General features: G+C 42.8%; 5 protein-coding genes and 1 pseudogene across 8 annotated transcripts in view; 2 read left to right on the top strand and 4 right to left on the bottom strand.

The window, feature by feature from the left end:
* The window catches only part of LOC139414940 (serine/threonine-protein kinase PAK 6-like), a 35,759-nt gene extending 27,336 nt beyond the window's left edge, over nucleotides 1–8,423 (top strand). For both annotated transcript variants that reach the window (XM_071162589.1, XM_071162588.1), the window contains exons 4-10: nucleotides 1,179–1,823; nucleotides 1,995–2,474; nucleotides 3,640–3,773; nucleotides 4,322–4,448; nucleotides 4,871–4,996; nucleotides 7,622–7,756; nucleotides 7,833–8,423. In XM_071162589.1, the coding sequence (XP_071018690.1) occupies nucleotides 1,179–1,823; nucleotides 1,995–2,474; nucleotides 3,640–3,773; nucleotides 4,322–4,448; nucleotides 4,871–4,996; nucleotides 7,622–7,756; nucleotides 7,833–8,000 (1,815 nt within the window). In that variant the 3' untranslated portion in view covers nucleotides 8,001–8,423. The remainder of the gene's footprint in view (nucleotides 1–1,178; nucleotides 1,824–1,994; nucleotides 2,475–3,639; nucleotides 3,774–4,321; nucleotides 4,449–4,870; nucleotides 4,997–7,621; nucleotides 7,757–7,832) is intronic.
* A 5,482-nt stretch (nucleotides 8,424–13,905) lies between these two features.
* Nucleotides 13,906–21,191, top strand: LOC139414935 (myosin-6 pseudogene; annotated as a pseudogene).
* Nucleotides 21,192–41,499: 20,308 nt separating this feature from the next.
* On the bottom strand, nucleotides 41,500–42,874 carry LOC139414934 (complement C1q-like protein 2). Of its 2 annotated transcripts, none has more exons than XM_071162581.1 (3): nucleotides 42,690–42,874; nucleotides 42,173–42,310; nucleotides 41,500–41,881 (listed from the first exon to the last, which is right to left on the bottom strand). In XM_071162581.1, exons 1-3 carry the CDS (start codon nucleotides 42,817–42,819, stop codon nucleotides 41,589–41,591), a joined length of 561 nt encoding a protein of 186 aa, XP_071018682.1. In that variant the 5' UTR covers nucleotides 42,820–42,874; the 3' UTR covers nucleotides 41,500–41,588. The 2 variants fall into 2 exon arrangements, with proteins under 2 accessions (XP_071018682.1, XP_071018683.1); XM_071162582.1 differs by having other exon boundaries at nucleotides 42,702–42,874.
* A 1,461-nt stretch (nucleotides 42,875–44,335) lies between these two features.
* On the bottom strand, nucleotides 44,336–45,725 carry LOC139414932 (complement C1q-like protein 2). The gene is made up of 3 exons (XM_071162578.1): nucleotides 45,468–45,725; nucleotides 45,010–45,147; nucleotides 44,336–44,718 (listed from the first exon to the last, which is right to left on the bottom strand). The coding sequence occupies exons 1-3, from the start codon at nucleotides 45,643–45,645 to the stop codon at nucleotides 44,423–44,425; spliced, it is 612 nt and encodes a 203-aa protein (XP_071018679.1). The 5' UTR covers nucleotides 45,646–45,725; the 3' UTR covers nucleotides 44,336–44,422.
* Nucleotides 45,726–47,100: 1,375 nt separating this feature from the next.
* Nucleotides 47,101–48,322, bottom strand: LOC139414933 (complement C1q-like protein 2). Of its 2 annotated transcripts, none has more exons than XM_071162580.1 (3): nucleotides 48,121–48,322; nucleotides 47,619–47,756; nucleotides 47,101–47,482 (listed from the first exon to the last, which is right to left on the bottom strand). In XM_071162580.1, the coding sequence occupies exons 1-3, from the start codon at nucleotides 48,236–48,238 to the stop codon at nucleotides 47,190–47,192; spliced, it is 549 nt and encodes a 182-aa protein (XP_071018681.1). In that variant the 5' UTR covers nucleotides 48,239–48,322; the 3' UTR covers nucleotides 47,101–47,189. The 2 variants fall into 2 exon arrangements, with proteins under 2 accessions (XP_071018681.1, XP_071018680.1); XM_071162579.1 differs by having other exon boundaries at nucleotides 48,109–48,315.
* Nucleotides 48,323–71,492: 23,170 nt separating this feature from the next.
* LOC139414931 (zinc finger and BTB domain-containing protein 1-like) overlaps nucleotides 71,493–71,650 on the bottom strand; it is a 6,523-nt gene continuing 6,365 nt past the window's right edge. Inside the window, exon 2 of the mRNA XM_071162577.1 lies at nucleotides 71,493–71,650. This exon is cut by the window's right edge and continues 4,602 nt beyond it. The gene's annotated coding sequence lies outside the window, so the exon portion shown is untranslated.

Raw genomic sequence — 71,650 nt, 5'->3', positions numbered from 1 at the left:
ATAGGAAGAAATAGGCTCTGACACAAAGCCCTCGTTGTTAGTAGCCTAAAGTAAAATTGAAATGAAAAGTGTTTAAATGAATTAGCCTACTTTCAGCACCCGTGTGCGCTGTGCATCTTTGCGGTTGCCGCTTCATAGTAATGTAAGTTAAGTAAATTACTGAAATATGGCTTATTGTGAGGCCAATAACTCTGATAAACAGCTTCATTATGGGCAATGAAACATACTGATTTTATTTAAATCAATTATAGCAGTAGCAAGCTTACCTCCGGTCCTCCTTCTCATCTTCACACTCTCCCTCTCAAACTTAAAAGGACATCAGTAGGCCTAGTCAGCATGCAGAGATATTGCATTTTTTTGGACAAAATAAAACAATAATTTTTGGAAGAAGCCTTTGACTTGCCTCCTGAAGTGCCACTGTACACAGCACAGTCATTGATTAGGCAGCACAATAGGGTCTACATCAGCAAGAGCAGGGCAGGCCAGGGCCCATGATTGGGAATGCCTATCCATGGCAGTGTGTAATGCAGTGTAGCCTAGTTTTATGTACACCATCTCAGCAGCGCAAAAACGTGGTAAGGAAGTTCATTTTCTTAGAAACATAGCTTTGCCCTGTGCTTCTCCCAGCATGCTCTTCATATAGCCTATAGTATAGGTTATGAATCATTTAATTAAGACTACACTAGGCACACTTGATATTGAGCACCCAGCAGCGAATCAGGAATGAGGGGCAGCATCAGGCATACATCGAGATATTATAATTGAGATATTATGATTGAAATAAAAAAAACATGACCCTCCCCCATTTTCCTCCGGGTAACAATTGCGTAAATTTAGACCGCTCCCTAAGTGGTCTGTCTTTGCAGTTAGTTAGTATTTTGAGAGTTGAACTATGACCTCTGTGCGAGACCAGTGGTAAGAACACTTTGTGTACTGTAGGAGAGGTTGAAATATCCCTGACCTCTGACCTGAGGCAAGTCTGTTTTGCACAGAGAGGGATAGGAATGGATAAAAATCAGTATAGGTCGCTTTTTTACACAGCACTTCTAAAGAGATTATTAACCATTTATATAATTTCTAATTATCAGCCAGCCCATGAAATAGGGCCCTGGTTGTGCCTACCATGTTCCAGAACCAATATTGACTGTTTTTGTTCATGTCCAATTTCTCCCTTTCAGACCATTTGTAGGGGGAGTTTCATAGGACACGGAGACTACATCTCCCACGTCATTTCAGAGATGACTCGTCTTACCGTCACCAGTTCCAACTCGCTCCGGAAGAGCAGTCCTTCGGCGCGGCAACGGGCACGCTCCATGGGGCGTCTGGGCGAGCTCGTCGAAGGGGACACGTATCAGTATGAGGAGCTGGACCAAGAGAAGCGCCATAACGGCGGTAACAGCTACTGGCAGGTACAAAGCGAGAACGGCAGCCCCAAACTGGCTCTTAGGAAAACATCCACCCTCCAGCCCAATGGGGTACTGCCTCGGGCAAAGTCGACGCATGAGATGAGCACGGCAGCTGGGGATAAACCTGCACCTCTGCCGAAGGGGCCAGTCCCCACGCCCCCTAGAGGAGGCGGCACAGGTCATTATACACGTAGCGAATGGTCCGGACTTATAAATCGGCCGGGACAACAGATGGGGATGCCGCAAAAGGGCAAGGTAGCCAATCAGAGGCCGGCATCCTGCTATAACCTGCAGACCCTGCAGACGCAGCAGCAGGTCAACATGAGGGTCAAGCCTGGGGTCAGTCACCTGCCGGACCTTCTGACCTCCTCCAAGGATACTTCTCCTCAGAGACCCCACTCGTCCTGTGACCTGAAGGTAAGCCTCTTCCATTTCCATTTAGCATTGATATGTTGAAGCTGTGTCTTGTTGGAAGGAAACATTGTGGTCACCTCAAGACTGGAGTTGCCTACACCTGTCATTGCAGATGACCTGTATTTCTAGTTTGTCGAAGGCCTATGCTAAAATATATTTCCTGTCATCTCCCAGATGAATTCATTAGGGCCCTCGGCCATGTCCTTACCCAATGGCACCAGCAGCCTGATCGCAGGCCGAGGGCGAACCCACAGACCCTCACGCTCCTCCTCCAGCTACACCATTGGATTGTTATCACCCATAGTTCAGGGGGCTACCATGCCCCTACTCCCCAAACAGGACAGCCCATCCCAGCCCCGGCCTTCTCCCACGGGCTCCCCGGCCACCAGCTCAACAGGAACGGCCCAGCAGCAACAGCCCAAGCTCGGGCCAGAGCCTGAGCCGGTCAAAGTGACCCATGAGCAGTTCAAGGCGGCCCTGCAGATGGTAGTGGACAAGGGCGACCCGCGCACCACCCTGGAGAACTTTGTGAAGATCGGGGAGGGCTCCACGGGGGTCGTGTGCATTGCCCGCGAGAGGCATAGCGGTCGGCAGGTGGCGGTGAAGATGATGGATCTCCGTAAGCAGCAGCGCAGAGAGCTGCTCTTTAACGAGGTATGCAGTATGTTAATGGAAGGTAAACGGTCAGAATTGGACTGTAACGAAAGGCTGAACTATGTTAGTATGTCATTAGGTTGTGGGTTCCTATCTGGCCTGAAGGACTAAAACAAGATATGAAACAGCACGCCTCCATTAATGGTTTAGGACAGAACAGAGGACTTTATTGTATAGTGAGTTGCACTTAATGACATGTAAACCTCACTACAAAACAGTTTCTTGGAATTTGAGCATTCTGTTCAATTAATAAATGCATGTCTAGTCTGAAAGGTAGATAGACACAGACTTTCTCCCAATGAGCTTGAAAAGCTACCTTTAGATATCATCTGTCTGTCAAGATTGCTTATCTACATGGATAGATTGCGTATCTAAATGGATAGATTACTTACAGTTGAAGTCGGAAGTTTATATACTCAACTGGGGTGGCAGCATCATGTTGTGGGGCGGCTTTGCTGAATGAGGGACTGGTGCAACTCACAAAATAGATGGCTTCATAAGGGAGGAAAATGATGTGGAAATATTGAAGCAACATCTCAAGACATCAGTCAGGAAGTTAAAGCTTGGTCGCAAATGGGTCTTCCAAATGGACAATGACACCAAGCATACTTCCAAAGTTGCGGCAAAATGGCATAAGGACAACAAAGTCAAGGTATTGGAGTGGCCATCACAAAGGCCTGACCTCTTTCCTATAGAAAATTTGTTGGCAGAAATGAAAAAGTGTGTGCGAGCAAGGAGGCCTACAAACCTGACTCAGTTATACCAGCTCTGTCAGGAGGAATGGGCCAAAATGCACCCAACTTATTGTGTGAAGGTTAAGGAAGGATACCTGAAACGTTTCACCCAAGTTAAACAATTTAAAGGCAATGCTACCAAATACTAATTGAGTGTATGTAAACTTCTGACCCACTGGGAATGCGATGAAAGAAATAAAAGCTGAAATAAATCATTCTCTCATCTATTATTCTGACATTTCACATTCTTAAAATAAAGTGGTGATCCTAACTGACCTAATACAGGGAATTTGTACTAGGATTAAATGTCAGGAATTGTGAAACTCTGAGTTTAAATGTAGTTGGCTAAGATGTATGTAAAGTTCCGACTTCAACTGTATAGACATAATATCCCTCTATGCACCTCTTCTCATGTACATTTGTAACCATAGGTGGTGATCATGAGGGACTACCGGCACAACAACGTTGTGGAGATGTACAGGAGTGCCCTGGTGGAAGAGGAGCTGTGGGTTATCATGGAGTACCTGCAGGGTGGCGCTCTAACCAACATTGTGTCTGAAACCAGGTAAAGGGTCTGTCAATAAGAGGAGCCATGTTGTGAAGCTTAAAACACAGAATACTTCCTAGCAACAGTGATGTTCATTAATCATATTATATATATTAATAATCATTTTCAGAATGCCATGACAATGTACACAAACCAAAACCCTTTGGGTAGAATGAGATGAGTAATAGTTTGCTTTGGGAAAATCCCATTTGGTCAAGAAGTTATGTCAAGTAACTGTATTGCCACCCACTCCTGCATACCTTCTTTTGTGTTAAAGGAGAAATGTAATTGTTGTAATTGCCAAAATAAAGGAGGGTCTAACAATAACACAAGTTGGCACGTGTTGCAACAAGATTCCTCTGTAATTCCCTACTACGTTTTGGTCCACTGGAGAACAGTACAATGTTGATCTGACATAACAAAAGAAGAGAACGATTCACATGATGCTAATGCTAACATGATTAACCTGATGGATGATGTGTCAATGACAAAAAACTACAATTTTATATCAAAGGCTGACTAGAATGTTGGATAACAAGTTTAAGTTGCATGTCATTTCATACCAGGCTGAATGAAGAGCAGATAGCCACCGTGTGCGAGGCTGTGCTACAGGCGTTAGCCTATCTCCATTCCCAGGGAGTTATCCACCGTGACATCAAGAGTGACTCTATACTGCTCACGCTGGATGGGAGGGTAAGTGCGGCCACATCCAGAAATAATTTCTACCCGGTCTGGAACCTCAGAACACCTTACAAAATATTGCACTAGCTAACTGTATGTACTCCTGGGGGCAGGAATGGCCGGGTTTGAACTAACAAAATTAGGGCAGAAACCGTCTCCAAAAGCCCTTACCCAGCACCTCTACCTATCCATCCCCTAATTACCAACCTACCCCTACAGATAAACCTCTAGAACTCTCAATCCCTGAAGACCAAATCTTAAATTGTGATAATGCAAATTGTATTGAAATCAATGGCATAAAGTTCAAGCTAAAGCTAAATTTAAAGCTTAAATGAGCATGTTGGAATTTGGCCCTTTCAGTTATTTGTAATGTATCCAATCATTTTTATTTTTATTCATTTATTTTGTATTTTTTTATTGTATTATTTTCCTAGATCAAGCTGTCAGACTTTGGATTCTGTGCTCAGATCAGCAAAGACATCCCCAAAAGGAAGTCCTTGGTTGGAACACCATACTGGATGGCTCCAGAGGTTGTGTCAAAGACGCCATATGGAACTCAGGTAACAGAACAACCAACCAAAACTGTGTTTGTTTGACTGCTAGTAGGTTGTCTCATTCTACAATATGAACAGAGTATCTGAAACAGTGATTTGTCCCTCAAACACATCCAGTGACCTCCACAAGTTTAGGGACAGTGACAATTGTGTTGTTGTTTTGGCAGCTTTAATTTGAGGGTATTTTCATCCATACCAGGTGAACCGTTTAGAAATTACAGCACTTTTTGTACATAGTCACCCCATTTTAGGGAACCAAAAGTATTGGGACAAATTCAGTTATGTGTATTAAAGTAGTCAAACGTTTAGTATTTGGTCCCATATTCCTAGCACGCGATGACTACATAGAGCTTGTGACTCCACATTTGCTGTTTGTTTAGGTTGTGTTTCAGATTATTTTTTGCACAATAGAAATGAATGGCGCAGCGGTCTAAGACACTGCATCTCAGTGCTTGAGACGTCACTACAGACCCTGCTTTGATTCCAGGCTCTATCACAACCGGCCGTGATTGGGAGTCCCATAGGGCGGCGCACAATTGGCCCAGCGTCGTTAGGGTTTGGCCGGGGTAGGCCGTCATTGTAAATAAGAATTTGTTCTTAACTGACTTGCCTAATTAAATAGGTTAAAGGTTACATTTAAAAAATGTAAAAACATAAGTGAATTTGTTCCGATACTTTTGGGGGACTGTATACAACAACAACAAAAAATCTAAACTGTTCACCCGAAATGGGTAAAAATACCCTCAAATTAAATGTGACAGTCTGCACTTTAACCTCATAGTCATTGTATCATTTAAAATCTAAAGTGCTGCGGTACAAAACAACCAAAAATGTGTCACTGTCCCAATATTTTTGGAGCTCACTGTATGTTTTGACCTTATTGTTTTGCACATTGTGTTTCATTCACACACACACACACACACACACACACAAAAAAAAAACACACACATGATCCTGTTACTGTTGCCTACACCTCTCCTTCACCACTTCAGGCCGGATACTCCTTGCACTAGATAATACTGCCTAAAACAGACAGGCAGGATTATCTGTTACCCACCGAGGTATTTTCTTATCGGGATTCAACAGAGATGGAGGGACCTTTTTCCATCCTTAAGTGTGTGTTTGATGTGAGAGAAAGACAGTGTGTGTACTGTCACTGAATGTGTGTGATAGTGTGTGATGTTCAATGAATGCTTGTACAGGATATGACATGGATGAGCATGCCGTTTCTATGGGTGTGTGTGTCAGTGGCGATGAGTGCCGTTTAAAATGAGTGAGGAGGATTTTTTTTTTTTCATGAGCATGGCCTATTACAGCATATTGGATGACTGTCATTCACATTCCATTAACCCAGTTCAATGTAACATCGATAGGTTTAGGCTACTACATGATACTCTAATGTTCCCTGTACCCATCATGAGGTTGCTACAACACAGCCTATGAATTAAAGTTTACAACGCAGTTGCACACAGGTCGAGAGACGCATCTAGCTGATATAGGATGTAATCATTAGTCCAACAGTCGCAAACGAGAGTTTCTATTGGACAAATTCAAGTATGTTTATCCCCGTTTTGTTCCATTTGTTTCCGTTTAAGAAACACTTTTCAACAGAATCCGCGGAATGAATACACCCCTGACCACTCGTAAACACAACCACTTTGTATTCCTTCTCGCATCCATGCGGTCACCTCCTCTCACCGCTCCCCTTCGCTTGAGGACTTCAATACACAACACATCAGCCATTTGTGACCAGGCAAAAAAAAAAACTTTCCAAGCCAAACCGCTAGACACAGCCTACATCGTTGTCACCATATTAGATAAAGTAACGTCATAATCAGCATAGCTAATAGAACTAATGCATTAGTAAACCCACTACAATCCTGCAGTAACAGTCAGAAAAGCAGTTTAGCAGTTACACCGGTGGGCCCCGGTGGCAATAGATTAATAAAACCATAAGCTTACCTTGACTTGAAAGAGTTCCAGTGTTGTGTTGGCTAGTCATAGCCAGATAGCTAACATAGCATCCCTGTGTTTGAGCAGGGTGTTTCAGTCAGCTGCACTAGCTAGCTGCATTTGCTAGCTAAGAAAGTGTCTTTTTTTCCAGTTTCAATCTGTTTCTATATATATATTTCTCTCTTGCATCTCCTTCATTTTGGAATAAATTAATTTGTTCAAAATGGTTCAACTATTGTCTTTCTCTCTCTGAGTCAACTACTCACCACATGAGAACCATGAGCCTCCTAGGTTTTGTATTGAAGTCAATATACCCAGAGGAGGACAGATGCTAGATGTCCTCTGGCTACACCATGGTGCTACTCTACAGAGTGCTGTTGAGGCTACTGTAGACCTTCTTTGCAAAATATAATAATTGAATCAATCATTTGATGACTTGATAATATTTAGTATAGTTTTATCTAAAAATGATTACTTTTTAAAATGTTTTACCATTTTTATTTTTATTAAATTAACTGAGGAGGATGGTCCTCCCCTTCCTCCTCTGAGTAGCCTCCACTGGTGTGTGTTTATGTTCCTGTGTCAGTCAGGTGGATGGAAGGTCTCTGGATATGCTTTTAGAGGGTACGTGAGGCTCTGTGTGTGTTAATTATTGTAAATGTCTCTGATGTCTGGCAGGTGGATGTGTGGTCCCTGGGTATCATGGTGGTAGAGATGGTGGATGGAGAGCCTCCGTACTTCAGCGACACACCAGTGGCAGCTATGAAGAAACTGAGGGACGAGCCACCACCCACAGTCAGGAACACACAGAAGGTGAAATAGATATAGATACATACCACACACACACTCACACTAACACACTACTCACACCCCATCTCTCTCTCTGTAGATCTCCCCTGTGTTGAAGGACTTCCTGGATCGTATGCTAACACAGGACCCCCAGGAGCGGGCTACCGCTAGCGACCTGCTGGAGCACCCCTTCCTGCTGCAGTGTGGCTCGCGGCAGTGCCTGGTGCCCCTAGTGGAACGATACCGTAAGCGCATGTCCCGCTGCTGACTCGCCCAAACACACAGGATCCATGGTGGCCGAAGAATGGGCTGATCCCCTGACGTCTGACCCTGGGTTAATTAACAGGCAAACTTTCGCTCCATCCACCGCATTTGTATTGAGTCTCAATACCCACTACAGGAAGTGGATTTACTGTCACTCTGTGTGTGGATGGATAGATATGGAGTCGATCAGAAACGCTTCTCTCTCTTTATCTTGTCCCTTTTTATTTGCTCCTATTCTCTGGAATCCCTTCAGATCCACAGGAGCATCCTTGCTCCCCTTGTTGGGCAGTGTAGGGCAGGATGGAATTGGATATCTGAGTTTAAGGATGTGTTAATTAATTCTATGCAAAAAAGTGCAACAAGCCCCAACGCAGAATTGCAGTGACCTGAACCTTCTGTACTGATCATCTCCACCATCACTGTCCAATTTGTCCGACTGACTTTGAAATGTAACAATTACGACTGACTTTGGTACTATACTTGTTTGGTAATTCGTTCTCTAAAACAAATGAATGACCAGACCCTTTCTACCAGATCACATAGTGGTACCCCTGGACTTGATCAGGGGATGATCTACAAAGTTGTCCCAAGCAGAAGCTTTGTTTTGGTATTGCTGGAGAAACATGTTTTTATAGAATTTCAAAATGGATAAAGTATTTCGGGATATTGCAGATATGAATGTGAGTAGTATAGTAAAGAGTAAGCCTATACTGAGTATAGTCAATGTTCTGTTGTGGGACAGGTATCCCTGGGAAAACACTATTTTAATCAGAACCGATCACCTGTATTTAAAGTATAAAAAGGGATCCGCCATACTTTGGCTAAACATGTTTTTGACAAAATAGTCATGCAATATATTGAAATGAAATAAAATGTGGACATGAGGTAGTTCAAAATCTCAAGACCGGATTGTTTTGTAGCCTACTGCTGAAACCCTGTTAGCTGACTAGCCTACTGCTGAAACCCTGTTAGCTGACTAGCCTACTGATGTACCCCTGTTAGCTGACTAGCCTACTGCTGAAACCCTGTTAGCTGACTAGGCTACTGATGTACCCCTGTTAGCTGACTAGGCTACTGATGTACCCCTGTTCGCTGACTAGCCTACTGATGTACCCCTGTTAGCTGACTAGCCTACTGATGTACCCCTGTTAGCTGACTAGCCTACTGATGTACCCCTGTTAGCTGACTAGGCCACTGATGTACCCCTGTTAGCTGACTAGCCTACTGATGTACCCCTGTTAGCTGACTAGCCTACTGATGTACCCCTGTTAGCTGACTAGCCTACTGATGTACCCCTGTTAGCTGACTAGCCTACTGATGTACCCCTGTTAGCTGACTAGCCTACTGATGTACCCCTGTTAGCTGACTAGCCTACTGATGCACCCCTGTTAGCTGACTAGCCTACTGATGTACCCCTGTTAGCTGACTAGCCTACTGATGTACCCCTGTTAGCTGACTAGCCTACTGATGCACCCCTGTTAGCTGACAAGGCTACTGTACTGTTTGCCAACACTGGATAGCTGTAGCTGTAGCTTTCTTATGTCAACACCCATTTTCACATGCATTTTTGTCCTTCTCGGAATGTTCTGTATCTGACCCTGTACAGCAGTTTATATTTTTCATACACTTCAAAAATGTGACTTCACTTTGCACGTAAGTACTTGGTAAGTACTGGTAAAGAACAAAACCTATGAAGGTACTTCTTTACATTTTTTAAAATAAATATCTGTGAACAAATGCTGTACTTTTGTTGCAAATATCATATTGATTATGATTTAAATACAGTTTATAGGCCTACAACATGATATAAGTATGCTGTTGAATCTGCATAAGAGCCTCTGTTAAATGATCAAATACGTATACAAACGATGTCCTAACTATTCACAGGATACCCAGGATTTCTTTAATTTTGAAAAAAAAATGTATCATGTGTTTTGTGACCGAGCTTTCTGTGACCGTCATTACACCTTATCATGGCATCTTTTAATGTGATGAAAAACACAAAATGATGGTATGAGTGACAAAGTGTTTCACAGAGTTTAAATAATTGCGGTCATTTCTACAACACACACTATACCAATGTAAAATAAGTGACTGAAAGGCTTCCCAGAGGGATCTGTGTGAACCTGCCTTATTTTTAATGAGTAAGACATATGGAAATCTTGTTGAAAAAAAGGATGACAAACAAAGTTTCCGGTAGCAAACAACCCTGTGAATTTCAGCGTCACTCAGTTTTCACCTACATAATGTGCGATGACGTTTGCAATGAAAACCCCTTTCGGTCATTTCGAAAATATTTTCATCACTTATAAAAGTATGACAAATTGGATGAATAAATCAAATAGATGGATAGAGATAAAGATATTCAATATGTTTCCTTAACAATAGTTTTCGTAATTACAAATGAAATAGCATGTCAGTTATTGTTTACAGCACAAAACTGAAACACAGTAATGTAACACGTGATTGCGTAAGAGCAGTTAAGCTGGCACTGCAGCTGTTCATAGCACTTTTAACACAGCCATGTTTTTCCCCCCCTCATTTTAAGAATGTTCAACTTGAAGAATGAAGGAGAATGATCATTTCTTTGTCAGTGGGCAAATGTACAAAATCAGCAGGGGATCAAATACATTTTTTCCCTCACTGTAGCCCATCAACTTAGTGAACACTGTTACTCTTTAATGAGGGTTTCAGCATGCAATATCCTTTATATTTTGGGGTTTATTTACTTTACAATGCCAATATATTTTTGGTGTAAATGTTTTGGGGACAAATTGGTGGCAGTTGTGAAGAAAGGTAAATGGAAGAGTTGCAGAGATAATTGGAAATGACATCGTTGTTCATTAGACATGTTTTACATGATTAGGTTATTTTCTCCTGAACCACATGGCCTATCTACTAGAAACGGATGGACATTGTGGAAACAGATATGAAGAAAATATGAATACATTTAGATTTCCAAAATGACCTTTAAATTACAATCATTTCAACAACAAAAAAATCCAAAATAACTTGGGTAAATTAACGGGTATTTTACAAACCTACACTGCTGTCAATAGATCTGGCAAATGGCAGGCAATGCTTTTTTTTATGTCCCTGACAGCCACTAAAGAATAGAAGTTGTTCAACATTTTCTAAAGTCAGAAACAGGGGAAAACAGTGGAACAGTTTGTCCATGTCCTGAAATCATAATTTAATTTGAATCAATTCAACTGTGAAATATGAACTTAGGCTCTACATGGACATTTAGATTATATCAAATGCACAGGACTTCTTAATGCAGTCTTAAGAAGAGAAATTCTATAGCGAAGCGGTTTCAAAAGCCCTGTGTGTGACGCTCTGTAAAACTTATCTCGGAATTAAGGACGGAGAGTGCTTGAAAGTGTGCTGGAGTGACGCATGGCAGGCTAGTGAGGCACTTTGTGATGATAGGCCTTGTTATCAACATACTCTTCAAGAGTCATTGAGACTTTAAGGCAATGCATGTTCTCAGTTTCTATAATTAGGCATAGCAACATAGCTCAACTCCAATTGTGGCAGTAAGAATATAGGGTTAATCTGTTCAGAGTTGTGGATTATATAGTAAACATCTATGTTCAGAATTGTGGAGTATACACATATACTGAAGAAAGATATAAACGCAACATGCAAGAATTTCAATGACTTTACTAAGTTACAGTTCATATAAGGAAATCAGTCAATGGAAATGCATTCATTAGGATTTCACATGACTAGGAATACAGACATGCATCTGTTGGTCACAGATACCTTAAAAAAAAGGTAGGGGCTTGGATCAGAATTGCCAGTAGGTTGGACCTGGAACACGCTGTCTGTCATACACGTAGATCCAGAGCATCTCACACATGCTCAATGGGTGATACATCTGTGAGTATGCAGCCCATGGAAGAATTGGGACATTTTCAGCTTCCAAGAATTGTGTACAGATCCTTGCGACATGGGGCCGTGCATTATCATGCTGAAACATGAGGTGATGGAGGTGGATGAATGGCACAACAATGGGCCTCAGTATCTCGTCACGGTATCTCTGTGCATTCAAATTGCCATCGCTAAAATGTAATTTGGTTTGTTGTCCTTAGTTTATGCCTACCCATACCATAATCCCACCGCCACCATGGGGCACTCGGTTCACAACTTTGACATCAGCAAACCGTTGCACACATGACACCATACACGTGATCTGCGGTTGTGAGGCCGATTGGACGTACTGACAAATTCTCTAAAACGAAATTGGAGGAGGCTTATGGTAGAGAAATTAACATTAAATTCTCTGGAAACAGCTCTGGTAGACATTCCTGTAGTCAGCATAGCAATTGCACGCTACCTCCAAACTTGAGACATCTGTGGCATTGTTTTGTGTGACAAAACTGCACATTTTAGAGTGGCCTTTTATTATCCCCAGCACAAGGTGCACCTCTGTAATGATCATGATGTTCAGCTTCTTGATATGCCACACCTGTCAAGTGGATGGATTATCTTGGCAAAGGATAAATGCTCACTAACAGGAATGTAAACAAGTTTGTGCAAAATATTTGAGACAAATAAGCTTCTAGGATTTTTTTATTTCAGCTCTTGAAACATGGGACCAACACTTTACATGTTGCATGTATATATTTTTGTTCAGTGTTGTTCAATCCCATTACTTTTCAAAATACATACACTTTAGCATAGTTGTTTTAGAGAGGCAGTGGTATGTATCGTCATCTAAAATGTGACATCTGTAAAGAAAAATACAAAAAAAATAATTAAAAAGACCTCAACATAATTTGTGGCTGTACCAAGTCTTGTGTAATGGTGCTTGTTTTAAAGGTTCAATGCAGCCATTTTTATCTGAATATTAAATCCTTTCTGTGTAACAATTAAGTACCCGTTTTAAATTAAAATGGTCAAAAATGAATACAAATATATTCTTAGCAAAGAGCAATTTCTTAAGCAAGAGTTTTGCTATGACTGTCTGGGAGTGGTCTGAGTGGGGAGGGGAAAACTAGCTGTTATTGGCAAAGAGGTTAGGGAACTATTTCATCGCCTGTTGATGACACCAGGGAGGCCAAAACTCCATCCCACCACAAACAGCTCTTACACTAAAAGGGCATTATCATAATTTTCACAATATCACTATTATTCCAACCTCATAGAGTGGAAATATACATAAAACACAGAACAATCAAGTTTTTGACTGCACTGGGCCTTTAATTCATCACAAACAAACAAAATATCAATAATGTGGTTGTTATGACGCAATTACCTTTTACCATGTAATTGTCCAGTAGATCCTGGGTAACTACCAGACTGCCATATACAGTAGAATGTAACTAAATAACCTCTACACATTTTGAGAATCCATATACGACTTATGTGCAGACCTGAATCAGTGAAACACCCCATTAAAAAAAGGCCAGAGTGCCTTTGTGTGCTGTGCTATTTGAAGGGCATTGTTGAGTGGAGATGAGCCGAGACAGCTTGTTTTGTGAGAGCTGTGAGAGGTGTCTATGTCATCTCTTAGATAGGGACCGTGGCAAGCAGCCGACCACAGATAAGGAACCAATTCAGCCAAACCACCATGTCATGACTATTCAGCTGAACACAGCAATATCTACTGTCAGTTATGATCTCTCAAAATTGTCCAATTTTGTGTACTTCTCTTGCATAATACGGTTCAATATACCAAATATGAATGGACACCCAATGCTAAAGAGCTACAGTAAACATAGACAGGGTAGGTCTATTAGGCAGAGCTGTGTGGAATGTATTTCAAGGAGGGTGAAAGCAGGAGATAAGCAGAGACATGTCACTTTCCCTAAAATGGATACTAACAGCTAAAGGTCTTGGAAACTGCCCCCAAGGCACTTCTCAGTCTTGGGATAAAATTGGGTTCTTTTTTTTGTCCTGCCACCAGCTACATCCTAATTTGGCCTTCGGTTCCCCTTTATAAAGATCAGACAGCAGAGATGAGCTCGCAGTTACCCACAGAGTCAACAGCAACAAGATCTTTGCTCTGTGTTCACCCCAACTGATTATCTCTTTGTCTGTGGACCTCCAACAGCAACAATGGGTGATGCTCTCATGGCCGAGTTTGGGAAGGCTGCTCACTTTCTGAGGAAGTCAGACAAGGAGCGCCTGGAAGCCCAGACCAGGGCTTTTGACATCAAGACTGAGTGCTTTGTTGTTGATGACAAAGTGGAATATGTCAAGGGGCAGATCCAAAGCAAAGAGGGGGGAAAGGTGATCGTAAAGAGGGAGGACCAGACTATCGTGACCGTCAAGGAGGTGGACGTCCATCCCCAGAACCCGCCAAAATACGATAAAATCGAAGACATGGCCATGTTCACCTTCCTCCATGAGCCAGCTGTTCTGTTTAACCTCAAAGAGCGTTACGCAGCCTGGATGATCTACACCTACTCAGGGCTGTTCTGTGTGACAGTGAACCCATACAAGTGGCTTCCTGTCTATGACTCTGAGGTGGTGTCTGCCTACAGGGGGAAGAAGAGGACTGAAGCCCCCCCTCACATCTTCTCCATCTCAGATAACGCCTACCAGTATATGCTTACTGATCGGGAGAACCAGTCTGTTCTTATCACCGGAGAATCCGGTGCTGGAAAGACTGTCAACACCAAGAGAGTCATCCAGTACTTTGCCAGCATTGCAGCAGTTAGTGGTGTTAAGAGGGATCCAAGCAAGGGCACCCTGGAAGATCAAATCATCCAGGCTAACCCTGCACTGGAGGCTTTCGGTAATGCCAAAACACTGAGAAATGACAACTCATCACGTTTCGGCAAATTCATCCGTATTCACTTCGGGACCAGTGGGAAACTGTCCTCTGCCGACGTAGAGACTTACCTTCTTGAGAAGTCCCGTATCACCTTTCAGCTCAAAGCTGAGAGGAACTACCATATTTTCTTCCAGATATTGTCCAATCAAAAACCAGAGCTGTTGGACTTGCTGTTAATCACCAACAATCCATATGACTACTCCTACATCTCCCAAGGAGAAGTAACAGTAGCATCCATCAATGATTCTGAGGAACTGATGGCCACTGATAGTGCCTTCGATGTGCTCGGCTTTACTGCAGAGGAAAAACAGGGGGTCTACAAGTTGACAGGTGCCATAATGCACTACGGCAACATGAGGTTCAAACAAAAGCAGCGGGAGGAGCAGGCAGAGCCTGACGGAACAGAGGCTGCTGACAAGTCAGCTTACCTAATGGGGATAAACTCTGCAGATCTGATTAAAGGACTTTGCCATCCCAGAGTCAAGGTTGGCAATGAGTATGTCACCAAAGGTCAAGGTGTAGATCAGGTCTACTATTCCCTCGGTGCATTGGCTAAGTCAGTGTATGAAAAGATGTTCAACTGGATGGTGGTGAGAATCAACCACTCCCTTGACACAAAACAGGCACGCCAGCATTTCATAGGCGTACTGGACATTGCTGGATTTGAGATCTTTGATTTCAACACCTTTGAACAGCTCTGCATCAACTTCACAAATGAGAGACTGCAGCAGTTTTTCAATCATCACATGTTTGTGCTCGAGCAAGAGGAGTACAAAAAGGAGGGCATTGACTGGGAGTTCATCGACTTTGGGATGGACTTGCAAGCTTGCATTGACCTCATTGAAAAGCCACTTGGGATCATGTCAATTCTAGAGGAAGAGTGCATGTTCCCCAAGGCCAGTGACCAGACCTTTAAGGCTAAGCTATATGACAACCATTTGGGCAAGAATAGAATGTTTCAGAAGCCAATTCCAGGTAAGGGCAAGGCAGAGGCACACTTTGCCCTGCTCCACTATGCTGGCACTGTTGATTACAATATTTCTGGCTGGCTGGTGAAGAACAAAGATCCATTGAATGAAACAGTGTGTGGTCTTTATGCAAAATCCTCCCTCAAGCTGTTGAGTCATCTTTTTGCCATCATAGCAACGGAGGGAGGTGACAAAGCTGGTGGAAAAGGAGCCAAAAAGAAAGGGTCTGCTTTCCAGACTGTATCTGCACTTCACAGGGAAAACCTAAACAAGCTGATGAGCACCCTGAAAACCACCCATCCCCACTTTGTCCGCTGCTTGATCCCAAATGAGAGCAAAACGCCAGGGACCATGGACAACTGCCTTGTGATGCACCAGCTTCGCTGTAACGGTGTGCTGGAGGGCATTCGAATCTGCAGAAAGGGCTTCCCAAACAGAGTCCTCTATGGCGACTTCAAACAGAGATATAGAATCCTGAATGCATCCGTCATTCCTGAGGGCCAGTTTATCGACTCCAAGAAAGCCGCTGAAAAGCTGCTGGGATCATTGGACATTGACCACACTCAGTACCGGTTTGGCAACACCAAGGTCTTCTTCAAAGCAGGCTTGCTGGGTACGTTGGAGGAGATGCGAGATGAACAACTCTCCCGCATCATTACAATGATCCAGGCCAACGCAAGAGCCATACTCATGAGGGCAGAGTACCAGAAGCTTGTGGAACGCAGGGATGCTCTAATGGTCATCCAGTGGAACCTTCGCGCCTTTTTAGGGGTTAAGAACTGGCCCTGGATGAAGATGTTCTTCAAAATCAAGCCACTGCTGAAGAGTGCTGAGTCTGACAAGGAGATGGCAAACATAAAGGACGAGTTCACTAAGCTCAAAGAGGCCTTTGAGAAATCAGAAGCAAGACGGAAGGAGCTCGAGGAGAAAGTGGTGAGTATTCTCCAAGAGAAGAATGACCTGCTCCTACAATGCCAGTCTGAGCAGGACACACTAACAGATGCTGAAGAGCGCTGTGAGCAGCTCATAAAAAGTAAGATCCAAATGGAAGCAAAAGTGAAAGAACTGACAGAACGTATGGAGGATGAAGAGGAGATGAATGCAGATCTCACAGCAAAGAAACGCAAGCTGGAGGATGAATGCTCTGAGTTGAAGAAAGATATAGATGACCTTGAGCTGACATTAGCCAAGGTTGAGAAAGAGAAACATGCCACAGAGAACAAGGTGAAGAACCTCACAGAGGAGATGGCTTCCCAGGATGAAAACATTATGAAGCTGACCAAAGAGAAGAAGGCACTGCAGGAGGCTCATCAGCAGACACTCGATGACCTACAGAGTGAGGAGGACAAAGCCAACACCTTGACCAAAGCTAAAGCTAAGCTGGAGCAACAGGTGGATGACCTTGAGGGCTCCCTGGAACACGAAAAGAAAGTCAGAATGGAGCTTGAGCGCTCCAAGAGAAAGCTTGAAGGAGACCTAAAACTGAACCAAGAGAATTTGATGGATTTGGAGAATGACAAACAACAGCTAGATGAGAAACTCAAGAAGAAAGACTTTGAGATGAGCAGCCTGACTGTAAAGATTGAGGATGAGCAGGTGGCTGGAGTTCAGCTCCAGAAGAAACTGAAGGAAAGCCAGGCACGAATTGAAGAGCTTGAAGAGGAGTTGGACGCTGAGCGAGCAGCCCGAGCCAAAGTGGAGAAGCAGCGATCTGATCTCTCCCGCGAACTAGAAGACATAAGTGAGCGTTTGGAGGAAGCAGGAGGGGCCACATCTGCCCAGGTGGAGCTCAACAAGAAGAGAGAGAACGAATTTCTGAAACTTCGTAGGGACCTGGAGGAATCCACGCTTCAACATGAGGCTACTGCTGCATCCTTGAGGAAGAAGCATGCGGACAGTGTGGCCGAACTGGGTGAGCAAATCGACAACCTCCAGCGTGTCAAGCAGAAGCTAGAGAAAGAGAAGAGTGAGCTGAAGCTGGAGCTAGACGACCTGTCCTCAAATATGGAGAGTGTGGTGAAGGCCAAATCCAACATGGAGAAGATGTGCCGATCAATGGAAGACAATATGAATGAGAACAAGACCAAGTATGAGGAGGCCCAGAGGTCCCTCAATGACTTCTCCTCACAGAGGGCCAGGCTGCTCACTGAAAATGGAGAGTTGGGACGTCAGTTGGAGGAGAAAGAGTGCCTGATTTCACAACTCACCAGGGGCAAGAGCTCCTACACCCAGCAGGTGGAGGATATGCGCAGGCAGCTCGAGGAGGAGGTCAAGGCAAAGAATTCACTGGCCCATGCCGTGCAGTCTTCCCGTCATGACTGTGACCTGCTCAGAGAACAGTTTGAGGAGGAGCAGGAGGCCAAGGCAGAGCTGCAGAGGGCACTATCCAAGGCCAACACTGAAGTGTCCACATGGAGGGCAAGGTATGAGACTGATGGAATCCAGAAAACTGAGGAGCTGGAGGAAGCTAAAAAGAAGTTAGTCCAAAGACTGCAAGAAGCAGAGGAGGCTGTGGAGGCTGTGAACGCAAAGTGTTCCTCCCTCGAAAAGACCAAGAGTCGCCTACAAAATGAAATTGAGGACCTGATGTTGGATCTTGAAAGATCTAATGCAGCATCTGCAGCTCTGGACAAGAAGCAGAGAACCTTTGACAAAGTCATGGCTGAGTGGAAGCAGAAGTATGAGGAGTCACAGTGTGAGCTCGAGGGTTCCCAGAAGGAGGCTCGGTCTCTCAGCACTGAGCTCTTCAAATTGAAGAATGCCTATGAGGAGTCCTTGGATCACCTGGAGACCATTCAAAGGGAGAACAAGAACCTGCAGGAGGAGATCTCTGACCTTACTGATCAACTTGGTGAGGGAGGGAAAAGCGCCCATGAATTGGAGAAACTTCGGAAGCAGCTGGAGCAAGAGAAAGCAGAGCTCCAGTCAGCACTTGAGGAGGCAGAAGGTTCCCTGGAGCACGAAGAGGGCAAAATCCTTCGGGCACAGCTGGAGTTCAACCAGGTGAAGGCGGATATTGAGCGCAAGCTGGCCGAGAAAGATGAGGAAATGGAACAGGTCAAGAGGAATTACCAGCGCATGGTGGAGTCACTGCAGACCTCCCTCGAGTCTGAGACCAGGAGCCGCAACGAGGCCCTGAGAGTCAAGAAGAAGATGGAAGGCGACCTCAACGAGATGGAGATCCAGCTTAGCCAAGCCAACAGACAGGCGGCTGATGCCCAAAAGCAGCTTAAGAGCAGCCAGTCATATCTGAAGGATACCCAGCTGCAGCTGGATGACTCTACACACGGGAATGAAGACCTGAAGGAGAACATTGCTCTCTTGGAGCGCAGGAACAATCTGTTCCAAGCGGAGCTGGAGGAACTTCGGGGTGTTCTTGAGCAGACAGAGCGTTGCCGCAAGCTGGCCGAACAGGAGCTCACTGAAGCCACAGAGCGCATGCAGCTCCTGCACTCTCAAAACACAGGCCTTATCAACCAGAAGAAGAAACAAGAGGCTGATCTGCTCCAACTGCAGACCGAGGTGGAGGAAGCTGTACAGGAAAACCGCAATGCTGAAGAGAAGGCCAAGAAGGCCATCACCGATGCAGCCATGATGGCCGAGGAGCTGAAGAAGGAGCAAGACACTAGCGCCCACCTGGAGCGTATGAAGAAGAATATGGAGCAGACCATTAAGGACCTGCAGCACCGTTTGGATGAGGCAGAACAAATCGCAATGAAGGGTGGGAAGAAGCAGCTCCAAAAGCTGGAGTTCCGCATCAAGGAGTTGGAGAGCGAGCTGGAGGCGGAGCAGAAGAGGGGCACAGAGTCAATCAAGGGGGTGCGCAAGTACGAGCGGCGCATCAAGGAGCTCACCTACCAGACGACGGAGGATCGCAAGAACATGGCTCGCATCCAGGACCTGGTGGACAAGCTGCAGCTGAAGGTGAAGTCCTACAAGCGCGCCTCCGAGGAGGCAGAGGAACAGGCCAATGCCAACCTGGCCAAGTTCCGCAAGCTGCAGCATGAGCTGGAGGAGGCTGAAGAGCGAGCAGACATAGCCGAGTCCCAGGTGAACAAACTCCGGGCCAAGACCAGGGACGGGTCCGGCAAGAAGGGCTTGGATGAGTGAGGAGGTCCCAAAAGAGCAATGTCACAGGTGTGTTGATTAGAACAATTACACCTTTTTCTCACAATTGCATTATAGAACAGAATGTAGGATATGAAGAATATAACCCATATTCTAGACAATGAGTATGTTTTACATGCATACTTATAATTCAATATTACTTCCTTACTTACTCTGATTATCTTAATCGCTGTAAGGTCATAAACCGATTAAAACACTGAGATTTTTTTTTGCAATCTTTTGAACAATTAGGACACCTTCATCGGAGTTCCTGCTGTGTATTTGATCTGCTCTCACCAGCAGTGCGATCCTCCCTCTTCGGCACGAGTGAAGTGAGTTTGGAAAGTATGCATTATAGAAATGATTTTCAGATGCAAACTTTATATGTCTAATCTCGGAATCAAATAGGCTTCCCAAAAAGTATATGATCACTGTGATAAAACGTTTAAGTTGCTAGGGTATTTTCTACATTTTTCAAAGCCTCATCAGGTAGCCTGATTAACAGCTGTCCATGTTAACCGGATTAGAAGGGAAATCGATCTTCTTGCAAAGCATGTAAATGTTTTAATCAAGCTATTATAGTAATGAGAGTAATCACAATAATCATATTATTGAATGCATGCACCTAATTATTTAATAGGAATAGGCTTCATTGGTTTAAGAATACACACCTAATTCTAATGCCCTAAATAATTTCCCTGTGCAACATAAATCACATTGTATTGTAATTACACAGTTAAAGTGAAATGTGAATACCGTGGTTGGTTATGATGATTACATAAATGTCTTGCTTAGGGCCTGTGCATGTCTTTACTGCATCGTACACACATGTTTAAACTATACAGCAGAAAGATGCATTGGTGGATGTGTAAGCGTGGCTTCATGTCTAGTAAGTGGTCATGTTGTTTTTGAGGACAGTCTGTAAACCGTAGCGGGACATGCTGTGTAATATTGTTGATCTAAAGCAGAGAAAAAGGATGGGAAATGTTTTGATGTCAACAAAGATGTTTCCTTAAATTATATATAACTCCCAAAACATGAGTTAATGTCAGCCTTTCATTTGAATCTGTTCCAACAGTGTGTCCATTGTCAATGTAACAATACCAAATTGTCTCCACATTTGTAAAGTACATTGGAAATGAATGCTGCCAACTGTGCACCATAACATCTCAAATCCTTAAAACATCTTAAACTAACAACATTGTATTACAACTAGGAAAATAAAGCACTGCTCTGCACTAAAAACTGCCTCCAAGACATTGCTTAATGTATACATACTCTGGTTTTTCTAAGAATTATGTCATTTGATGAATAAAGTTTGAGGAATGTAAAATACTTGGCAGGTGTATGATACATCAGAATACAGGGAAAACAGGGTAACAGGCCTGTACTCGATCCCAACTCCGCAGCTTCTCATCAAACAAGGGGGAGAGGATCTTCGCCCGGCCAGACTGAAACTGTCACTGCAACTGTGCTGGGTTTGGTTTAAAAGCATTCATTTTTGTTAAGTAAAATCATACACTAGTTCTACTAAGCTCCCATTTTTAGAAAATGGATTACTTCGATATTGTAGTGTCAAAACAGAAGGGTTTAAAATGCACCATGATCGCTGAGGCCTGCTTATCTACATAGCCAAAGGCTACACATGCCAAATACAGGTACACTCAGTCACACACCGATCCGATCAGGTAGCCGAACAAATGTATTCCTCTTGTTTTGGCAGGGTCAGAGGGGGAAGTGCATTATATCCCGCCCTTTTCCTATTAGAGTCACATATCTGTCTCTTTAAAATGAGCTAGTTCATTCCCTACCTGTAAATAGATCTATCGTTTTACTGAAACAAACATGAATCAGGGATTGCACAGTATTTGAAATTGTGTAAATTGTATTCTCGCTGATCAATGACAGCATATCTTGACCAATACTGACCTCTAGAGGTGTTAACGGGGAATGTTTGTGATTCGTTAAAACTACTTTACAAAGAAAATTAATAACATTAACAACAGAATGTGAAACACATTCGTAGTACTCACAGCAAAGACAAACTAACAAAATATTTAATATAAATATAATTCTCCTTTAATTCTGACTCGGACTCTAACCGGTGTCTGTATATAGCCTTGCTTCAAATATCTTTTTACTGTTTCATTTCTTTACTTACCTACACACACACACACACACACACACACACACACACACACACACACACACACACACACACACACACACACACACACACACACACACACACACACACACACACACACACACACACACACACCTACACACACCTACACACACCTACACACACACACACACACACACCTACACACACCTACACACACACACACACACACACACACACACACACACACACACACACACACACACACACACACACACACCTACACACACACACACACACACCTACACACACCTACACACACACACACACACACACACACACACACCTACACACACACATACACACACACACACACACACACACACACACACACACACACACACACACACACACACACACACACCTTTTTTCCCACTATTGGTTAGAGCCTGTAAGTAAGCATTTCACTGTATTCGGCGTACGTGACCAACTTTGATTTGATTCGATTTGTGTCATACAACCTACACACACAGCCTCTTTCTTCTTCTTTTTTACACTATTTTCTACATTGCACAATAATAGTGAAAACTATGAAATTAGTAACCACAAAAAAAGTATCCACTGTTTGCCTTGATGACAGCTTTGCATACTCTTGGACATTCTCTCAACCAGCTTCATGTTGTAGTCACCTGGAATGCATTGAAATTAACAGGTGTGTCTTGTTAAAAGTTCATTTGTGGAATTTCTTTCCTTCTTATGCGTTTGAGTCAATCAGTTGTGTTGTGTTAGAAGGTAGGGGTGGTATACATAAGATTTGGTAAAAGACCAAGTCCATATTATGGCAAGAAAAGCTTAAATAAGCAAAGAGAAACAACAGTCCATCAATACTTTAAGACATGAAGGTCAGTCAATCCGGAAAAGTCAAGAACTTTGAAAGTTTCTTCAAATGCAGTCGCAAAAACCATCAAGCGCTATGATGAAACTGACTCTCATGAGGACTGCCACAGGAAAGGAAGACTCAGAGTTACCTCTGCTGCAGAGGATAAGTTCATAACAGTTACCAGCCTCAGAAATTGCAGCCCAAATGCTTCACAGAGTTCAAGTAACAGACACATCTTAACTACATGATTCTGTATGTGTTATTTCATAGATGATGTATTCACTATTATTCTACAATGTAGAAAATTGTAAAAAATAAGAATAACACTTGAATGAGTATGTGTCCAAACTTTTGACTGGTACTGTATATACTCAGTACCTTCGGAAAGTATTCAGACTCCTTTACTTTTTCCATATTTTGTTACATTACAGCCTTATTCTAAAATGGATTAAAATAAATAAAAATCCTCAGCAACCTACACACAATACCCCATAATTATTTGAGCAAATGTATAAAAACAGACATACCTTATTTACATAAGTATTCAGACCTTTTCCTATGAGACTCGAAATTGAGCTCAGGTGCATCCTGTTTCCATTGATCCTCCTTGAGATTGTACCCTTCCCAAGATCTGTGCCTCGACACATCCTGTCTCGGAGCTCTATGGAAAATGTTTTCGAACTCATGGCTTGTTTTTTGCTCTGACATGCACTGTCAACTTTGGGACCTTATATAGAAAGATGTTTTCCTCTCCAAATCATGTCCAGTCAATTGAATTTACCACACGTGGACTCCTGGATGATCAAAAACATTTCTGCAACATTGAAGGAGGTCCCCAACAACACAGTGGCCTCCATCAAATTTGGAACCACCAAGACTCTTCCTAGAGCTGGCCGCCTGGCCAAACTGAGCAATTGGGTGAGAAGGGCCTTGGTCAGGGAGGTCACCAAGAACCCGATGGTCACTCTGACAGAGTTCTAGCGTTCCTCTGTGGAGATGGGAGAAACTTCCAGAAGGACAACCATCTTTGCTGCATTCCACCAATCAGGCCTTTATGGTAGAGTGGCCAGACGGAAGCCACTCCTCAGTAAAATGGACATGACAGCCCGCTTGGAGTTTGCCAAAGACAGCTTAAGATTCTCTGGTCTGATGAAACCAAGATTGAACTATTTGGCCTGAATGCCAAGCATTACGTCTGGAGGAAACCTGGCCTCATCCCTAGGGTGAAGCATGGTGGTGACAGAATCATGCTGTGGGGATGTTTTTTGTGGCAGGGACTAGGAGACTAGTCACGATCGAGGCAAAGAAGAACGGAGCAAAGTACAGAGAGATACTTGATAAAAACCTGCTTCAGAGAGCTCAGGACCTCAGACTGAGGCGAAGGTTCACCTTCCAACAGGACAACGACCTTAAGCACACAGCCAAGACAACGCAGGAGTGGTTTCGGGAAAAGTCTCTGTATGTCCTTGAGTGGCCCAGCAAGAACCCAGACTTGAACCCAATCGATCTCTGGAAAGACCTGAAAATAGCTGTGCAGCAATGCTCCACATCCTACCTGACAGAGCATGTGAGGATCTGCAGAGAAGAATGGGAGTAACTCCCCAAATACAGGTGTGCCAAGCTTGTAGCGTCATACCCAAGAAGACTTGATGCTGTAATCGCTGCCAAAGTTGCTTCAACAAAGTACTAAGTGAAGGGTCAGAAAACGCATGTAAATGTAATACTTCCGTTTTTATTTGTAATAAAAAAAAAGTTTTTGCTTTGTCATTATGTGGTATTGTGTATAGATTGACGAGGGACAAAAACAATTTAATACATTTTAGAATAAGGCTGTAATGTAACAAAATGTGTAAAAGGTCAAGAGATCTGAATACTCTCTGAAGGCACTGTATATACAGTGTATGTATGTGTGTGCGTACAGTGTACAGTTCAGTAAATTTACAGTATATCATCCAAATAGGATTAACATGTTTATGATTCGGATGATATATACTTATATTTGTGCTCTTGTGTAGGACAAAAACAGGGCAGTGTTAAGAAGATTTCCTCAAATGTCATTTCGTACATAATAAATAACAAGATGTATACACGGGATGAGGAAAAATCATATGAAACCACGTTTAAATGAATAAGGGATTTAATTGAAAACTACTAGATATATCAGGGGGGGGGGGTTACCAGAGCACGTGCTAAACCTGACAGTGACCACGATGTGTCACATTTTACGTGGAGCAGTACCTGCCCCCTTTCAGGGCTGTGTTGGTGTCTGTCTCATGTCCCGCTCTCCCCCAGATACAGGTATACACACACATTTGTGCACACTCACTCATTGACAGATAAAGGTGCATGCACACTCACTCATTGTGTTTCACCACTACTATCTCTCTCTCTCTCTCTCTCTCTCTCTCTCTCTCTCTCTCTCTCTCTCTCTCTCTCTCTCTCTCTCTCTCTCTCTCTCTCTCTCTCTCTCTCTCTCTCTCTCTCTCTCTCTCTCTCTCTCTCTCTCTCTCTCTCTCTCTCTCTCTCTCTCTCTCTCTCTCTCTCTCTCTCTCTCTCTCTGATCTCCTCTAGTTGAGGTGGCTGGGGGTGAAAAGAGAGAGAGAGGCCTGTTTGATGTGCAGACGGTGGCCAATTAGAACCAGGCACCAAGACCCTTTATCTCAGGCTGTATCTCATTCTGTTTGGTTGTGGGCAAATCAGAAGGGATGAATCACAGCACAGCTTGCAGACCCATAAGGTGAAGATAGTTTGGGTATTGGTTTGTCTAACAAAGATATTCTAAGGCATCTTTGGAGGTGTTGTAAATATCAAGACTCATTTTTCAGTGCATTCACCTAGGTTATTATAGTAAACTAAAACTGAAATTAAAATGAAAACAAATAATGAAAAAATTATTTCGTAAACTGAAGTAAAAATAATTAACAAACCTATAACTAAAACAACAATGAAACTATAATCTTTGACTCCAAAATTAACTAACTCAAATATATAAAAAAAACTATCATGAATTATGTTGTTTTAGTTTTTATCTAAATTTTGGGCAAAAATCCAATTGGGTTTCCAATGCGTTATTCAATCTTTTCGGGACGTTTTCAAGCTACTGAATCTGGAGGGTAAATGCTGGCAGGAGATGGCGATGTCACTATTAGCCTCTAGACAGATGAGTTGCTTGCCTAGCTTACAATGCTCCAAGGTCTGGGATATCTGAGACGACATCACTATCACAAGCTAACAGGGAAAAAACAGGCTATGTAGCTAACTTGTCCTACTAAGGTGAAAAGCATTGGATTGGTGTGAACATGGGTGAGAAAGAGGTTCCTTCCGCAATATCTTTTTACACCAGTGTTAGCGCTATTCCTTTTAAATCCAAGTCACATTGCACTTGACCTCATCATTTAAAGGACCAATCAGCAGGTTCAACAATAACAAAGTGTCCTCTCTGCCACTGTTTTGGTAAAAAGCTGAAGGATGGGGATGGAGAATTGCAACCACTCTAACATTAACAGACAGACCTGCAAGGATTATAGTTTTAACCATGTTTTGAAGCTGCAGTGTTTGTTCACATTTACAAACATTGGAGTAAAACAAGCTTATATTTTGGATTCTGATGGGGACCGACAATCGAACTAAGCTAATGAGGCATTTATAAGTTATATTCTTCAAGAATCAATGTGTACACATAATTTATAAGTAAAACAATGGATGCAGCAACTGCTGATTGCCCTATTAAACCTGACCTATGACTTGACCCATCCCATTATGCACTGCTGTCCCCCAGACATAGACAACATAATGTCTCCAAGCCACACATGTTTTCTCTCCCTAACACTAAAATTAAAACTGAAACTTAATAATATAAAAACAAAAGAGAAATACTTCTGCACATTTGAAATGAAGTAAATACTAGCCAATCAGGTCTGACAACTGAAACTAAACTGAATTCCAAATAAACAACTAATAGAAATAAAAAAAAGTAAAAATAACAAAACTATAATAACTTTGGGAAACACGCACGCTCGTGCACACACGCTCACGCACATGCAGAGAGACATCAACAGACAGACACACACACCCATCCTTGCTAAAATCGGACATTCTTGTCAAACACCTCAAACCTGTCAAACACTGCACTTCTTTATGTAAGATATGAAACATAGATTGTGTAGCCATACAAAAGTGCTGAAATAATATGAATGAAAAACAAATGTAAAACATACTGAACAAAAATGTAAATGTCAATTAGAATAAATTCATTAGGCCCTAATCTCTGGATTTCACATAACTGGGAATACAGATATGCATCTGTTGGTAACAGATACCTTTTAAAAAATAGTTCAGGGTGTGGATCAGAAAACCAGTCAGTATTTGGTGTGACCATTTACTTCATGCAGCGCAACACATCTCCTTCGCATAGCGTTGATCAAGCTGTTGATTGTGGCCTGTGGAATGTTGTCCCACTCCTCTTCAATGGCTGTGCGATGTTACTGGATATTGGCGGGAACTGGAACACACTGTCGTACACGTCGATCCAGGAACTGGGACATTTTCAGCTTCCAGGAATTGTGTACAGATCCTTGCGACATGAGGCCGTGCATTATCATGCTGAAACATGAGGTGATGGCGGCAGATGAATGGCACAACAATGGGCCTCAGGATCTCGTCACGGTATCTCTGTGCATTCAAATTGCCATCGATAAAATGCAATTAAGTTTGTTGTCCGTAGCTTACGCGTGCCCATACCATAACCCCACCGTCACCATAGGGCAACAACGTTGACATCAGCAAACCCTTTGCCCACACAACGCCATACACGTGGTCTGCTGTTAAGCCAAATTCTCTAAAACGAAGTTGGAGGTGGCTCATGGTAGAGAAATTAACATTACATTTTCTGACAACAATTCTGGAGGACATCCCTGCTGTCAGCATGACAATTGCACGCTGGGATCTTTTATTTTTAATACAAAATAACCTTAAGGGTGTCTGGCTTGTGTGCATTGGTTAATTGGCTGTAATTGAGTGCCTGGCAGCGCCAAAGAGGAGTCAGAGTGCCTCCTCCCCTGAGTTTATAGTGCCCAGCTGCTGCTGTTGGCGCCAGACACTTTATTACCCAACACCGCTGCTCAAAGGCCACCAAGAGATTTTGCCACACACACATACGCATGCACACGCACGCACACACATACGTACGCACGCACACACACACGTACGCACGCGCGCGCGCTCGCACACATACACACACACACACACACACACATACACACACACTCTTTTTACTGTGTCACAAGATCCCAAAAGCATAAAAAACTACGTAAAAACAGGAAATGATGTCACAGGAGTATTGACAGATGGGCTAACTATAGCTCTAAAGAGGAAGTCATGATGTCATGATAGCGGCCATGTTCCAGAACAGATTTTGAGGCCACCTGCTGAGCTCCAAAATGGATACAAGTGGATTGCCAATCTGCAGTGACTGTTTACATCTGTCACACATGAATGAGCACACTCACTCACAAAAAAAAAGAGCTAAAACTGCAAAAAGTACACATAGGCCTACATTTCACACACTTGCAGGAATAAGCATGTACAGTGTGTGCTTATTTTTTCATTAAAATATTACAGATACACTCACTCCCCCCATTTTCTAGAGGATGAAACGCAGAGGAGCACAGATGTGTGCCGGAGGCTGTCGCCATTGGAGACAGTCACCAGGGGAGACTGACTGACGTAGGCCTGCTGTCAGTCAGCAACATTAACCCAGTGGCCCCTGTCTCTGCCTCCCTGGAGACCACCCATCCAAAATTCATACAGAAATCCCAGAGGGAATATGGAAAAGGTTACGGCGCACAGAATATGTCCCTTTTCACGGATACAGGTACGCTCAGTCGCACACCTAAGCTGTGCAGTGGTTGGCGTGAGCAGTAGTGCAGACTAGGCTACTAATGTATGTACTGCTATTTCACGAAGAGATCTGGTCATATACACACATGTTTACAACATGTTTACACACATGTTTACAACATACACAAGTGGAAGGTGTTGGGTTTGCATATGGTTGTGTAAAACTAGGGGCTGATGGAACATCTGTAGACAATGTGCTTATTAGGAATAAATGGGCTATAGTTCTCACCACACACACACACACACACACACACACACACACACACACACACACACACACACACACACACACACACACACACACACACACACACACACACACACACACACACACACACACACACACACACCTCATCTGGCAGAAAGTAAGACCCTCATCAGCACAAATCAATGAGCTTCATCCTTGAGCCTCTGCCTAAATGCAAATCTAATTTTATGTAAGATCCAGGAAACCCTTGTTTTTTTTTCTCTCTCTCAACCAATTACTTTTTTCTCTGCTAGGCAATGAGTGGGTGTATCTGTTAATATCTGTTTTTTTAAGAGCACTTTTATTTGGAATGTCCCTTATTCAAGCCTATACCTTGTGCAAAGACAGAAAAGGATACTATGATGCTCCACAATGACCTTGAAAACACTAAAGCATCAATGATTGATCACCAAATCCAATTTAGATCAAGGTACCAGGCAGCTATGGGGACCATGATGAACCTTTTCATAGCCTACATTCAGTTATGAGAGAGGTCTGGACCCAACACAGGAAGTCAATATAAATGGTCTATGTAAAGAGAAACAAGTAACGCATTCCTGGCTGTGCTAGTTGGATGGAGTCCCAGAACAACAAGGTCCCCTCCCTTGACAGTCCCGGGTGCGTCACGGAGCTGTGCCTGCTGGCTTTGGAACGTAGCTTGCGTCATGGCGCTGACGTGATTCGCGCAATGCCATCATCGAGACACAGCCGACGCCGGTGTGTGACTAAAGTGTGAAGCGTGAAACCATGGATTGTTGCATGTAAAAAAAAAAAACGGTCTCCTGTGGTCTTTTATTCCGCCTAGACAATGTAGCTTAAATGTATTTGTTATTCTACGAAAAGAGTTACAGAAATTGAATAAATTATTATTTGTGCACAGTCTTCCTTGTCTGGTAATCTGAGCATCTGATCTGAACATTTATTTGGTGAGAAATTGATAGATAGGTCTTATATCAGCGAAGTTAAAAGTGTCACTAACTTCAACCAACCACAATAGAAGGGTAAGAAATAAAAGCCTTCCTCAATTTAAGAGGTAGCTACAACGAATAAGTAGGCTATAGTATAGGCTTAGGCGCAATGGTGCATAGCTTCATCAAGCAGTTCCCCCATCCTTCAAATTAAATTAGACTTTGATAGCCAGAGAGACCCTTCTTGGGCTTTTACAACATTTCAGTAAGATGACAATCCTGTATTCTATCACAATTTCCAATGTAACCGATGTGAAATGGCTAGCTAGTTAGCGGTGGTGCGCGCTATACTGTTACACCAACAGGTGCACCTAAGCTTTGCTCATACCTCTGTTTGTCCCAATGGTTTACTACGTGGAGCTGTCCATGCAATCCATCGCATGTGCTCAATAAGTATAGGCATCACTCATTGTGCATCAAGACTTTATGTAGTTCAAGTATTTGATGATGACTGAACAATGACAACACCAAAAAAGTAATCCAAATAGATCCTGGGGGATTCATGAATTATGCGTATGGGACATTTCAGGGATCTTTTATTTATAATTCAAAATAACCTTCAGTGTGTCTGGTTTGTGGGCTTTGGTCAATTGCCTGTAATTGGGTGTTCTGGCAGGCAGGCAGGCAGGCAGGCTATAGGTCTATAATATAGCCTAAATGCTGATAGGTGACATACTGTGTGTGTTGCATGTGGTCCAGTATGGTTAGTTTTTATATTTGTGTTTTTACATGGACGTAAAAAAGAAAGATCACCATGTGCACTCATCTATCCTTATGCAGATTACAATAAGTATAGGCTAATGCAACGAGAGAGAAACATGTAGCCTATTCTCATTAAGTCTGATGTCTTGAAATCATTGCATTTGAGGACAGTGAAATTGATCAATGCAGGGTAAAAAAAAATATAGAAATTTCCTCGCTTCATCAAAGGCCCGCCTCCCGACCATGTTTTGAGACCAGACTGACTGTCCACTTACTTTGCTGAGGCGCCCTTGTACGTTACCTCATTTAATGAGTCGAATTAATCACATCCTCGCTGCTTGGACGCAAAGCCTCTAAATAATCGCCTACAAGAGCTTTCGCCGGGATAAACAATTGCGGTGAGCGTAGCAGAAAGCGCATGGACCACGGAGACTAGCGCACCGCACCATCTCATTATCTTCCCAGTAAATGCCTGGTACATAACGGAAGGGTGCAACCGCTTTATAAAGTGAGCCTGTGTTATATCCGAGCCAAGATGAGCGCGATAGTAATCTGTTTGGTTACGAAGTGATACGTCGGTGTGAAATACACATTTTGTGTGCGTTAATTAAGCGGGTAAGCATCTTCTCTTGCACCGTGGATACCATCTAATCCTTCAAGACGGACGGCGCGGCGGAGCGAAGAGGGAGAAGGTCGAAAATGAGGGACAGGGACTTCATGCCCAACATGGAACGGGGGAAACCCGCCACATACACGGGGGACAAAAAGGCGAAAATGGCTGCGAAGACTAACAAAAAGTGGGTGAGACTGGCCACTGTTTTCGCATACGTATTGTCCGTTTCTCTGGCGGCTATAATATTGGCCATATACTACAGCCTAATATGGAAACCGACGTCTGCCGCCTCCTCGTCATTTGCGAGCCCCAATGCTGTGACCGTTGTCGCGGCGAATACTACTGCGAACATAACCACCAGTAGTGTGCCAAATAATACAATGCACACAGGTACGCAGACGGACGCTAGTATACGCGACGACACGAGGTCCAAGGCATCACCAGTTACCATCAAAACAGAGACGTCCGGGACTGAGGCATTTCAGTGGGCGGATAGCAGTAGTAAACGTCCCACGGTCTCCGCAGACGACAATACGCCCAAAACAGCGAATGTTGGACCAACGAAAATACACTTGGTCTCTGCGCAAAGCTACCCAGCCACAAACAACAAATTGGCAACTCCAACAGAAGTCAGACACGGGTCTCCAAGTGTCACTGGAGAGGACTCGGTGAACTTGCCTACGCACCCAACCATGGACCAAGAGGATACGTGGTGGACGTTTAGCTTGGTCTCTCCTGCTGTTGGGGTACAACATGAACCTGTGGAAGGATCTGGGTTGGATTATATTCAAGAGAGCCAAACTACGGATTCTTCTCGGATGAACGGAGTGACGCTGGCGGAAGCCGCGGTGGCTACAAACGCAGATCATCCGACTTTGCGCACCGACTCTACCTCTGACCAGGCCCGGGGTACGCGGGGACCGGTTACCTTTACCGATGCACAACGTGATTCGGATTTAATAACGGATCGGTTTTCTAACGTACCAGAGCACAGGCAGGAGGAGATAGTTACCATGGAAAACGGAGATGCCCCAGCGAGAACTACACAATCCTAAACGCACATGCTTTTTTGGGCACCATTCAAACTGCGTAATAGGTCCTATTCTTATAATGCATTAACGCTTTTTGAAAATTAGCATTATAGCCTAACATTCCAATATTTAAGTTATGCCTTCATGTGGTACCCTTATTTGGATTGTTGGCATCACAGCATTTCTATCGAAGCATCTTCTATGTTACCCCATAATGTTGAGGAAATTAACGAAATAATTTAACGCGGCTGGATTGAGCTATAGGCCTATGTTTAAATGTGTAGTTTACATTGGACCTTATTCTCAAGGATAACGGAGCCATGATACACAAACAGCCTACTTAACGGGAAAGGCATTTCTATGGTATATCTTTAAAGGCTCTGTCCCAAGGTAAGATGATATCAGGAATGGATTGGCAGAGATTAATATGTAGTACCTCTCAGGTAGCCTATGTCCGTAAACTTACACATTTAGCCGCAAAATACACTGTGTTTTGGTCTTTTCAGTAGGAGTAACATTGTAACATCGACCTTTGTTAAAGTTATAGCCAAATGTAGCCTCCTTTTTACAATATCCATGTGCAATACATAGCCTGTATGAACACACAAATAAAGCCTTTTGAGAATAATATTGTTTTTCATGGTTTGTCACGTTTACACTATAGTATGTTAATTAGACAAGAGGACTTGAGATCATGCTTTATGCTCTTTTTCAATAACTTTTGCGCACCCACACCTTTGTTGACTAAATCAATGACCCAAGTATCAAATAGAGTAGGGTGTTCTTATTATTTCAAATGGGAACCATTGAAATATTTATGCTCTGAAATGTTTATTTGTCTTTAATATTGTTCAATTGGATATTGCTTGGTGGAGCGTGGGATAATTTTTCACGTTAGGTGGAGAACAATAGGCTACATTAAACACTTTGAACGGGTCAACCAACGTCTTATCAAAATATACAGAGGTACTGTTCAAGAAAGCATGTTCTCATTGTTGTAAACTAATTATTTGCTGGGATGGAGGAAACGGTGACGCAACGGCCCTCAGCTGAGAAAAAATATTATATATTACAAAGTATGACAGCTGTTTCGATATTGGTGTATTGGCAATGGGCCATGAAATGGGTTGCTTGCAAACTGCAGACATTGGGCAACACCAGAGTGACAACAGTTTACAGGCTGACACGTTTCCTAATAAATGACACATAATGTTTACATGAAGAATATATTTCAAAGTTCTGGGGCATTGCCCATTAAATGCTTTGTGAATGTGTGAATGAAATGAGAAAGAAATGGCACCAGAGAGGAAGGGAAAGGTTAATGAGAGGGAGAGTTTTCATCTAATCAGAGTGAACTTCAAGAGGAATAGAATTTCTTAATCAGGATAGACTTCCACCCTATACTTCCACCCTACCACTCACCCTATCCTTCCACCCACTCTATCCTTCCACCCTACCACCCACCCTATCCTACCACCCACCCTATCCTTCCACCCATTCTATCCTTCCACCCTATCCTTCCACCCACCCTATCCTTCCACCCATCCTATCCTTCCACCCTACCACCCACCCTATCCTTCCACCCTATCCTTCCACTCTATCCTTCCACCCTACCACCCACCCTATCCTTCCACCCTACCACCCACTCTATCCTTCCACCCTACCCACCCACCCTATCCTTCCACCCACCCTATCCTTCCACCCATCCTATCCTTCCACCCTATCCTTCCACCCATCCTATCCTTCCACCCTACCACCCACCCAATCCTTCCACCCTATCCTTCCAACCTATCCTTCCACCCTACCACCCACCCTATCCTTCCATCCTATCCTTCTAACCTATACTTCCACCCCATCCTTCCACCCTATCCTTACATCCTATCCTTCCATCCTATCCTTCCAACCTATCCTTCCACCCTACCACCCACCCTATCCTTCCATCCTATCATTCTAACCTATCCTTCCACCCTATCCTTCCATACTCCTGAGACCAGAATGGACTCCACTCTTCAGTGTCGTAAGAGCATCCTCCACTAATCTTAGCTTGACTCTGTATCATTCTATGCCACAGTGGGCTATACGTCGCTGCCTTGACCACCTTCCAGAATCATTTGCCCAGGGTCGGACTGGCCATCTGGCGTTTCGGGGAAATGCCAGATGGGCTGTTCCAATTTAAAGCCTAGTGGGCTTGTCAAATATTATTTTTTAGCAACATGATAATTATCTGGCTAATAATGGGAACTCGAGGAAAAAATAGTCTGGTGTATTAGAAATGCCAGATCCATTTTTTGATCCCAGTCCGACCCTGCATTTACCTGTGCCCTGCACCGTTCCATGTATGCTCCCAGGCTCTGATGGCAAAACCTGGCCATTGTTCAACAAAAGGCAAGGCTGGGCTCTTCAATACCATGAGTTACCGCACTCCCGCTCATCCAAGTAATAGCTCTCCCTCCCCAATGGGACCTGCATTAGTTCTGGCAGCCTGTACCCTCAGAGGACTATCACATTCACCCCTCCTTTCAGTCTTTAACACCCTTCTTCTAGAGAAACGAGTATGTTTTCTTAGGATAAAACTAACAAACAGATGCTAGTCCAAAGGGGAGTCTGGTGAACACTAAAGTGCCCAAAGCCCATTCAGGGCTCAAGGTGTCATGTGGGTCTTTCTGTCCTTCAAGCATGAGAAATGGATGCATACTATCTCTCTTCGTGTTACGTTGAGTGTTGGTAGGAGGTTTTGAGAGTAAGGGGAGTGGAAGGGCAAGGGGGTTTATCTTACTGATAGCCTTTTGAGGGTGCAAAGATTTTTATATTTTTTTATTTAACCTTTATTTAACTTGGCAAGTCAGTTAAGAACAAATTATTGTTTACAATGACGGCCTAGAAACAGTGGGTTAACTGCCTCGTTCAGGGGCAGAATGACAGATTTTTACCTTATCAGCTCAGGGATTTGATCTAGCAACCTCTTGGTTACCGGCCCAACACTCTAACCACTATTCTCCGGGGCAGCAAGGATCAAGGCCTGATCCACGTCTTTTAGCAATGACAAATACAATACAGACAACAATAGGCACTTCAACTCGTCTAAAGCAAAGAATAATTCATATTTTACTGGGTGACTTTCACTTTTACTTGAGTCAAGTAAAAATGACTCAGGAAAAATGTAAAGTCACCCAGTAAAATACTACTTTAGTAAAAGTCTAAAAGTCTTTGGTTTTAAATATACATAAGTATTCAAATTAAAGGTAGTTGCTAAAATATACTTAAGTATCAAAAGTAAAAGTATAAATTGTTTTAAATCCCATATATTAATCAAACCAGATGGCAAGATTTAATTTTTGTATTTACAGATAGCCAGCAGAACACTCCAACAGTAAGACAATAATTTACAAAGAAAGCATTTGTGTTTAGTGAGTCTGCCACATCAGAGGCAGTAGGGATGACCAGGGATGTTCTCTTGATAAGTGTGTGAATTTGAAAATGTTCTTGTCCTGCTAAGCATAATAAATGTAACAAGAACTTTTAGGTGTCAGGGAAAATGTATGGAGTAAAAAGTACATACTTTTCTATAGGAATGTAGTGGAGTAAAAGTTAAAAATATATATAAATAGTAAAGTAAAGTACAGATACCCCACAAAAAATACTTAAGTAGTACTTTAAAGTATTTTTACTTACACCACAATATTTTTGTGATAATGGTGCGATCAGTTGGTTGTAGTTTTGGATAGAGCAGACCATACATTTTTGTGATAATGGTCGATCAGTTGGTTGTAGTTTTGGATAGAGCAGACCATATATTTTTGTTAGTTGCATGTGTGACATAACTCCGCCAGTACTATTTATGATATCATTATTAAAGATTATACCGTTTGTAATTTTGTTTCTCCCCCCCAAAAAAATATATATATCAATTTGTATATTTGAGTTTAACCACAATATTTGTTGTAATATGTGTTCTGTCGTTCAACCAGCTTTCTATCGCTTGTTTTAAAAATAGCGATATTCTGTAGATGATTTCATTTCTCATGACCTTTGTCTTGCTGCAGTTGTTAACTAGGCCTTCTTGCTTGCCAAATGACTGGATTCTGTCATATTTTTGGCTCGTAGATGTTGGTGTGTGATAAAAGAGTTGTCATCGGTGAAGTCAAGATCTTAGTAAAATACAAGGTCCATCGTATACCTCTTGCCTGATCTTCTGTTGTTCGCCCGCGAGTAGGGCTGAAATTACACAATCTTAACAAACTCCAGACTTCACAGCAAAGCTCATGTTGTTCGTTCCCACAGTGCATGAGAAGTTGCTGTAGAACTGTTTTATGATGTTAACGACATGGGTGGAGATTCCAGAAATTCTTAATATGTTCCATAAGCTTCCGCGGAGGATGTTGTCTAAAGTCTTCTGGAAGTCAATAAAGTTGATGTAGAGCTTCCAATACAACTCACTACATTGCACAATAATGTTCCTGAAGCTAAATATCTGGTCTGTAGAGCTCCTTCCTCCCCTAAAACCCGCTTGTTCGCTCATAAGCACTTTGTCTACAGCTGAAGACATCCGTTGTACAATAATCTTGCAATATATCTTGTTGGGAACTGATACCCATCCTGATCCTTTTAGTATCTTTCCTTTCATTCAGATGTCACTGAAGATTTTGAACAGCTCTGCATTGAGGTTATCAGGACCAGGAGCTTTTCCATTCTTTAGTGGACTTGATGGTAGTGATTATTTCTTCTTCGGTTGGTGGGTCGGTGTTTATGTTTAGATCTTCTGGAGCAGTTTCAGGTGTGTTAATTAGATCCACAGGGGGTTGGTTCTCTGTTGAGAACCTCTGAAATGTTCTGTCCACCTTGCTTCCTGTTCATTTTCTGTATTTGACTTGAAGTTTCAGCCACAGATTCGGTTAATTAATTTGTATACTGTTCCTTAAACGCTTTTGTCTCTTCTTACTAGCCTGCTGTCTCTTCTAACTAGCCTGTTGTCTCTTCTAACTAGCTTGTTGTCTCTTCTAACTAGCCTGTTGTCTCTTCTAACTAGCCTGCTGTCTCTTCTAACTAGCCTGTTGTCTATTCTAACTAGCCTGTTGTCTCTTCTAACTAGCCTGTTGTCTCTTCTAACTAGCCTGTTGTCTCTTCTAACTAGCCTGTTGTCTCTTCTAACTAGCCTGTTGTCTCTTCTAACTAGCCTGTTGTCTATTCTAACTAGCCTGTTGTCTCTTCTAACTAGCCTGCTGTCTCTTCTAACTAGCCTGTTGTCTCTTCTAACTAGCCTGCTGTCTCTTCTTACTAGCCTGTTGTCTCTTCTAACTAGCCTGTTGTCTCTTCTAACTAGCTTGTTGTCTCTTCTAACTAGCCTTTTGTCTCTTCTTACTAGCCTGCTGTCTCTTCTAACTAGCCTGTTGTCTATTCTAACTAGTCTGTTGTCTCTTCTAACTAGCCTTTTGTCTCTTCTTACTAGCCTGCTGTCTCTTCTAACTAGCCTGTTGTCTATTCTAACTAGTCTGTTGTCTCTTCTAACTAGCCTTTTGTCTCTTCTAACTAGCCTGTTGTCTCTTCTAACTAGCCTGCTGTCTCTTCTAACTAGCCTTTTGTCTCTTCTAACTAGCCTTTTGTCTCTTCTAACTAGCCTGTTGTCTCTTCTTACTAGCCTGTTGTCTCTTCTAACTAGCCTGTTGTCTCTTCTAACTAGCCTGTTGTCTCTTCTAACTAGCATGTTGTCTCTTCTTACCGGCCTGTTGTCTCTTCTTACTAGCCTGTTGTCTCTTCTAACTAGCCCGTTGTCTCTTCTAACTAGCCTGTTGTCTCTTCTAACTAGCCTGTTGTCTCTTCTTACTAGCCTGTTGTCTCTTCTAACTAGCATTTGGTCTCTTCTTACTAGCCTGTTGTCTCTTCTAACTAGCCTTTTGTCTCTTCTAACTAGCCTGTTGTCTCTTCTAACTAGCCTGTTGTCTCTTCTAACTAGCCTGTTGTCTCTTCTAACTAGCCTGTTGTCTCTTCTAACTAGCCTGTTGTCTCTTCTAACTAGCCTGTTGTCTCTTCTAACTAGCCTGTTGTCTCTTCTAACTAGCCTGTTGTCTCTTCTAACTAGCCTGTTGTCTCTTCTAACTAGCCTGCTGTCTCTTCTAACTAGCCTGCTGTCTCTTCTAACTAGCCTGTTGTCTCTTCTAACTAGCCTGTTGTCTCTTCTAACTAGCCCGTTGTCTCTTCTTACTAGCCTGCTGTCTCTTCTAACTAGCCCGTTGTCTCTTCTAACTAGCCCGTTGTCTCTTCTAACTAGCCCGTTGATTTTTCTGTACTGCTCTTCCAATTTCTGTTTCAGACTTTTTGATTTGGCATCTGTTGTTTTCTCTTACAGGTTCCTTCTTTCTTCAATCATTTTCCATGTTTCTGGGGTGATCCATTCCTCAATAATTTCCCATGTTTCTGGGGTGATTAATTCTTCAATAATTTCCCATTTTTCTGGGGTGATACATTCCTCAATTTCCCATGTTTCTGGGGTGATCCATTCCTCAATCATTTCCCATGTTTCTGGGGTGATCCATTCCTCAATAATTTCCCATGTTTCTGGGGTGATCCATTCCTCCGTAATTTCCCATGTTTCTGGGGTGATCCATTCCTCCATAATTTCCCATGTTTCTGGGGTGATCCATTCCTCCATAATTTCCCATGTTTCTGGGGTGATCCATTCCTTGCATTGCCCCCTTCTCTGTCCATGGTTTCCTTACTGCTTTTACTGTAAGCCTTAATCACTTTCTCCCACTTCCTATCTATATATATATATTCCCCTCTTAATCTTCTTCTTCTGTGTTGTTTGAAAGGGCTTAAGACTTGTTGCGAGCTTGCATTATGAAGGTTTTCTTGATGGTTTGGTCTCTCAGCATGCCAACATGTTGGTGGTCCTGAACGTTTCAGCTGGCAGTCACAAGATGGTGGTCACTGGCAACATCGGCCCTTCTTCGCAACTTGACATCCCTCAGCGAGCTTCTCCACTTGCCGTTGATCATCAGGTGGTCAATCTGGTTTGCCTCTTCCATTAGGAGAGTACCATGTCAGCTTGTGGATATTCTTGTGGGGAAACTGGCTATCACCAGGTTATTTGTGAAGCAGAATGTTGCCAGTCTGTCACTGTTATCATTCATCTCTCCACAGCCGTGCTTCCCCATTGGTCTCTCGTAGTTAGTGTTGTCGGTGCCAACCTTTGCATTCAGGTCACCAATGAAGAGGAGCAGGTCTTGAACAGGTGTCTTCTCTACTTCAGATTGGAAGGTGTTAAAGAACAGGTATTTTTCTTCATATTTGGCATCGTTTGTGGGAGCATAACACTGAATTATTGTTAGTTTGGTATGTTGTCCATTGAGTCTGTGTCACGACTTCCACCGAAGTTGGTCCCTCTCCTTGTTCCGGCGGCGTTCGGCGATCGAAGTCACCGACCTTCTAGCCATCGCCAATCCACTTTTAATTTTCCATTGGTTTTGTCTTGTCTTCCATCACACCTGGTTCCAATTCCCTCTGTTCTCCCCCCATGTCCTTGTCGGTAATTGTTTATTGTAGTGCTTATGCACGGTATGCTGGTATTTACCGGGTTTTGTTTGACCCATTTATTGTATTGTTCTGTTGACGGTGGTTTATGGATATTAAACGACACCGTTGTGAATCAGTTTTCACTCTCCTGTGCCTGACTTCTCTTCCGCCAGTACGCACCACACTACAGAATTACCGACCCAAACTATGGAGTCAGCAGGAGCAGGTTCCCGGGTATAGGGGTGGAGGAGCGCGTCCGGGAGCAGGTACCCCGGGTATAGGGGTGGAGGAGCGCGTCCGGGAGCAGGTACCCCGGGTATAGGGGTGGAGGAGCGCGTCCGGGAGCAGGTACCCCGGGTATAGGGGTGGAGGAGCGCGTCCGGGAGCAGGTACCCCGGGTACAGGGGTGGAGGAGCGCGTCCGGGAGCACGCAGCAATGCTCCACCATCTTGGCACCACCATGAACCGCGTTGTCCAGACAATGGACCAGTGGGAGAGACAGGGAGTTCTTCCAGCACCTCCACCAGCACAACCGGGGTCTCCCCTGTGCGCCCCTCTTCGTCCTGGTCCCAGTGGGATTCGTCTCTCCCTGATTCAGGAATACGACGGAAAGGCTGCGAACTGCCAGGGGTTCCTTTTACAACTGGACCTATACCCGGCCACCGTCCACCCGACTCCGTCGGGCCGTGAGATGGTGTCCCTCGTCTCGTGCCTCACCGGGAAAACCCTGGAGTGGGCCAACACCGTGTGGAGAGAGGGAGATGCGGCATTGGACCAGTTTGAGGAGTTCACCCACCGTTTCCGGGCAGTCTTCGACCACCCGCCCGAGGGTAGAGCGGCGGGTGAACACCTCTCAAATCTGAGGCAGGAGGACGAGGAACGCCCAGGAGTTCGCCCTGGAGTTTAGGACCCTGGCTGCCGGCGCAGGATGGAACAACAGGGCCCTGATCGACCATTACCGCTGCAGTCTGCGCGAGGACGTCCGTCGGGGAGAGACACCACCCTCATGTTCGACCAGCTGGTGGACCAGTCCATCCGGATGGACAAACTGCTGGCTACCCGCAGATGTTCAGATCGGGGTCTGGTGGTTCCATCCTCCCGCACCCCCTCTCCGATACCCATGGAGCTGGGAGGGGTGGTGCGCAGGAAGACCAGAGGGAGTTCCAGCTCGTGCACCATTTGTGGCCGCAGAGGTCACACTGCCGGTCGGTGTCGGGTTGGTTCCTCTGGGGATCGAGGCAACAGGCGGGGCACTCTGGCGTCACCCCAGGTGAGCCGGCACCATTTTCACCCAGAGCCCTCTGTTGCACATATTTTTGTGTATGTCACTTTCCCTGAGTTTTCCCCGCATTCCCAGCATAAGGCGCTCGTAGATTCAGGTGCGGCTGGGAATTTTATTGAAGAGCGTTAGCCCATAGTTTAGGGATCCCCATTGTTCCCGTGGATGTGCCCTTCCCCGTTCATGCCTTAGATAGTCGACCATTAGGGTCAGGGTTGATCAGGGAGGTCACCGCTCCTTTGGGCATGGTGACGCAGGGGGATCACAAGGAGAGAATTAGTCTCTTCCTTATTGACTCTCCTGCATTTCCCGTGGTGCTGGGCCAGCAGAGCAAAACATTTTTGGGACTGTATCAACAGTGGACTAATGATAAAAATACCAGAATATAGTTTGAGTGGATTATTTCTTTAATGAAACATTGAAATAAGCATTACCATTTCTTGCTAAGTCATGCCATGTAAATATAAGCCTTTTACTATTACTTATTATCGATAGGAAATAGAAGGTAACCACTGAACATGCTAATTCTGCTGTTGTCAAATATGCTACTGCCACTCCAGAGAACCACATAGACTTTGTCTCCTTTCACCAGGTCTAGTGTGACTCCATTGGTCCCGCTGTGGTAAATATCGGGTTTTGGGTTGGCAGTTTCATAGACGGCAGCCATGTTCACACCGTTCTTTAGCAACGCTGCATTCGCCTTCCCTGAATTCCCAACATTGCAAGTGAATGTGAAGTAGTAGGCCCCTCTCACAGGTGCAGTAAAGACACCTGCATCAGGTGGGAAAGCAAGATGGACAAAAACAACTTTGTGTGATTATGACACAACAGAATATGGACATAAAAACACCTCAGTAAATAGATTAAGGTGCAATCTGTATCGTTCATCATTGCCAGTGGCAACTCAAGGTATTACAAACACTTTCAGCCAAGAACTGAAAGATTAAACAAACTAAGTCCCATCCCCTCAGTTCACAAGTGCAGGACAGCGCTTGACACGAAATGAAGTCACAGATTGCATCTTTAATATAATGCTGAAATACTTATCTAGTGGGTAAATACCTGTATCTGGGTTATATGCTTCACCAATGTTTGTAGTGACCTTTTTATACACCACAGTGGTGTACTTGTCGAAAGGTCCTAAGTGATAATGTTCATCACTGACCCTAACTGAAGCGGTGAAGGCCACCTTTGGTTTGCCTGTAAAAATACATTATGTTCAGATTACTACACATCAAACGTTTGAAGCCAGATAGTTTGACAGCCAGAACTTTTGCATTTCTTTCCAATGATACTGTGAAATAATGACAGAGCATGATGAACACACACTTCCATTGACCATGCATGCGTGCACAAACACACTGTTCCTACACGCCCGTAGGAATACCGACACACACCGTTCCTACACGCCCGTAGGAATACCGACACACACCGTTCCTACACGCCCGTAGGAATACCGACACACACCGTTCCTACACGCCCGTAGGAATACCGACACACACTGTTCCTGCACGCCAGTAGGCATACCGACACACATAGAGAAGCTAAGTCTAGGGACAATGATAAGTAATGCCCTTACCATTATACTCACTCTCCAGTTTCTCCACCCGGGCTGTCAGTTCCCTCAGCAGCCCGTCAACCTCACTCTCCGTCTGAGTCTCAACCATACAACAGCAAAGCAACACCACCACAGCCAAAACAGACTCCATCGCAGGGCTTTCAACGAACTGGGTGGGAGAGGATTGCTGAGATGTCTGACTGCTCCTCATATGTTGAAATAGATTGGTTTATTTAAAATGTAACCAGGGTTGCAAAATTCTGGGAACATTTCAAAATTCCCCAGCTATTGCAGAAATCCTGGCTGGAAGATTCCTGGAATCAGATGGGAATAAGCAGGAAATCCTGGACTCCTCCAACCGGGATTTCTGGACCACCTGGGAATTTTGCCGTAATTACCAGAATTTTGCAACCCTGGTATCAGCAAAGTTCACTCCACTCTGTGCGTCAACAAATGACATCACCGACCCTGTAATAGAGCAATAAAGACAAAAGAAAAGCATATTTTGATTAAAGGAGCATTCCACAATATGTCCATAAAATGTATGTCTATGTTTTATCTATAGAAGTAAAGGAAGAAAAGAACTAAACATAATACCCGTAGGGCCAACTGACAAAACCTTGAAATAGCAGATATTGATGATAACAAGAAATACACCTGTTTCTCTATCACCAATGTTTTTTTTAAAAATGTTATAAACATTCTTGAGACATGGGTAGGTAGGATCCTTATTTTTGTTTTATTTTCCAGAACAGAACAAAAAGCATTTTATTTAATCAAGTTATGTGGACAAAACTGTTTTCTGTGAGACTGCAGTATGTATGGTACATTCAGTTTCTGAGTGTTGAAGTGTGCCACTGGCTATCCTTAAAAAAAGAAAATGGTTCCGTCTGGTTTGCTTAATATAAGGAATGTGAAATGATTAACACTTTTACTTTTGATACTTAACTATATCTAATACCAAATCCTTTTACTCAAGTAGAATTTTACTGGGTGACTCACTTTCACTTGAGTCATTTTCTATTAAGGTACCTTTACTTTTACTCAAGTATGACAACTGGGTACTTTGTCCACCACCGACACCAGCGTGTGGTACTGTTTCTCCAGTGCTGGTCCTCGTGGATTCAGAGCTAGTCCACCTGACTTCACTCACCTCCAGGACCTGTAGCTTGTATCTCCTCATTTTGTTGGAAACCCGTGCCAGCTTTCTGGACTCAAACATTGTTTAAATATTATAAAAGCCAAAGTGCAGTTTGTTTTTGGTGTTCAGTGCTCCCATTAGTCAGTCACTAGTTTCCCGTAGGCTTTCACTGATGGTGCTCATACAAGTCTGGGACACTGGGAGATTTTTGCATCCAATTGTAGAATTGTGATTTGTTTTTGCGGGTTGGGGTTGTTAGTCCCATGGCCAACAGTCCAACCTTTCTGTTTTCAGGAGTTGTTGGAGATGATTTGTTAGTCCTCTCCCCTGACATTTTGTCTTCCTGGTGATGGATTACAGTCTCATACAACGTGAGGCCAGACAGGCTTTAGGTTGTGTACAAGCAGCCCCGGTGCGTCAAGTCTAACCAACTACTGCTATGTTGGTTTTACCAGTTCATACCAGCAGCGCAAAACATTTTGGGACTGTATCAACAGTGGACTAATGAAAAAAACACCAGAAGACATTTTGAGTGGATTATTCCTTTAATGAAACGTTGAAATAAGCATTTCCAATTCTTGCTAAGTCATGCCATGTAAATATCAGCCTTTTACTATTGCTTATTATCGATAGGAAATAGAAGGTAACCACTGAACATGCTAATTCTGCTGTTGTCAAATATGCTACTGCCACTCCAGAGAACCACATAGACTTTGTCTCCTTCCACTAGGTCTAGTGTGACTCCATTGGCCCCGCTGTGGTAAACACCGGATTTTGGGTTGGCATATTCATAGACGGCAGCCATGTTCACACCGTTCTTTAGCAACGCTGCATTCGCCACCCCTGAATTCCCAACATTGCAAGTGAATGTGAAGTAGTAGGCCCCTCTCACAGGTGCAGTAAAGACACCTGCATCAGGTGGGAAAGCAAGATGGACAAAAACAACTTTGTGTGATTATGACACAACAGAATATGGACATAAAAACACCTCAGTAAATAGATTAAGGTGCAATCTGTATCGTTCATCATTGCCAGTGGCAACTCAAGGTATTACAAACACTTTCAGCCAAGAACTGAAAGATTAAACAAACTAAGTCCCATCCCCTCAGTTTACAAGTGCAGGACAGCGCTTGACACAAAATGAAGTCACAGATTGCATCTTTAATATAATGCTGAAATACTTATCTAGTGGGTAAATACCTGTATCTGGGTTATATGCTTCACCAATGTTTGTAGTGACCTTTTTATACACCACAGTGGTGTACTTGTCGAAAGGTCCTAAGTGATAATGTTCATCACTGACCCTAACTGAAGCGGTGAAGGCCACCTTTGGTTTGCCTGTAAAAATACATTATGTTCAGATTACTACACATCAAACGTTTGAAGCCAGATAGTTTGACAGCCAGAACTTTTGCATTTCTTTCCAATGATACTGTGAAATAATGACAGAGCATGATGAACACACACTTCCATTGACCATGCATGCGTGCACAAACACATTGTTCCTACACGCCCGTAGGAATACCGACACACACCGTTCCTGCACGCCCGTAAGAATACTGACACACACTGTTCCTGCACACACTGTTCCGACACACATAGAGAAGCTAAGTCTAGGGACAATGATAAGTAATGGCCAACATTACCATTATACTCACTCTCCAGTTTCTCCACCCGGGCTGTCAGTTCCCTCAGCAGCCCGTCAACCTCACTCTCCGTCTGAGTCTCAACCATACAACAGCAAAGCAACACCACCACAGCCAAAACAGACTCCATCGCAGGGCTTTCAACGAACTGGGTGGGAGAGGATTGCTGAGATGTCTGACTGCTCCTCATATGTTGAAATAGATTGGTTTATTTAAAATGTAACCAGGGTTGCAATATTCTGGGAACATTTCAAAATTCCCCAGCTATTGCAGAAATCCTGGCTGGAAGATTCCTGGAATCAGACGGGAATAAGCAGGAAATCCTGGACTCCTCCAACCGGGATTTCTGGACCACCTGGGAATTTTGCCGTAATTACCAGAATTTTGCAACCCTGGTATCAGCAAAGTTCACTCCACTCTGTGCGTCAACAAATGACATCACCGACCCTGTAATAGAGCAATAAAGACAAAAAAAAGCATATTTTGATTAAAGGAGCATTCCACAATATGTCCATAAAATGTATGTCTATGTTTTATCTATAGAAGTAAAGGAAGAAAAGAACTAAACATAATACCCGTAGGGCCAACTGACAAAACCTTGAAATAGCAGATATTGATGATAACAAGAAACACACTTGTTTCTCTATCACCAATATTTTTTTAAAAAATGTTAAAAACATTCTTGAGACATGGGTAGGTAGGATCCTTATTTTTGTTTTATTTTCCAGAACAGAACAAAAAGCATTTTATTTAATCAAGTTATGTGGACAAAACTGTTTTCTGTGAGACTGCAGTATGTATGGTACATTCAGTTTCTGAGTGTTGAAGTGTGCCACTGGCTATCCTTAAAAAAAGAAAATGGTTCCGTCTGGTTTGCTTAATATAAGGAATGTGAAATGATTAACACTTTTACTTTTGATACTTAACTATATCTAATACCAAATCCTTTTACTCAGTAGAATTTTACTGGGTGACTCACTTTCACTTGAGTCATTTTCTATTAAGGTACCTTTACTTTTACTCAAGTATGACAACTGGGTACTTTGTCCATCACCGACACCAGCGTGTGGTACTGTTTCTCCAGTGCTGGTCCTCGTGGATTCAGAGCTAGTCCACCTGACTTCACTCACCTCCAGGACCTGTAGCTTGTATCTCCTCATTTTGTTGGAAACCCGTGCCAGCTTTCTGGACTCAAACATTGTTTAAATATTATAAAAGCCAAAGTGCAGTTTGTTTTTGGTGTTCAGTGCTCCCATTAGTCAGTCACTAGTTTCCCGTAGGCTTTCACTGATGGTGCTCATACAAGTCTGGGACACTGGGAGATTTTTGCATCCAATTGTAGAATTGTGATTTGTTTTTGCGGGTTGGGGTTGTTAGTCCCATGGCCAACAGTCCAACCTTTCTGTTTTCAGGAGATGTTGGAGATGATTTGTTAGTCCTCTCCCCTGACATTTTGTCTTCCTGGTGATGGATTACAGTCTCATACAACGTGAGGCCAGACAGGCTTTAGGTTGTGTACAAGCAGCCCTGGTGCGTCAAGTCTAACCAACTACTGCTATGTTGGTTTTACCAGTTCATACCAGCAGCGCAAAACATTTTGGGACTGTATCAACAGTGGGCTAATGAAAAAAACACCAGAATATAGTTTGAGTGGATTATCCCTTTAATGAAATGTTGAAATAAGCATTTCCAATTCTTGCTAAGTCATGCCATGTAAATATCAGACTTTTACTATTACTTAGTAGTGATAGGAAATAGAAGGTAACCACTGAACATGTTAATTCTGCTGTTGTCAAACATGCTACTGCCACTCCAGAGAACCACATTGACTTTGTCTCCTTTCACCAGGTCTAGTGTGACTCCATTGGCCCCGCCGTGGTAAATACCGGATTTTGGGTTGGCAGTTTCATAGACGGCAACCATTTTCACATCGTTCTTAAGCAACTCTGCATTCGCCTTCCCTGAATTCCCAACATTGCAAGTGAATGTGAAGTAGTAGGCCCCTCTCACAGGTGCAGTAAAGACACCTGCATCAGGTGGGAAAGCAAGATGGACAAAAACAACTTTGTGTGATTATGACACAACAGAATATGGACATAAAAACACCTCAGTAAATTACATAAAGGTGCAAGAGACTGAGAGTCTTATCTAGTGGGTAAATACCTGTATCTGGGTTATATGCTTCACCGATGTTTGTAATGACCTTTTTATACACCACAGTGGTGTTCTCGCCGAAAGGTCCTAAGTGATAATGTTCATCATTGATCATAAAGGAAGCGGAGAAGGCCACTTTTGGTTTGCCTGTAAAAAGACATTACGTTCAGATTACTACACATCAAACGTTTGAAGCCAGATAGTTTGACAGCCAGAACTTTTGCACTTCTTTCCAAAGATACTGTGAAATAATGACAGAGCATGATGAACAGCAACTTCCATCATGCATGAGTACACACACACACACACACACACACACACACACACACACACACACACACACACACACACACACACACACACACACACACACACACACACACTGTTCCTGCACACCCGTAGGAATACTGACACACAGTGTTCCTGCACGCCCGTAAGAATACTGACACACATAAAGAAGCTAAGTCTAGGGACAATGATAAGTAATGGCCAACATTACCATTATACTCACTCTCCAGTTTCTCCACCCGGGCTGTCAGTTCCCTCAGCAGCCCGTCAACCTCACTCTCTGTCTGAGTCTCAACCACACAACAGCAAAGCAACACCACCACAGCCAAAACAGACTCCATCGCAGGGCTTTCAACGAACCGGGTGGGAGAGGTTTACTGAGATGTCTGACTGGTCCTCATATGTTGAGTTAGATATATATGGATTGGTTTATTTAAAATGTAACCAGGGTTGCAAAATTCAGGCAACTTTTCAAAATTCCCCAGCTATTGCAGAAATCCTGGCTGGAAGATTCCTGGAATCAGATGGGAATAAGCAGGAAATCCTGGACTCCTCCAACCGGGATTTCTGGACCACCTGGGAATTTTGCCGTAATTACCAGAATTTTGCAACCCTGGTATCAGCAAAGTTCACTCAACTCTGTGTGTCAACAAATTACATCAAACCGACCCTTCACTTTTTTACGGTAATAAAACATCAAAGACATAAAAGCATATTTTGATTAAAGGAGCATTCCACAATATTCCCATAAAATGTATGTCTATGTTTTATCTATAGAAGTAAAGGAAGAAAAGAACTAAACATAATACCCGTAGGGCCAACTGACATAACCTTGAAATAGCAGATATTGATGATAACAAGAAATACACCTGTTTCTCTATCACCAATGTTTAAACCAATAAAACAACATTATAGAGACATGGCTAGGTTGGATCCCTATATTTGTTTTATTTTCCAGAACAGAACAAAAATGATTTTATTAAATCAGCTTATGTGGACAAAACTGTTTTCTGTGAGACTGCAGTATGTATGGTACATTCAGTTTCTGGGGCTCCTTGGTTACATAAGCGAAAGAAATTAAATTCAACTAAACATATTGTCACGCCTGCTCTTCCCCCGTGGCGCTCGAGGGCACCTGGCTCACCAAAACTTCTCACTCCTGCCATCATCATTACGCACACCTGCCTTCCCCCCGTCACGCGCATCAGCGATTATTGGACTCACCTAGACTCAATCACTTCTGTCATTACCTTCCCTATATCTGTCTGGTTCCCAACTGTTCCCTGCTTCTGCATTGATTGTCATATATCCTTGTTTACCCATGTGCTGATACTGTTCCTGTCCTGTTACCTGTTTGTTCCTGATTAAATGTTGACTCCCCGTACCTGCTTCTCATCTCTGGCGTCGGTCTTTACACATATGCTCTAGTACAGTGTGCTCAGGCTCACTGTAGTTAGTGCTGGGTATCTTAGTGGGGGGGATTCCTATGCATCTGTGACATCTGATAAACCAGTTTTACTGTATTGGTGATTAAGAACCTTTATAAATCATACATTTGTAAAAACCTTCAGAATCCTGTTTGCATAAACGTTGGAGAAACGCACCTGCAGTATTTCCTGAAGGAAGACGAGCATCAGTGTTTGATTATAGTACATACATTCCTACAAAACTTTACAATCATTATACATACAAAAAGCAAATGGTATGCTCTCCTCACATTGGAAAGAGCAGGACACCAGTGAATGTGCTCCTGTATCCATTATCATAGATGCTGTTGTCACTCCAGAGGATAATGTTAACATGATCACCTTCATCTAACTGCAGTATTACACTATTTGACCCCATGCTGTCAACATTACCATTTTCAATCACTGCAGTCATATTTTGGCCATTCTTCAACAGGGCCGCATTCACTTTTCCTGTAGTCCCAGAATTGCAAGTGAACGTAAAGTAGTAGACCCCTCTCACCGGTGCAGCAAAGACACCTGCAGTGCAGAGAGAGGAGATGCATGCAATAGATGCATTCATTTCAACATCATACTCGTGATAAACATGAATTCCTTTTGGTTCAATTTATATGGAATAGTTGACTTGCATGTTTGATGTCCGAAGGTATATCAAAGCCCTCTGAGCTCATATTACAACTCAAAATAAATTAAATTAGAAACAGTAATTATGCTGTAAAATAAACTACCTGTTCCAGAGTTGTAAGCTTGGCCAATGTTTGTGATAACATTTGTGAATATCAGGGTGGTGTCAATATTAAAGGGCCCTCTGTGTTGAGATGATGGGAAGAGTGATGCTGAGAACGCCACCTTATGTCTCTCTGTGAGGAAACAAGTGTAAATTATTTCAAGAACACACACACACACACACCAAAACTGATTGAAATTAACTTTGGCTTTAGAAGGACAGGCCATTGAGGCAATTCCCAATATTACAAAATGTAGCAAGAACACCATCATATCGTACTCAGTTACTCACTCACCATTACCTGCCTTCTCCAGATTTTCCACTTTGGCACTAAGTTCTCTCAGCACAGTGTAGATGTCCGATCGGGAGCCGGTGGTGCCTGCCACTTCACCGAGACTCTCCATCAGCTCTTTCATCAAGTTTCCTACTTTGTCGTCAAAGCAATGAGGGATTTTGTTTGTGACGTTTCCCTCACTACTGCTCTCAACTTGCGCACCAGACAGACTACAGCAGCTCAGCAACAGCAGCAGAACACAGACAGCCTCCATCTCTTAATAAAGCAACAAATGAAGGTGTTTGTAACTCGTCATTCCTGTTGGCTATTTATACACATGACTGGTAAAACAATAACATCGGGTTCCATGGGAAAGGAGTATACTAAAATAATAATTATTCTTCAGAACCATAAACTAAACATTAACTAGATGTTTCTCATCAATTTGGCATCTGATTTAACCCTATGCAGATATTTGTAAGGATACAAGTGAGTGTTTTTGGCCTGTGTCCCCACCCCCTGAGCAGCCATTGGACTCCTCACTGGTCATTAGAAATATGTAACCATATTACGAGGAAGTTAACCACAGAAAAAAAAGTGTTTGTCCCGTCTCAAGTAATAAGTAATGGTTTTATCTGACTGATTGTAGATTAGATAGGCAACTATGAATCAGATAAGATGTAAAACATTCTCAGATAATAAAAATTGGTTCCTCATCCTTGCATGACTCTTCCAAGGTTTAGGAATGTTTACTCAAGGACTGACCAGTCAAATACACTAAATGAAAATTGCCATGGCGCCCAGTCTCTTCCAACTCCTAGTATCTCCTTGGAGTGGACCCCAAGTGAACCAACTACCACTTCTTACTACATTTACTTAGCCAGGACGGTCCACTCAGTAACACTTGCCCCTGTTCACCCATTTAACCCTAATCCATTAGCGATACCGTGTTTATAGACATGCTGTTAGCATAGATTCTAACAGCAAACAGTACACAACTAGTAGAGAAGCAACCAGAACAACCTCATGAGCCCCTAAGAGCATCGTGTCCCACTAGCAATGGTTTCGTCTGCACAGCAAGTGAAAAGATGCCAATACATACATGGATTCAGAGTAGGTCGACTGAGGCAAAGAGGATCAGGACACCTAGGTCTTTGCAATCACCTTTGAATCATTGGGTGGGTTTTACGTAAGCCTGATAATATTGAGAGTGGACAGTGTTAGCAGCAGAGGCGTTTGTCCCCTTCAGGGCCCTAATCTCTGCAGGTGTCGAAGTGAAAACGAAATGACTTATAGTCATCAAAATCCCAATATACACAAAGCCCCACACAAGCACACAGCTAGAGGACATCCACCACCACCAGCCAAGGTCTCAAGGGCTGTCCCTGCATGCCACTAGGGAACACTGAACCACTCAAAAAGGATGACGTGTGGCTATAGGATCCATGCTTTCAATCAGTGTACTACATACCATGTGAGACTGGGACAACAGAGCCCGGTTCAGTGATTGATGCCAATTTCTACAGACGTGAACAATTTACACTCACACTTGTGTCATGAAGACTAACCCAGAGACACCAAGTAGAGTTGTTTGATGTATATTTGTTAAGATGTTTGGGCCTATTTTAAGCCTGGGGGTAAACAATTCAATGAAGCCCCAAGGTCACCGTTGGCCAAAACAATTCAGAGGCAGGCTTATTCTATTTCCAACAGACAAAGTCTCTTCATGTTAAGTGACTTCACACCTCATGAAGTATAACACGAAGTTATTAAAAGCCAGACAATGACCTGTCATAAGACAAATGGAATTGTGATTTAAAGAGACATTTGACCTTGATATAAAACATACCAACACTTTAGTCAGTCATGTTGTAGTCTCCTTTCAACAGGATTTTGGTTGAAGATTTAACACAAGGTTTTGCCATCTTTACTTCTCCCAAATATGGCGAGGCACTCCAATCCCAGGGTAAAAATACTCCCCCGCCAAACCCTCCACACGGTACTGTCTGAGAACAAGCTCTTCTGGGAATTCATATGTTTCCTCCCACCATTTAACTGCACATCATAATCTGTTGGTTTAATAACTACATGCATGCTGTGACTTGGGAAAGTGGTGAATAGCCTAGGCTATTCTAAACTGTATTATGCACATAGGTACTAGTCCCAATTGAGTGTACTTATTAGGTTGCAATATACTGTATTTCCATATCTGAAATTTCTTGGTGCAGAGCTTGCAGAGACGGTCAAACTGACAACGCAAAAAAAAAAATCCCGCACTCGCTACGAGGGTCAATGTAGTTTGGTGTTCAAATCATTTTAATTGAGAAACATTAACCAGAGATGGCATATAAAAATCAACGTGTCAATACAGTATATGACAATTGTCTACAGTACCTATCCACCCAGACCCATTAATGGTATAGTTCTCCCAAATAACTTTGTTTTCTTACCCTGTAAGCAGTCTATGGACAAGATAAAACAGAAATTCATGCTTTGGTCATTTCCCTGGGGATGTGTGAAAAATGCTAATATAGATACCATGACTTGGGATTTGTGTCAAATGTATCTAGTGACGCAGGCCCCGTTGATCTGGTCAAACGACATCGGAACAGCCATTCTCTCTCTCTCTCTGTCGTAACGAGGACCACTAAATTGCTTCCACTACACCAATGAAATTTTACCTTAAGAGGTTTCAATCAAAAATGGGTCAATGGCATATATTGTACCTAACATGACAGTCGGTAACTTCAGTAGTTGTTCTCCAGGTAAGTATTATTTTTGTAAACCATTTAAGAACCAAAATGGAAGCAAACAGAACAAAAAAAAACATTTATATTGGAACACATTCAGGAAGTCTCCTCCCTGTATCAAATTGCACATCAGCTACGCAGACAAAAATAACATTTAGAAAGGGGAATTCAGGGAACACTTCATTACACAAACAGAACCATATCAGTGTACAAACGAAGTTACGGTTTGGATATAAAACCCAGAGTAAAGACAACTTTTAATCAAGGACCATGGTGGTACATCTCCTCTGGGCATCATGCTAGAATAAGAATTTAGAGAAGTCAAGTACATTGAGTGTTAACTTTATTCTCCCTCTACTCTCTGTCAGAGAAAGTGTGAGGAAAGAAGAACAAAGCTTGTGGTTGCTCATTTATAAAGTACAGAAAAATGTAACATTCACAGTGAAAATATCAAGAAATAAAGTGCAATACACCAGTAAACATGCACAAATACAAACAGTGGTTGACCGAACAAGAAAATGAGAATTGTGTAATCGTTTAGCTAACGGGCCTTCTTACGCTGCTCCCTGCTGCTCTGGAGGTGTACTGCCAGGTCGTCCTGGTCGAGCAGTTCCATCTGCTCCCTGCTGCTCTGGAGGTGTACTGCCAGGTCGTCCTGGTCGAGCAGTTCCATCTGCTCCCTGCTGCTCTGTAGGTGTACTGCCAGATTGTCCTGGTGTTGGTCGAGCAGTTCCACAAGCGAGCGGTTGCGTCTCTTCCAGCGTAGGTACTCTCGCCTCTCTACGTCCGATGTGCTGCCACTGTGGTCAGTGCAGTAGTCTCCTGCATCCTGGGAGATAAAGACAGATTACTTAGAAATAGGAGCCAATTGAAGAACTCTGATGTTACGCTGCTATTTTGCTTCCAATGGTCGTGGCCCTTGTTAAGGTCAACGGCATCAAGTACTTTACCAAGTACCAGTTTAGCCAAAACCCTGGTTGCCTCTGTCAGGAAGCTGATACTTGGCCACAAGTGGCTCTACCAGCAAAACAACACCAAAATATACAAAGAAATGGTTAAAAAAAATAACATTTTGCAATAGCTGTCTAAGTCTGCGGACTTGAATTCCATTAAAAACCTGTGGTTTGAATTGAGGAATTCCATAAGCGCAGACAAAGGATAAAGGACCTAGAAAGGGTCTGTGTGGAGGAATGAGCTAAGACCCCCCCCAACGTGTTTTGTAATCTCAAAACATTTTAGAAAAAGGCTGTCATTATCCTCACATGGGGTGCTAAGAATCATTTTGACCCCCAATCTTATTACTTGTTCAACAAAATCTGAGCAATTGTATTGGTCTAAAATATACTTTGAGAATACAATACATCTCAGCATTTGCATTAAAAGTTATTTTATTTTTTTAGCTCATCTTTGTCAAGAGTGCCAACAATTATGGACCTGACATATATATATCAGTCAACAACAGCTAACTAGGTTTCCTCTTGACATTCAACTTTTAGCTACAAAACCACAAGATTTAAAATTGAAAGCAATGGAAAGACTAGTGAAGAATCTACTTTGACTTGCTTTCTTGTTGGCTAGCGAGCTAGCTAAGTTAGCTAAGATTAGCATGCTAGCTATCGTGGCTAACTGCTTCTAAAAAACAGCCAGTTACAAACAATTTGAAAAAGTTGTGACTGGCAAGATATCAAAAAGGACAAAGCCTATACAACTAAAACACCAGCTGTGGATTGATTGGCATGCTAGATCACATGTCTCCCCTAAGGCTCCTTATCTCCACCTGAGAATTTAAGTGGGGGAAAAAAATAAAAATCAATGAAAGCTTCTGGACAAATCACCTACTGGCCTGTGTAAGCCAAGAGGACGATGTCATGTTCCAAGCAAACTTAAAGCATAAAAAATTTAAAAAAAAAAAAAAAAAAAAAGTATAAAAAAATGGGTGCAATCTAAAAACCTGTTTTCACTGTCATTATGGGGTGTGTGTAGATTGCTGAGGATTTTTATTTACCTTGTTCTAAAATGAAATAAGCTGTAACGTAACAATGTGGAAAAAGGGGTCTGAATACGTTCCGAATGCACTGTATGCTTTGGCCACAACTATAAGTAAAAGGACAAGTCAACAACTGTTTGGGTAAGGGCAGAAAATGATTTCACTGGACAGTTTAACTACTGGTGTGACTGTGGCGTGTTTGAGCTGAGGTGGGACACATACAGTGGTGAGGGACTGGTTGATTTCTGTGAAGGCACCAGAGCAGGTAAGCAGGGATAGGGTCTAGTGAGCAAGTGGTGAGCCTCATTGTCCTAACCAGCTTGTTACATCAGCTGCAGTAACTGTGGAGGAGATTGACTCAGGGATCAGAGGAACTGGGTAGATCCCCTACAGGGGCTGGTGAGGACAGGATGATGTTGTTTCCAATATTACAATTTGGAAGAAGCACAGGTATTGATGGCACCGTTCTGAGGAGGCTGAGGTAGGTTGGAGAAGATTGCTCACAGTAGAGAACAGCACCTGGGAGTTTGTATTTACTATGGATCTAAGTCAGCAGCTACTCTTCCTGGGGTCCAGCAAAACTAAGGCAGTTATACATGTTAAATAAACATTACAATACATTCACAGATATCACAACATATTAAGTGTGCCCTCAGGCCTCTACTACCACAAAATCCATGTCTACATTTGTGTATGGTGCATTTGAATGCATGAGTGTTGCTTCACAGTCCCGCTGTTCCATAAGGTGTACTTTTGTATATCTACATTTTACTGTTGGCATGAGTTACTTGATGTGGAATAGAGTTCCATGTCGTCATGCCTCTTTGTAGTACTGTGCACCTCCCATAGTCTGTTCTGGACTTGGGCACTGAAGAGACCTCTTGTGGCATGTCGTGGGGTATGCATGCATGGGTGTCCGAGCTGTGTACCAGTAGTTCAAAAACGTCAGCTCGGTGCATTCAACAAGTCGACACCGCTCACAAATACAAGACGTGAAGTCAATCCCTCCTCCACTTTGAGCCAGAAGAGATTGACATGCATATTATTAATGTTAGCTCTGTGTACACCACTGCCGTTGCTGATCAGTTGGGAGTAGTACGACACCCGTTTGTAGTTTTGCTGATGTTGCTCAAACATCTGCACATGTACAGTTTTCATATACTGTGTACAAGACATTATGAACACCGTAATATTTAGTTGTACCCCCTTTTGCCCTCTGAACAGCCTCAATGTGTCCAAAGCATTCCACAGGGATGCTGGTCCATGTTGACTCCAATGCTTCCCACAGTTGTGTTAAGTTGGCTGGATGTCCATTCTTGAGACACAAAGGAAACTGTTGAGCGTGAAAACGCCTTGAGGCATGGACTGTGTAGGTGTGCCGTGCCTTTTGAACACTCAGTGGCCCGTGTGTATCAAGGATGGTCCACCACCCAAAAGGACATTGAGCCAAATTGACAACTGTGGGAGGCATTTATTTTACCTTTATTTAACCAGGTAGGCCAGTTAAGAAGAAGTTCTCATTTACAACTGCAACCTGGCCAAGATAAAGCACAGCAGTGTGACAAAAAAAAAAAACAGTTACACATGGAGTAAACAAACATCAATAACACAATAGAATATCTGTATACAGTGTGTGAATGAGGTAAGGAGGTCAGGCAATAAATGGGCCATAGTGGCAAAGTAACTCATTTGAGCAATTAACACTGGAGTGAGATGTGCATGTAGAAATACTGGTGCAAAAGAGTAGGAAAAAAAATGAAAAAGATATGGGGAGGAGGTAGGTAGGTGGTTGGATAGGCTATTTACAGATGGGCTGTGTACAGCTGCAGCGATCGGTAAGCTGCTCTGACAGCCAATGTTTCAAGTTAGTGAAAGAGAAGAAGTCTTCAACTTCAGAGATTTTTGTAATTCGTTCCAGTCATTGGCAGCAGAGAACTGGAAGGAAATGCAGCCAAAAGCAGGTGTTGGGTTTAGGGATGACCAGTGAAATATACCTGCTGGAGCCTGTGCTATGGGTGGGTGTTGCTATGGTGACCAGTGAGCTAAGAGATAAGGCGGAGCTTTACCTAGCATAGACTTATAGATGACCTGGAGCCAGTGGGTTTGGCAGCAAATATATAGTGAGGACCAGCCAACGAGAGCATACAGGTAGCAATGGTGGGTAGTATATGGGGCTTTGGTGACAAAATGGATGGCACGGTGATAGACTGCATCCAATTTGCTAAGTGTAGTGTGGGAGGCTATTTTGTAAATGACGTCACTGAAGTCAAGGATCGGCAGGATAGTCAGTTTTACGAGGGTATGATTGGCAGCATGAGTGAAGGCTTTTTTGCGAAATAGGAAGCCAAGTCTAGATTTAATTTTGGATTGGAGATACTTATGAGTCTGGAAGGAGTTTACAGTCTAGCCAGACACCTTGGTATTTATAGTTGTCCACATATTCTAAGTCAGGACCGTCCAGAGTAGTGATGCGAGGCAGGCGGGCAGTGACTAGTTGAAGAGCATGCACTTAGTTTTACTAGCATTTAAAAGCAGTTGGAGGCCACGGAAGGAGTGTTGTATGGCGTTGAAGCTCATTTGGAGGTTTGTTAGCACAGTGTCCAAAGAAGGGACAGATGTATACAGAATGGTGTTGCCTGCGTAGAGGTTGATCAGGGAATCACCTGCAACAAGAGCAACATCGTTGATATATACAGAGAAGAGTCAGCCTGAGAATAGAACCCTGTGGCACCCCATAGAGACTGCCAGAGGTCCGGACTACAGGCCCTCTGATTTGACACACTGAACTCTGAGAAGTAGTTAGTGAACCAGGAGAGGCATTGGAGTAAACATGGGCCAGCCCGGTGGAACACGTGACACCTTGGAGATTCCATGCCACAATGAATTGAGTCTGTTCCGAGGGCAGACCGGGGGTGCAACTCAACATTAGGAAGGTGTTCCTAATTTTCTGTAACACTCAGTGTCTATTTCCACACTATGAGTTTGGAATAATACTGTGAAAATGATAATGCCCTTTTAGTGTAAAAGGTGTTTGATTTTCTGCCGTTTTGGTGGGATGGAGTTTTGGCCTGTCTAGTCACCAGGCAGTAAATTATACTGAACAAAAATTTAAAAAATTTAAACATTGAAAGTGTTGGTCCCTGAGCTGAAATAAAAGATCCCAGAAATGTTCCATATGCACAAATTTGTTTACATCCCTGTTAGTAAACATTTCTCATTTGCCAAGATAATCCATCCATCCAGCTGACAAGTGTGGCATATCAAGAAGCTGATTAACAGCATGATTACACAGGTGCACCTTGTGCGGGGGACAATAAAAGGTCACTATAAAATATGCAGTTGTGTCAACCCAACGCAATAAATATCTCAAAATTGAGGGAGTTTGCAATTGGCATGTTGACTGCAGGAATGTCCACCAGAGCTGTTGCCAGAAATTGTCCTGTTAATTTCTCTACCATAAGCCACCTCTTATATCATTTTAGAGAATTTGGCAGTATGTCCAACCGGCCTCAACCACAGCTGTCCAGGACCTCCACATCCGGGATCGTCTGAGACCAGCCACCTGGACAGCTGACGAAACTGTGGGTTTGCACAACTGAAGAATTTCTGCACAAACTGTCAGAAACCGTGTCAGGGAAGGTCATCTGCGTGCTTGTCGTCCTCACCAGGGTCTTGACCTGACTGCAATTTGGCGTCGTAACCGACTTCAGCGGGCAAATGCTTACCTATGGCGACTGGCATGCTGGAGAAGTGCACTTCACGGATTAATCCCGGTTTCAACTGTACTGGACCAATGGCAGCACTGTGAATATGAAATGCCCCATGGTGGCGGTGGGGTTATGGCAGGCATAAGTTACAGACAACGAACACAATTGCATTTTAGCGATGGCAATTCAAAATGCACAGAGATACCGTTACAAGATCCTGAGGGCCATTGCCGTGTCATTCATCCGCCATCATCTCATGTTTCAGCATGATAATGCATGGCCTCATGTCACAAGGATCTGTACACAATTCCTGGAAGCTGAAAATGTCCCAGTTTTTCCATGCATACTCAGACATGTCACCACCCATTGAGCATGTTTGGGATGCTCTGTAGCGACATGTACGACAGCATGTTTCCAGTTCCCGCCAATATCCAGAAACTTCTGGAGAGTGAAGTGGGACAACATTGCACAGGCCACAATCAACAGCAGCCTGATTACACGAAGAGAATGTGTCACACTGCATGAGGCAAATGGTGGTCACACCAGATATTGACTGGTTCTGCACACCTACAACAATAAAAAAAAAAATGTTTTAATTTTTTTAAATCACAAAAGGGTATCTGTATTCCCAGTCATGTGAAATCCATAGATTAGGGCCTAATTCATTTATTTCAATTGACAGATGTTCTAATATGAACTGTAACCCAGTAAAATTTTTGATATCATTGCATTTACTTTTTTAGTTCAGAGTAGTTGAACCAATAAAGTCAATTCCAAACCTCTGCCTATAACGGCTAGTTTTCTCCTCCCCACTCAGACAGTCCAAACAAAATTCTTGCTTGAAAATTTGCTCTTTTGCCAAGAAGTACATTTGAATTGAAAACAAAAATCACAGTAAGGTACTTAATTACCCAGAAATGATTTGATGTCGAGATAAAAACCATCTTCATTGGACTTTACTAAGGTACTTTGGGAATTTCCCTGCGCCTTAAAGTTCAACCACATGTAAATTGCCGTTAGGATCAATGAGCCTAGACCCAACAAGCTAGTTTGGGTAATATGAGGATGTGGCTCCTCCCCTCATTCCAGTTTTATCATATTTACTCAAAATATTTACTTATGCAAGTAGGCACATATCTCTATATAAAATGGAAGATTTTTCAGGTGTTTCATTTTCCAATCAAGGCTTCCTTAAGACCATTACGTGTAAGTTTACTGTGATCTACACGATGTGTGTTCTTTACGCGCTCCCTCTCCTTGCCCTGCTGACTGTGGGAAACTGTTGTGTAGGGATACACTCACCAGCAGACCAACATACAGTAAGTACATAACTTATGGAGTGGGGCTAAGCTATGCTGAGAGATATGTACACACAAAATCCTCCCCTCCATTTCCAATTTGTAACCTGAATCTACCTTCAAAATGCATTTGATGTTAACTTTTGTGCTGATAGGCAGAATACAGCGTCGGCCCTCAGGCACAATGCTCCACAGACAAATAAAACTAAAATGATAACAGTATTAAAAGGAAATGACAGATCTTTGGATCTTCATTGAGGGTTATGCTGACCATGACATGTTCAATGAGGTGAGAAAGACTAACAGCTCCTGGATTTAAATATTTCCCACATCACAAAGAGACTGTTTTTCAAAGAGGGAAGCATGATGTAAGCGATAGTAACCCTCCACAGCCTTGTCACTAATGACTTGTGTCAAGTATCATTGGACGGTGGCTATGAAGAGACATTCTACAGATCTAAGAAAAGTATCTAACGATCATCTCCTTTCCTCTGCCAGTGATGGAAAATGCTTCCACGCCTCTGACATGACCTTTTCCAAAATACCTTTTCCAAAACACCATCCACCTCACACGTGAGTCAAACCTTGTCGACTGGCTACCTGCTTCAATTCAACAGCCTATGCCAGATTAATCCAATAGAAATGAGTGGTGCGTTTTGTTTTCTTACGTAGACAGTAATGTGACTTCCACGGGAAACTTCATTCAAGCCTGTCCTGACTGTCTCATCATGGACTTCAATAGCACCATGGCTAGAGTTCATATTCAATCTTTCTACATCTTTGGTATCGGTGTGCTTCTGAGAACCCAACAATGGCCAACATTTACCCAAAAGCTTTTGGAAACCTTGAAGTCAATCAAGTCATGTAACTAACAAGTTTCTGTTTTTTATTTTACCTTTATTTAACAAGGTCAGTTAAGAACAACTTCTTATTTTCAATGACGGCCTAGTGGGTTAACAGTGGGTTAACTGCCTTGTTCAGGGGCAGAACGACAGATTTGTACCTTGTCAGCTCGGGGGTTTGAACTTGCAACCTTCCGGTTACTAGTCCAACGCTCTAACCACTAGGCTACCCTGCCGCCCCAGGACACTGCCGGAGTCAGAGCTGGAGAATATCCAGAAAGCAGCAGAATGCCTCGAGTATCCTCAACCTGCACAGTATTCCTACGACAGAGTCACAGGTTACCCTAACCGACATTCAAAAAAAACAAAAAGACACTAGGCAACATTTAGCATTGATTTAGAATATAATTTATCGATTTAGTATAGATCACTATTAGCTGTTTATTAAAACCTTGTCCAAGTTCTCACATATGTCTCCCCTCTTCTCTCTGCAGAGTTATGCACTGAGGAGAAAGAGCTCGCACATTGCAGTCTCTCAAGATGAAAAGGAAGGTTCTTAATGATATGGCTGACTATGATGACTTAATAAAATAATTTGTACTCTAATACGATGTTTGCGTTTCCTAAAAATCTTTTGAAATGCATCCTCGTCCATAAAAATGCATACAGCCAGATAGTTATGGCCTAAAAATTGGCCTTCAGGCCAATTAATCTCCTGCGGGCCTTAACTAAATGAATTAGTATATGTAAAATTCTATTTTTTTATTAACCTCGATTTGGACATTGACTTTACTTCAATGAGTCGGAGGCAAAATAATTATTCCCGGACCAGGCCCAAAGTCCCGACACTCGGCGTCGACTGCGCTATCGAGGCGTTGTGTGGGCTGGTACCCTGTGTATATAGCTCGCTATCATTGTGAATTGATAACTTGTTCCTTGTATTATTTGTGTTCTCCTTGTGTTATTTTTCTATTATTTCTCTACATTGTTGGAAGAGTCTGTCAGTAAGCATTTCACTATTAGTCTACACCGGTTTACCAAGCATGTGAAAAATTATATTTGAGGGGTTAGTCATTTGGTAACAAGGACAAATATATCCTCTGATACCAACCATAAAATCCCACACAGCCTGGGCTGTGTTCATTGGACATCAAATGGAAGAAAACTGACTGAAACTGGGAGGGACTACCAGGGCTTGCCCAATAAGGAATGCCTATTTTTGTTATGTTGTAAAGCATTTTAAAATGTTATCTTTTGCGAGCCTTAATGAACACAACCCTAGTCACTGACGATTAACTGGGACTGTAAGCACTGGTCTAGGACAGGGGTATTCAAACCTCTCCTTGGGTATCCCGAGCTGTTCAACATATTTTAACTATGCCACAGCTAGCACACATGATTCAACTTGACAACTACTGTAATCAAGCCCTTGAATAGGACAATCAAGTGACCTAGTTAAGGGCAACAAAAAATAAAATAGTGAAACGTCTCAGGGTCCCAGACGGCAGGTTTAAAAACCACTGGTCTAGGGCTCAGTCCCTGGGAGATAAGAGTCGGCGGCTGGGAAAGAGTAGATATTTCCCCCTCTTATCCCTAAGGAAAGAGGGGTGGAGGGGATGTGACACAGGCAGGGAACACAGCTGGTTAGTCTTCAGTAGGGCGTTCAGATAGAAACATAACGTAGTGCAGACAAGCCTTTGACATGTGGCCAGAGGAATCGGTTTGGCTCTAGCTACAACATTCAGTTCTTTTCCCCCTGGGTGAACGCTGCAGCCCTGATGTTCAGATAGCAAATCCCTTTCACTTCCCTCTTTTGTAACAGCTAAAAAGTTGTCATATTTCAGTTTAAGGAGGACTTCACAGGGAGAAAAGAAAGCCATTGAGAGGAGGGCTAGGGAGACATCTGGAATGTATCGAGATAAAATCATGGAGGGAGAGAGATGAGAAATGCTGAGAGGTTGTTGCATGATGTGCTGCCCACCTCCTGAGAGTTGGGGGGGGGGGGGGACGACGGGTATTTTCCATTAGTGCTGGGGGACAGCGTGAGGGACACTTGAGGCTGGGCGATATGGCCAGGAAATCATATCACAACATTTGATGGTATGGCGGTATTTCATGTTTGTGAAGTTCTTAAGTATGTTTTAGGTGTAGGGCATGGACCAATTATAGGGCTTTACTGGGTTCCCCACTCGGTTTTATACTAAACCAGACGAGAACAAAACTGACAGTGAATTAGTCCAATTTGTTGGACTTCATTTATTTACCAAATAGTTATACCAGTATGTGAATCCATACCAGTATATATGATATTGCCCAGCCCTAGGGACATTCAGCAGATTACCTCTCACTCCCAGGCCTCACCAGGCTTCCACAAAAACTAGTGCTTTCAATGTCCCTCTTTCTCCTGGGTCGCGGTGCGTGTGTGCAGTGTCCATAGAGGCAGACAACGCCACTGTTGCATAACCTGTAGAATAAAAAGGCAGACTTGGTGCCGTGTGCTTCCATTTGTGTGTGTCACACCTTCGATTGATCGTCACGACAGGGGTAGTGTCATTTGTTCCCAAGAAACACCAGAGAATGTGTTTGTGCACATGTGAGCGTCCGTTATTCCCAATCCCGGAGACTAGGGTGGCCCTGTCATACCCCATAATTCATCTCCATTTGCAGGCTGGGTGTGGGGGCAGAATGATGAATCAGGAATACAGACAAACAGAATTCAAAGATGTATTTAACTTAATGGGGAATCAAATGTACTTGCCCAAGTTTATCATAAGACATGAACAGAGATTCCTATCCCCCCGCCAAAAAACGAATTGTGTACAACATCCTAATTGTTGGTGGTACAAAACTGTTTTATTAAGACAGCAAGTTCGAGGTAGTTTTGCGAGCCTATGTTAACTAGCGCAATGACTGGAAGACTAGGCGGCAGGTACCTGGCGGTTAGGAGCGTTGGGCCAGCAACCGAAAGGTCGCTGGTTTTTAATCCCGAGCCGACAAGGTGGAAAAATCTGCCGTTCTGCCCTTGAGAAAGGCAGTATAGCCCCAACAACAACTGCTTCCCAGGAGCCGATGACGTGGATGTTGATTAAGGCAGCCTCCCGCACCTCTTCGATACAGAGAGGTTGGGTTAAATGCAGAAGACACATTTCAGTTGAATGCAATTAGTTGCGCAATTGACTAGGTATCCCCTTCCCCTATGGGTAGCTACAGCATGTGGTGTGCAGTGTGGGAATTTGCTTGATGTCAGTATGCAAAGCAACACACCAACGAGAAAGCTCAGCACCTACCAAATGAAAACAGTTGGCCTTCGCTACAGGATGATTTGCTGTCCATCAGAGCCTGGCCGCTCCCTCCAATCGACCTGTGATCATAGGCCTCAAGCTTAACATGAGACATCTTCCATTGACATCAATGCATGATTTAGCCTACACGTGGGTTTGGAATTACACACATATATCTCAAGTTAGGATTCGGCCCTCACAAAGATGTGCCCAAACATCAAAAGTTGGTAGACGGCACCAGCAACGTACAGGGCTGTATAACCGAGAGGTTTATTCAGAACGACAACACTCAGACAACAACACATACAGTAGTAGACTTAGCCTATGGATTCAACAGTATGCAATACATAGAATCATTGTAAGATTTCCATCAACACCACTCTGAACTTGGCATGATATAGGCCCATTATAGTAACAGGGTATGCACTATAAAATTAAAGTGAACACTGCTAGGCCTATGGTCTACGCACATTTATACAAGTATAAATCAGTCGGCAGATTATGGCCAGCAGTGAATTCTGCATCATGTCTTGACCGGTGGGTGTAATCAGGCCTAATTGTAATCGCTCAGGAAACAGAGACTTCAGTCTCAGTGGGGGAGAAATGTGACGTAGCAGCTTTGATGCTTTTTTTCGTGGAGAGGGCTCCACAGCTGCCCAACAGAGAGGCACTAGTTGTTGGTTCAATTGGTGACATTTAATAGCTTCCGATCATGCACTTTAACAAGTGAAAAGTAGAATTCAATAAATAAAATAAAACTTCACTAAAAAGCTGCTACATGGGTAAATTAACATGACTAAAACATGGGTCAATACATACAGTAGAATAGCCCTGGCCTAATTCCAACAAACAAGTAGTGGAGAAACATGCTCAGTGTGCAACAGCACACTCAAGTGGACAAGATCGGAACCACAGCCCAAGAACAACAACAGTGTACCAATGTCAAAAATGTAGACAGGACAACCTTAATTCATCACCACCCGGATGATTCATTCATCCTTCCTATATTGTATCATATTGAAAGTGAACAGAGTACACCATCAAACACTAGGCCTACTGTGTTAATCAAGGACGACCCTTCGACAACACATTTCACAATAACAGATTATGACGGTAACATGCCTTCACAGGGCTCTATTCAACTAGTCCAACAACAATCCCCATGGGGAATACATAGAAACTCTGCTGCAGTTGAATAATTAGAGGTCAGATTGGCATCCACCCCTGAGCTTCCATTCCAGCCCGATTCCACTGTCACAGCCAGTTACTCAAGTGTCTAAAAATGGGACATTTATGTTCTTTGTGGGCTCGTCTGGGCCGTGCTCAAAAAGGACAAAAATGGCAGAAAACGCTAAAAAAAAAAAAAAAAAAAAAAAAAAAAAAAAAAAAACAGTAAAACAGGGACGTACTGTGATCTTGTCCAATAGTTTCCCCATTGCAAAACAATTTGCCACACTGTGCCCTAATAAACACCATCCTGATGTGTGGTGGAACGTTTTCTGCCACAAAATGGCTGCCATGGTATCATCCAGGTGGGTACATCACATTAGCGTTGGATGAGGAGAGTAATTCCCCATACAATGTTGAGTGCCAAGAGCCCCGCCAGCTGCCTATAGAACCAATTTTCAAGTTCAAATTCTCAACAGGACTACACACTGGATACAACCGATGTACAGTGGGTTCCACAGTAGTGTATACAACTGCTGGCCCTATGGATACAGCTGTAGGCCCTATAGTAGCTTCCCATATAGTAGACTACATGGCAGAGCACCTAGCTCCTACCAGTTAGCATGAGATAGCGTGCCATGCAGTTCGGCCTAGTGGATGACATGCTGCTTTCATTGCACTTGGCAGCCTACAGGGCACTGTGCTCTGCCTGTGAGTGGTTTCTCAGCATTCCATGGGGATCAAAGACAGCTGTTATAGAAACATGAGTAGAACGTGGTCGAGAGTCTGAAATATCAGTTAATGGGGGTAAATCTTTTCTTGCGTAACATTTCCCACGGGGGAAAGGAAGCTAGGTCTATTGGATTGGGACACGACCCATGTAGCTCAATGGCACGCGGGTTCAAGAGGGATCTGACGTTATATATATATATATATATATATATCTCATATACCAGATAGGTGCTGTGAAAATCACTTCAGTTTGAGCTTTGCACTGAAAGCTGACGAACATGTTTATGTTTCAGCAGACAGGGTCACATGAAAAGGTTTTAGCGTCGCATTCATCTACATTTCCAGAGACACATTAGAAGAACCGCTAAGCTTTACAAACACTCAAAACGACAAACATTGATGTTAACCCTCACATAAGTCTGCCTCTTTTTCGAGGGTAATTTCCTACTCATGAGAGCGGGGATGGACCTTCCTTGTCAATATTTTATTGCCTGTATGTTTCTTAAGCAACACCAAAAAAAAAATATCACGCTTTTAACACCTAAACCCTTGTCAATGACAGCAGAGTCCATATCATAGTGGACAGTTCCGACCCGTGTTGGTAAAAGCACTTACCTCACCGTTGTCTATAGTGCAGATTATCAGTTGCCTTTCCTCCAAAATGTTTTTCTCGTCCCCACATCTCTTTTCCAGGCGGTCCTCCAACCTCCGTGATTTGGGCTGCCTTCTGCCTCCATTAGACCGCCTTGCCACCAAACGGGTGTCCTTCTCCATAGGACACATAGGAGAGGGGATATTAGATGGTGCATTGAATTCATAAATAAAAAGCATTATTCATTTTTTCAGAGGGGAAACTGTATGTCACCTGCAATGTCACCCCATCAATAGAGATAATGGGAACGGCAAAGATTGATACTGTAACTACAAGTTATCCTGTATTATTTATCAGTAGGGGTGGGGGTGCGATCAACTGGATGAATCCAGGTCAACTTTAGGAATCTTTCAGTCCATTTGATGCATTTCAATTAACCAATTAATTTCATGACTCAGGATACTGCTTTATTATGTTTCCTTGCAGTCAATTAGCAAGTGAGAAGTGCAATGTCTCCACCAAGCGGGCTGCACAGGAAACACCTGGGTTGGCACCTGGTTCATTACGGTGATGGTGAGGCTCTCCCACTGGTCCGACACATCAGTGGTATGAGCTGAATAACTGGTTTTGACCAGTTTGGTGCCTTTGGGCAGCAGGGCTGCCCCCCTACGCTCAGCCCTTCTCCTGTCCTCCTCAACTTCCTATGAAGAATGAGACATGTCATGTGACTTAGGTGAGGTGACTATAGCTGAGGCCTCAATGCAGCCAAAGACATGAGGAAAATGTAAAGGTAACCAATTCAGTGACCATTTGCATTCTGCTTTTTAGGTAACAAAGCCTCTACTGAAAATACACCATCGAACATTCACATAAATGTTTCCGAATATGATAAGGCTTCAGTTTCAAATCCCTTAGCTAAACCGTTTCAAAATAGCATATAGTGTTTACCTTTGTATGATATCAGTTTCAGTCAGGACGCTGCACTAGCTACTGCTAGACTTACTTTGAACCTTTTCAGCAAAGCCTCATTTCGCTTCCTCATCTCCTCAATCCTCCTTTCCAGCTCCATGGCTGGGCCTACAACCTCCGGCTCTGTAGAACACTAACAAGGGGAAAGCAATGGGTTTATTAACAAGTATAGCATCTTAGAAAAATTAACGTAAGGCAAAGCAACTTAAACGAGAGATCCACCACCATCTATCTGCCTTTTGTGTCATTTTCCTGAGCAGATAACTAGGCGAGTTTGCTAGAACACCGGCAATAACTAAATCAAAGCTTTGCCTTCACAATTTCTTCTACTGAAGATTCCTCAGACGATTCTGAAGAATCTAGTTCCAGTATGGCGTTGCATTCAGGGTCGTGCATGACCACATTATCGTTGTCATGGGGACTCTGGCATAGACTTTTCCCAGTCTGACCCGACCTGCGCCTGTCACCTGCAGACAATCAACAAGTTTGCAAACCATGGTGAAGACGTTGGATAATTGTGTGACTACAGTATTTCGTTTGAAACTTAAATATTGAGTAACAAAGTGTGCACAGCTAAATAGCTTACTAAAGCCAGTTTAGCCAACGCAAGCATAGAACTAGGGTGTGAGAAACTATCTAACTGTTTGTAGAAACTACATTTACTTGTAACTTACCTTCAATGCTTTGGGCCATGGCGAATTTGTAAACAAAAACACTTTGGCGCGCACACTTTCTCCGCCTTTTTGCTAGCTACTAACCATGGATAGCAATATTTTGGGAGTTGAGTGAAGAACGTGGGGGGTGGGGGGGGGGGCAGCGTTTGCGTCAGAGCACGAGGTACAAACAAGCAACTACCAGTAATCAATTATCTAATCAACATGGCCACCTGGCCAAAATAGGCTGCAATTCTGATCTTTTTTCCCCACTAATTGGTATTTTAGCCATTCAGATCAGTTCTCAAAAAAATCTGATGCGATTGGCTAGATGGGATACAGTATGTCAAAGGCCGCATTTACACAGGCAGCCTAATTCTGATCTTTTGCCCAATTATTGGCATTAGAGCTGATCTAATTGATCAAAAGACCAGTTAGTGGTAAAAAAAAAAAGAGGATCCAAAGTCATCTATCTGTCTGTGTTAACGCAGCCAACGGGACGTCCAAATTTGCATGTAGGGGGAAATTTTTTGCATTTTTGCTAACCTTAACCTAATTATCCAACCTGATACGAAAAGTCACTTTTGACCGTAGTTGTTTACCACCTAGTCAAATCTAACATAGTAGGCCAAGCCTTCTCTAGCTACCTACCAGCATGGTGATAGATCAAATAACTTTGCAAAACACCACACTTGGTTGGTGAACATCTTTATTATCAATCTTGTTTATTTAATTTTTATTTCATGCAATCAATTGCTGTATAATGACCAACTATTGTTTATCCTAAAAATGTCTAATATCGACAGTGTAGTTACAGCAATACCATTCATCATATACAATTTACAATGCAACTGAACATGGCTCTATGGTTGCATTTACACAAGCAACCCAATTCTGATCTATGCCCAATTATTGGCAAAAGAGCTGTTTTGATTGGTCAAGAGACCAATTATAGGGTGAAAAGATTTGGAGGCATGTGTAAATGCAGCCTTTGTTTTCTGCCCTGTGTGTGGATTAGAGAACAAATCAGTGCTCCCTCCGATAAATATATTGGATTGATGTCAGGTGCAGACCATAGGAGCTACTCCCAGTTTGGCTGTGTGTAGTTATAGCAAAATCACTCGTCATATACGATTTGCAATGCAAATGAACATAGCTCTATGGCTGTGTTTACACAGGTGACCCAATTCTGGTATTTTGCCCAATTATTGGCAAAAGATCTCATCCGATTTGTCAAAATATAAAATCTGAATTAGTCTTCCTGTGTAAACAGCCTTTGTATATGTTTCCTTCATGAAATATAAAATACTAAAACCCTTGCCAAGGTAGACTCCTTACAATCTCTCCCAAGTGGGTTAACTCTATAAAAGCCTCACTTGCGGTGACATGAGTTACCAGATTGTTTGCATACCAACACATTTTCGTACCCATTTTGCATTACTTTAACGGTTCTAAAAAGCAATAATAAATTTAAATTGCAGCAGTAAAAACACAGAAATGACGAATGACTTATGCTTTTGTTTGACACCGGTTTGGTTTTCAAACTCATCTCTCTCTAATATACTTAATGAAAGAAATACATTTTCCCCCCTAACAGCCATGTTATTGTCTTGTTCCTCACAACCAAGGTACAGTTACTGTCTGAAGAAAAAATAAAAAAAGGATAATTTGAATTTGTTTTACCTTGCTTTTGATTGGATAGGGCCCTGAGTAGTAGATCATATACAGAAATTAGCTTGCTTGCTCATTAATAATTCTTAATTTACCCCCTGAAGGGATGTCACTCCTGTTTAGGTTATTAAAATACAACCTCCATACAGATGTAGGATCTTAATTTTGACCTATATAGCAAAAATAATCCTGCAGCTAAAGTATTTGAACACAATGTTTCTTGATATGTGGTTAGGCTATTAGCTGGTCAAAAGTAGGCTACATGAAAATTCAATTTCTGTTAATATGTGTTAGTGTGGGTTTTCAGTAAATTTACAATTCAGGAATATTCTCAGCAACAAAAGAGTGATCAAATTAAGATCCTACATCTGTACATGGTCATGTTGTAGGCCTACATTATGATGGCTTAAAATAACTGTTAACTCATACCCAAATAATGTTGTTGACTCATTCTATACTTGTATTTGTGGCCAAAGTTTTTGGCCAAGGCGTCTCAATGAGGGGTTTGATTAATTTTGCCCATGTAGGCATGTTTTGCACCGGGTGAAAGTTGATTGCATTCATTTTGAAACTGGGCTGCCTTCAGGCATGAGCTAGGTGTGACGTAGGAGCACGTGGAGTAATGAGTAGGACTAATGCAAAAGTGATTGCTTTTGAGCTTTATCTGCCTTCCCAATGAAAATGAGCAAATTCTAACATTTGTTTTATGGAATATATATGTATGTTTCTGGACGATGCACCATGCTGCCTTGTTGACAAAATGACCGAGCGGCGTAGATTACTTTTCCGTTTGAGAAGGGCGCTCTTCCCTCCCCTCTTTCGCCCGATGATAGAATGTGCCTTTGCCAGGTACCCGGCTGGTCAGTATAATCGAATCCGTCCACTGACTCATTGGCTGAGCTGGCCAATCAGCTGTTTACTTGTCATGGATATTTGTATCGATTTTTATCGACCGGTTTACGCCCACACCACAGAAAAGCTGCTTTTTAACTTTTTAATTTTTTAAAAAATTTTTCAATTAATATATTTCAGTCATATTAACCAGGTTTCCAACTAACCTTTTTTATGCGAGTAAAGTATATGTCAGATATGAAATGTAACGACAGGCCTGATGGAAACTGAAAGGTTTTCGGTAAACTTTCCAAATGTCGACAAAACAAAATACACTAGACAAGGTGGGATCTTTTTTTTGTGTCTGTAAAATGTATTATGTGAGAAATGTCAGTGGAAACGCTTTTAATAATAATGTCATCATGTAGGCTAGGGTTCCCCAACTGGCAGCCTGGGGGACAAATTTGGCCCAAGTTTTCTGTGAAAATTTGTATATATATATTTTTTTTATTGTTGGTCAAAAAAGACTGTACAAACACCAGCAAATCAGCTCCAAGTGATTTTAGATTTGTAAATAGAGAGATATACAGTATGTGAGCAACGTAAGCAAGGTTTGAAATGATTCTGTTTTAGTTAAATATTATATAGTTTGGGCTTCTTGAGGTCAATTTGCAGTTGACAAATTATTTGTAATTATGTTCTGGCCACCTGACCATCCACTCAAGAAAAGAAAGAATCAGTCCACTGGCTGAATCTAGATGATGATCCCTGATGTAGGCTATAAGTGCGCTCTAGCCAACAGTACT

This window comes from Oncorhynchus clarkii, chromosome 8 (assembly GCF_045791955.1).
Source record: "Oncorhynchus clarkii lewisi isolate Uvic-CL-2024 chromosome 8, UVic_Ocla_1.0, whole genome shotgun sequence".
NCBI lineage: Eukaryota > Metazoa > Chordata > Actinopteri > Salmoniformes > Salmonidae > Oncorhynchus > Oncorhynchus clarkii.
This window is presented reverse-complemented; position numbering and strand designations above follow the sequence as displayed.

Bases quoted from the DNA above. Each gene is read 5' to 3' on its own strand.
- LOC139414934 (XM_071162581.1), bottom strand. From the start codon at position 42,819: ATGGAGTCTGTTTTGGCTGTGGTGGTGTTGCTTTGCTGTTGTATGGTT. The intron at 42,311-42,689 runs GTAAGGGCATTA...GTATTTTTACAG, and splicing joins ACTGGAGAGTGAGTATAATG to GCAAACCAAAGGTGGCCTTC. The intron at 41,882-42,172 runs GTATTTACCCAC...CACCTGATGCAG, and splicing joins AGCATATAACCCAGATACAG to GTGTCTTTACTGCACCTGTG.
- LOC139414932 (XM_071162578.1), bottom strand. From the start codon at position 45,645: ATGAGGAGCAGTCAGACATCTCAGCAATCCTCTCCCACCCAGTTCGTT. The intron at 45,148-45,467 runs GTGAGTATAATG...GTATTTTTACAG, and splicing joins CCGGGTGGAGAAACTGGAGA to GCAAACCAAAGGTGGCCTTC. The intron at 44,719-45,009 runs GTATTTACCCAC...CACCTGATGCAG, and splicing joins AGCATATAACCCAGATACAG to GTGTCTTTACTGCACCTGTG.
- LOC139414933 (XM_071162579.1), bottom strand. From the start codon at position 48,238: ATGGAGTCTGTTTTGGCTGTGGTGGTGTTGCTTTGCTGTTGTGTGGTT. The intron at 47,757-48,108 runs GTAATGTTGGCC...GTCTTTTTACAG, and splicing joins ACTGGAGAGTGAGTATAATG to GCAAACCAAAAGTGGCCTTC. The intron at 47,483-47,618 runs GTATTTACCCAC...CACCTGATGCAG, and splicing joins AGCATATAACCCAGATACAG to GTGTCTTTACTGCACCTGTG.